Raw genomic sequence first — 72,089 nt, 5'->3', positions numbered from 1 at the left:
AGGTGTAACCGGTCATAACCTGGTTTGGGAAACATGGTATAACCGATGACAACTTATATTGTGAGGTTGGTACAACCGATACCAAGAAGCAAAACCGAGTTTCCAATATTCACATATCTCTGTAATTTTTGTGTGAAGCTTGGAATTAGGTTTGCTAAGAAATTTATAGATGTCGACATATTTGAACATGTACATAACCATTATCATTTATTGTTGAAAGATATTATTTGATACTCAAGGTGATCCCTGGTCCGAAAAAGTGAAAAGCATTTAATTATGATTTTTATCATATATGTTTTAATTACCAACATTTAAAACATATCCTCGGGAAAATATTATTAATTAATGTGCTAGACTAATAATATAAGTTTTTCTATGAGAGTTTTCAGAATTATTGGTTAATATTAATTGGGAATAGGAAAACCGAATTTAGGTACTTTAATGCATATCTTGAGAATATTTTTGGTTTTGGAATTTCCTTGTTGTCCAAACAACCTTGGTCTATAAACACTTGAGTTTTCATTTCTTCAAACTATCCTTAGAGCCAGGCAAACTTCATTTCTTGTTGTTTCTGGTGGAACCGTCTATTCGGAGAGAAAAGTATCCTAATTAGGTTAAATATCTACGACCGCTCGTTTAAAGACTTATGTGGGATCAAGAAGGTACACGAGTATCGTTGGTGGGAAACTAGATAATTGTAGTGTTATTAGTTTTCTATTATACATTTCATTGACTAACGGTTGTTTAAACTTTGAGTTCACCTAATTTGTTTATTCTTGAGAATTTCTCTTCTGATATACGATTTACTCAGACTGAATCAAAGTATCGACGGGATTTTTAGAAACCTTCTTCGGATCTAAAGACATCTTGTGATAATCCATTATTAACAGCCTCCGTTCTGTGTGATTGATCACAATAGGATTCATTGTTGTGCAGGTATTTGAAGGCAATAGAAGATTTGAATACGAAGAAGATTTTTTTTAGTTTTCGTATCTTTTGGATTTAGTGCACAAACCTTGATCGGCTGGGATCCAACTAGAATCAATTTATCTTTGATGGACTTGATTGATTAGTTGCGTGAGATCGCAAACTCTCTATAGTTTATCTTTGAGATCTATATCGACTGGGTGTGAATCTAAACTTGATTATTTCGGTAGTCATTGGATAAATTGATCTAACCAGACAAAGGAATTTATATTAGATTAAACATAAAAGCCATTTTCAATCGACTCATCAAATATCTTTAGCAAGATTGATTAGAGTGGTTACCAAATAGATTATGCGTTTGTTGTTTGGAATACGATCCAAAGAACTTGATATTCACGTGCATGACTCTAGAAGTCGAAGGCGCAGGGATACTGAGGGAACTAAGTAGATAGGGGTAGTCTGCTTGGTCTCAACTATAAGAAGCTGATATTAGATTTTGTATAACGGCTTAATTATGAGAGTATTCAAAACTGGACTAAGTCCCGGGGTTTTTCTGCATTTGCGGTTTCCTCGTTAACAAAATCTTGTTGTGTCTTTTACTTTATTTTATGCACTATAATTGTTATTATAATTAAGTAAAATACACAAGTACGTTAACTCCGTAATACCTGATATTAATCCTATAGAGGTTCAGTTATTTCTGAACCTATTATCAAGTACACACTTTGTTTTGTATCATCTCGATCTTGTATCCACAGTCAATCACACAAGTGATCTTGTTGTCGTATTGTCTCGATCTCGTATCCATAGACGATCACAAGAAATGTGAACCGATTTGTTGTATTGTCTCGACTTAGTCCATAGACTATCACATTCAGTAGAGGAGTTATAGGTGGATAAATTAAAAGATTATGGTGTATTTGGGTACACTCATCTTTTTAACAGGTTAATCAGTTGTTGACTTGGAAGGAAAATTTCCTTTCTTTATTAAAGTCCAAACTAACTTCTCTTCATTCAGGTCTTTGGCGAGCGAAATATTCCTGATTTGGGTTATTTCCCATTGAGAGAACATATCAGTCGTCATTTCATATTTCGGTTACCTTAATCTCAGGCTTTTCAGCATCATCTTTATTAGAGATAGGTCTAAAGCTTTAATTGGAAAGAATCAAACGATCCTTCCAAGTATAGATATTAGTTTTATTCTCCACCTACTATCAATATCCATTTTTCATAATCTATCTCATGGAAAAAATCGATCCCCATATAGTAGTGCAGTTACTTATTTGAATGCAGCTCCAGAAGTTCTTCTCTTTGACATTCTTATCTTTCAAGATAACCTCCCAAAGACTGTCATGTTCGTTCAAGAATCTCCAAACTATCTCTCATATTTGGGCCTTGTTAATATCCTCAACTCTCCTTAGACCAAGACCACCATTAGTGTTAGTATAATTAAGTTTCTTCCAAGCAATATAGTGTCTTCGCGTCTTATCTTTTTTATGGCCCCACCATAATTCCCTTGGGAAAAAAAGGTACCAAGTACACCACCAAGTTTTAACTTGGAAACCTGTATGGACCTGAAAAGACGAGGGTACCCAAATATACCTCAATCTAAAACTTTTCCACCTACAAGTCCTTTCTCCGAAAGTGATTGTCTATGGACTGAGTCGAGACAATACAACTAATAGGTTCACACTTCATGTGATCGTCTATGGATACGAGATCGATATAATACAACAACGAAGTATGATTACTTGATAATAGGTTCGGGCTTAACCAAACACAACAGGATTGCTATCAAGTAATTAGGAATTAACGTTTGTGTATTTTACTTCTAATTATAATAAAAACAATTATAATTCCGGAAATAGAAAAGTAACAGGCACATCAATATTTTGTTAACGAGGAAACCGCAAATGCAGAAAAACCCCGGGACCTTGTCCAGAATTGAATACTCTCAGGAGTAAGCCTCTATACAAAATATAAACCAACTTCGTATAGTTGATACCAAGCAACTAAACCTATAGTTCACCTAGTTCCGTCTGTATCCCTGCGCCTCCAACTTGCAATAAGTCACGCACTTGGAACAATTCCTTTGGTTCGTATTCCAAACAGTAAAGGAACAACAAATCTGTTCGGTAAAAACTCTTTTCAAACAATGTCATATGAGTTTGACAAAAGGCTCTTCCGTTTATCCCAATAAACTCCTTTGTGAGGTTCTTAGATCAATCTATTCAACAACTACCAAAGTGATTGTTTAGACTATGCAATCAATACTATTAATCACAAAGAAATGTATTGATGCCTATCTAGTCAACTAATCAATCAAGGTTATCAAACCGATTATAGTTGGATCCCCAGCCGATCAAGTTTTGTGCACACCAAATATTATGAAATCAAATAAGAAATCTTCTTTGTCTCCAAATCTTCTTAGATATTCAATAAACACCTGGACACAATCAACTTGAATCTCTTGTGATCAATCACACACAGAACGCAGTCTGTTAACAATGGATTATCACAAGATGTATTTAGATCTACAAACAATTGTAAGGATCCCCGTCGACACTTTGATATAATTTGAGTGAATCTTATATCAGAAGAGAAGATTCTCAAGCATAAACAAACTAGGTGCAATCAAAGTTCAACAACCGTTCGTCAATCAAATCAATCGAAAACTAATAATAAACTGCATATCTAGTTTCCCACCAATGGTACTCGTAGAGCTTCCCAATCCCAAAGAAGTCTTTAAAACGAGCGGTCGTAAGAGATTTTGTCGAATTAGGGTACTTTCCTCTCCGAATAGACGGCTCCACCAGTAACAACACAACTAGGTAGTTTTGTTGGCTCTGAGGATTAGTTTGCTCGAAATACAAACTTCAATATTTATAGACCAAGGAAATTTGGACACCAAGGAATTTCCAAAACCGAATATTCTCAAAGATATGCAATAAACACAAAAACGGTTTAAATAATAATTCCTGGAAATACTCTGTCCAAAAGTTTACCGAAATCTCAGTAGAAAATCTCTAATTAGTAAATGCACATTACCAATTTTTATTTTCTAAAGATATGCATTTAATTGCTGGAATTAAAAGCATATAAAACTAAAAACCTTAATTAAAAGATTCTCAATTTATTTCGATCCGGGATTCTCCTTTAGTTATTAAGGAATATCTTTGAACAATAAAAGATAAGAATTATTGCACATGTTCAAAGTATGTCGACATCTTTGTAAATGCTTTTTCATATTTACGATCTTGGAACCGATTTGCCACACTTCCAAACGAGTTTATAATTGGTTCATCTGACTTCCAAGAACTATGTGATTGATTATCCTATCAAATCACCATTAATGGGTTTCACGGTTCTACCAAAACACAAAGCTTCGGTTCTACCTCCATGTGGGTACTAGGATCGGTCACACTATCTTTCCAAAAATTGGTTGACTAGGTACTAGGATCGGTTACCACATAATTATGGTATTTTACTTGTGATCGGTTACACAAGTCATAGGATCAGTTACCAATTACTAAAACTTGTTGTACCTCTTACAAGGATCGATTCCACATACTTGTGATCGGTTGCACCTCTTACTAGGGTTGGTTCCCCAATATCGAGAGTTGGTCATACCAATTACAAAATATCGATTATACCATCTCAGGTGATTACTTAAGACCGGTTTCACTAATAAAAGTCATACTAATACAAAAGTCAAGTATTGTGAATAGTTTTACCAAGATACATAAACAAGTTATGAGCGGTTATATACTAAACACACATATTGGTAATCCAAAGATTTGCAATGAATAACAATACCAATAAGCCTATCGATTTCCCTTTCGATTCACAAAACAAGTTTATGAATTGTACTTCCTTTAAACGAATGTAAAACATTGTTTCCTAGGACAAAATCTTCACCCATACCCATACATAATCACAATAGCATTCATACAATTATGTCTATGTTTTATATACGAAGTTCAAAATATAGGCGTTATACTTTTTATTGTAATTCCTTAATACTATGTCTAACTAGAGTATAATCATTGACAGCTTCGCAGTTATGTTTTCAATAAGCAAGACTTGAAAGATACGTTAGGAATGAAACAGTTCAAGTCAAGTATTACTAACCTCAAGAGGAAGGATGATGTTGTCGATGTAGCTCTTTACTTCTTCACATTCTTCAAGTCTTCGAGTTATACTTGTAAGTCTCATATCCTAGTAACTTTCTAGCTAACCTATACGAAGTTGACTCTAGTAAATAATCAAGCGACTCTTTAAATGAGTTTTGGTTCACCAAAATATGACAACCAAACTTGACATACCACGCTTGGTGAGTTCAACCGAGCTATGCTCTAACGGGACCCTAGTTAGAAATTCGGTGTATGAGGAAAGTTCGGAACGGCATACATACGTGTATTATTCATTTAGACGTAAAGTAAATTCGGTTAACCGTTGTAATTCATGGATAAGTCGGAACGACATAATACACATATAATTCGTTTTAGATATTTGAATTCGGAACTAAAAATTTGGCACATGTATATGATTAAATTAATACATATTCATAATTTTAAAAGCCTAATTTTTGTGTATGTATAAATTATACTAAGAAATATGATATTTTAAGAAGAGTGCCATAAGAACTCTAACATTTAGATAAGTTATATATGTAATATATTCTATAATAATCAAAATTCATCTGGCATTATGATGGTTGGATGGTTTGTATAGGGGTCGGATGTCACTGGTTCAATGTTCAATTCTCGATCATCTAACATTTTTACTCTCAATATTTAGAAAATGTTGAGTCAGTAACCTTAGTCTGGCCAATTCAACCAAATCTGTTAGACTAGTTAGTCACGAATCCGTGTTATTCGATTATGATGCGGGAAGTTCATATTATACACGTACATGGCTCTGGATTTGAAACATGCATGTTCGCGAATAATACATGAGTCATACGGAAAATCCCTAACTAGGGTATCGAAAAACCTTGTACACTGTATATGTTTGATTACAAGATTGTTTTAACAAGGTAAACCTAGTATGTACTTACTCGAACTGTTCACGAACCGAATTCCAACAAGAACAAGTTTCTTAGTCTACATGTCAAGATATGAATTCAACAAGAATAAGTCTTGTAGGTTTTTCACATTTGAGTTAATACTAACTAGGTTCAACGACATACAACCTGTGATACTTAAATTAAAGGTAAAATAATATAATGCGGAAAAGAAATGACAAGGAAACTACGATCATATAGAAAAACCACGGGACCTAGTCCTGATTGAACACATACTGATTTAAGTTGTTACACAGATTTCCAGCTACTAGATATCAGATTAGATGCTTCAATTGTATGCGCGCACTTGTAAAATTGCTAGCAGAACACCGATTCTCTTTAGGAATTACTCTTGTAAATCTTCTAGTAGAACGAAAATTCTCTTTAGAAAATACTATTGAAAATCTTCTAGCAGAACGTTAATTCTCTTTAGAAGATGTTTTTTAACAAGTAGGATTTACACGTTCCATGACCTAATTGATTCTTCCTCACAAGATCACCCGGAAACAATATAGATTTTTCTTGATCCATCAAATCTAGGGTTTATGAGATCACTTAGATATATATTCTGTAAATATCAACGAGGATGGCTTTCATATTATTTACGATCCCCAAGTAAAGAATCTCACTCTTGTTCGTGAAGAACAAAGATGTGGAAAATAACCTTATGAAACACAACCAACTCCCAAGGAATGGTTTGTATAGTTACATGAAACCTCTATTGATATTTATAGTGAATGATCAATCCTAGGTTGCTCAGAAATAAAGAAACCTTTTCTAAGAAAGGAAATACCAAGTACTAGACTAAAATGTACTTTTAATCACATATTTAGGGTTTCAGTTCTCGAAATGTTGCTAAAGTTCGTATACACTTTCATATTCATGAAATCATCCTTTGGAAACATATTCCAGCTTTTGTAAATCACTCATAACTTCTTCGTTTTTACTCGAAATGGAGTGATTCTTTGCTCGTTGATTTCGTCTTTTCATTCACTATAACATGGATATCTTTACAAGGTCAATTGTTATTATTATTAAAGTCTTAGGCTCAAAAACTCCTCGAGTACATATATAAAATTATATTTACCGTCATACGAGTTTCTCCAAAGAGTGATCACTTTGTTTCGGAAAATAAAGAGGAAGAATAAACAAGAGAAACAAGTATTTATTACTAACCTTTAATGAAATTATCCACGGATGTCTTCACAAGTCTTCAGTCTTCGGTATTCAAGGATATATTTGATTTGATACTCTACTTCTTAAAATCTAATTTAGTCTGAAATTGATTTCAGTAGACTAAATCAATAATGTGTTTTGGCATCTAAATTTGACAACTGACTTGACATACCAACGTCGGTGGGTTCTGTTAGAGCATAGCTCGGTTGAACTCACCAAGTATTGGTATGTCAAGTTTGGTTGTCATATTTTAATATCAAAACTCATCTAGAGTCGCTTGATTACATACTAGATTCAACTTCGTTTAGGTTAGACTAGAAAGTATAGGAATATTAAGACATACAAGTATTACTCTGAAGACCTGAAGAATGTGAAGAAGTACCGAACTACAACGACGACATCATCCTTTCACTTGAGGTTAGTAATATTGGCTTAAATTATTTCATTCCTAACGTATCTTTCAAGTCGTGCTATATTGAAAATATAACTGCAAAGCTGTATATATTGTACATATTGTATAATACTTTTAGTGATGTGACATGATCATGATACTATGTACTCGAACTGTTCACAGACCGAATTCCAACAAGAACAAGTTTCTTAGTCTACATGTCAAGATATGAATTCAACAAGAATAAGTCTTGTAGGTTTTTCATATTTGAGTTAATACTAACTAGGTTCAACGACATACGACCTGTGATACTTCAATTATAAAGGTAAAATAATATAATGCGGAAAAGAAATGACACAAACACCAGAATTTTTTGCTAACAAGGAAACTACGATCATATAAAAAAACCACGGGACCTAGTCCTGATTGAACACATATTGATTGAAGTTGTTACACAGATTTACAGCTACTAGATCTCAGACTAGATGCTTCAATTGTATTCGCGCACTTGTAAAATTGCTAGCAGAACACCGATTCTCTTTAGGAATTACTCTTGTAAATCTCCTAGTAGAACGAAAATTCTATTTAGAAAATACTATTGAAAATCTTCTAGCAGAACGTTTTAGAAGATGTTTCTTAACAAGTACGGTTTACACGTTCCGTGACCTAATTGATTCTTCCTCACAAGATCACCAGGAAACAATATAGATTTTTCTTGATCCATCAAATCTAGGGTTTATGAAAATCACTTAGATACATATTCTGTAAATATCAACGAGGATATCTTGCATATTCTTTACGATCCCCAAGTAAAGAATCTCACTCTTGTTCGTGAAGAAAAAAGATGCGGAAAATAACCTTATGAAACACAACCAATTCCAAAGGAATGATTTGTGTAGTTATATGAAACCTCTATTTATATTTATATTGAATGATCAATCCTAGGTTGCTTAGAAATAAAGAAACCTTTTCTAAGAAAGGAAACACCAAGTACTTGACTAAAATGTACTTTTAATCACATATTTAGGGTTTCAGTGCGCGAAATGTTGCTAAAGTTCGTATACAATTTCATATTCATGAAATCATTCTTTAGCCACACATTCCAGCTTTTGTAAATCACTCATAACTTCTTCGTTATAACTCAAAATTGAGTGATTCTTTGCTCGTTGATTTTGTCTTTTCATTCACTATAACATGGATACCTTTACAAGGTCAATTGTTATTATTACTAAAGTCTTAGGCTCAGAAACTCCTCGAGTGCATATATAAAATTATATTTACCATCATACGAGTTTCTTCAAAGATTGAACACTTTGTTTCAGCAAATAAAGAGGAAGAATAAACAAGAGAATCAAGTATTTGTTACTAATATTTAATGAATTTCTCCATGGATGTCTTCATGAGTCTTCAATCTTCAGTCTTCAAGGATAGATCTGATTTGATGCTCTACTTCTTAAATCTAATTTAGTATGAAACTGATTTCAGTAGAAAATAATGTATTTTGGCATCTAAATTTGACAACTGACTTGACATACCAACGCCAGAGGGTTCTGTTGGAGCATAGCTCGGTTGAACTCACCAAGTATTGGTATGTCAAGTTTGGTTGTCATATTTTAATATCAAAACTCATCTAGAGTCGCTTGATTAAATACTAAAGTCGACTTCGTTTAGGTTAGACTAGAAAGTATAGGAATATTGAGACATACAAGTATTACTCCGAAGACCCGAAGAAATTGCAGAAGTAGCGAACTACAATGACGACATCATCCTTTCACTTGAGGTTAGTAATATTGGCTTGAACTATTTCATTCCTAAGGTATCTTTCAAGTCGTGCTATATTTGAAACATAACTGTGAAGCTGTATATATTGTACATATTATATAATATTCTAGTGATGTGACATGATCATAATTGTATGATCATAGTATTAGGGAATTAGACTACGAAGTATAACGCTTATCTTTTGAACTTCGTAGATATGACTTCGACATAATATTGTATATACTATTATGATTATGTGAATGGGTTATGGTGAAAATTTCATCATAGGAAACAATGTTTTACATTTGTTTAAAGGAAGTACATTCATGAACTTTTTTCGTGAATCGAAAGGGAAATCATTAGGCTTATTGGTATGGCTATTCATTGGAAATCTTTGGATGACCAATATGTGTGAGATGGTAGAACCTATCTTAATTTAGGTTATGTATCTTGGTATAACTAATCACCGCCTGACTTATGATTTGGTATGACTGGTTTTTATTAATTGGTGTAACCAATCCGAAGTAATCACCATGTGATGGTATGATCGATCCTTGTAATTGGTGTGACCGATCATGAGTATGTGTAACTTATCCTTGTATTTGGTGTAACTGGTGTAACCAGTCCTTGTAACTGGTGTAACTGGTATAAGCGGTCCTGGTAAATGGTGTGACTGGTCACAAGTAATACCATGTGTATATGGACCCGATCCTTGTAACTGGTGTAACTGATCCTAGTGACTGGTGTGACCAACCATAATTATTTCCATAATTAGGTATAACTGATCCTAGTGATTAGTAGAAGCGATTGAACCCATGTATGTGATTTGATATTTGATAAATCACATAGTAGTCTTGGAATACAGGTGAACAGATTCTAAACTTTTTTGGAAGTATGGTATAACCGATTACAAGAATGCAAATCCATGTAAATATGAAATAAGGATTTGCAGTGAAAAGATGTCAACATACTTTGAACATGTACAGTAACAATTATCATTATTGTTCAAAGATATTCCTTAGTACTCGAGGAGATCCCGTGCCGAGATAAATTAAGAATCTTTTAATTAAGGTTTTTGGTTTTATATGCTTTAATTACCAGCAATTAAATGCATATATCTAAAGAATAAAAATTAGTAATGTGCATTTACTAATTGAAGATTTTCTATTGACGGATTTTAGAAATATTAGACAAGCATTTATTGTAATTATGAAAACTGAATTTTGCCATTCATTGCATATCTTGAGAATATTTTCGGTTTTGGAAATTCCTTGGTGTCCAAACATCCTTGGTCTGTAAATACCTAAGTTTGTATTTCTAGCAAACTATCCTAAGAGCCAGACAAACTTCATTTCTTGTTGTTTCTGGTGGAGCCGTCTATTCGGAGAGGAAAGTATCCTAATTAGGAGAAATCTCATACGACTGCTCGTTTAAATACTTTTGTGGTATCAAGAAGCTCTACGAGTACCGTTGGTGGGAAACTAGATAATTGCAGTGTTATTAGTTTTCCACTGATTTGATTGACTAACGGTTGTTGAAACTTTGATTGCACCTGGTTTGTTTATTCTTGAGAATCTTCTCTTTTGATATAAGATTTACTCAAACTAGATCGAATTATCGACGAGATCTTTAGAACTGTTATTAGATATAAAGACATCATGTGATAATCCATTGTTAACAGACTGTGTTTTGTGCGTGATTGATCACAAGAGATTCAAGTGGTGTTTTGCAGGTTATTGAAGATTAAAGAAGATTTGAAGACGAATAAGATTTCTTAATGGTTTTCGTATCTTGTGAATTGTGTGCACAAACCTTGATCGGATGGGATCCAACAATAATAGGATTTATTCGATTGATTAGTTGCGTCAGATCAGCATTCTCAATTTATCTCTTTGAAATTTATTTTGATTGAGTGCGAACCTATACTTGACTAGTTCGGTAGTTAAAGTTAGATTAATCTAACCATACAAATGAGTTTATTAGATTAAACGGAAGAGCCTTTGTCAACAACTCATCTAAAATATTATAGCAAAGATTGATTAATCTAACCATACAAATGAGTTTCTTCCTTTGTTGTTTGGAATACGACCCAAAGGACTTGCTATTCACGTGCGTGATTCTAGAAGTCGAAGGCACAAGGATACTGAAGGAACTAGCTAGGGGTAGTCTGCTTGGTCTCAACTATACGAAGTTGGTTTAGATTTTGCATAACGTCTTAACTCTGAGAGTATTCAAAACTGGACTAGGTTCCGGGGTTTTTCTGCATTTGTGGTTTCCTCGTTAACAAAATATTGTTGTGCCATTTACTTTACTTTTCCATGTTACAATTGTTTTATTATAATTAAAGTAAATTGCACTTTACGTTAACTCCATTATACTTGATGGTGATACTATAGAGTTTGGTTATTACCGAACCTATTATCAAGTAGCACACTTTGTTTGTCGCATTGTCTCGATCTTGTATCCATAAATGATCACACAAAGTGTGAATACCGAAGTTGTTGTATTGTCTTTACTTTGTCCATAGACGATTACACTTGTTAAGAAGACTTATAGGTTGAAGCAAAAAGATTGTGGTATATTTGGGTAGCCTCGTCTTTTCAGGTACAACCGAGTAATAATATAACAATCTCCCCCAATTTTAGTGACAAAACCATTTTACATATGGACTTTTAAAAACATTTTGCTCTTGTTCCATTACACTTCTTGATTTCTTGAATCTTCAACGCCGTTGATCGATGTTATATGTGTTCACTTTGTATTTGTTGAAGATCTGTAGCATAATAAAAACTTATGAGATTACTCAAGTTGTTATGCCCATATCTAGTGCCTTTTCTTATTTCTAAATAAATTCATTGTACCAAAATTTCAAAGGAATACTATGTCTCTTTATGCTAGATTTGAACTTTACCTTCGTCCATGTAATTCACTCCCCATTAAAAATTGCTCAGTAAATTTATGTGCCTTAGTTGAAATATACTAAATAATCGTCCCCCATTTTATCATTAATTGACAAAGGTTTTGAATAGGGATCATAATGAACTACGCCTTAAGAGATTATCCAGACTAAAAATCTATACCATCTTTTTCGACGATACCATTAAGTTTTGAAATTTAGTACTTTATCTAGGAGAGATTGTTTAAAAGTATTGTCCTCACATATATATTTTATAGACATACTCCCCATAAAGATATATCGTTTAAGTACAAGTTCAAACTGAACTCTCCCCCATTAATGTCATTCTAAGAGAGAACGACAAGAGCAACCTTACTTTATACAAGTTTTTGCATTTTAGAAATCTCACAAGATGATGTCAACTAAAAATCAATCATCAGAAGCGACATTATGTTTCTATTCAAGTATCAAAATAAATGTTAATTTTGAATTATCTCAGGGTAATCAAATGATACACAACATAATCATCAAGATCAAGTATTGCGATCATCTTTACTAAGATACAAACTTGTATTAACAAGATTTAATTCACTCTTATAAGGAAGAATTAATCTTTTTTGCAAGGAATTACACCAAGAATGATAACCATAAGTGTACAAAAAGAAATCCTTGCAATACAAAAAATAATGTGTACAAACCCAAATGTTATTTAGAACCGTGCAAAAAGTTAGCCCACAAAAATATCAATTTAGGCTCGTGAACCATCAAGCAATATTAGGAGTTCAATTTCAGTTATAAGGTCTAGATCACGATTTGGTTAGGATGGAAATTAATTCTTAAGTATCTAGATTAAAACTTGGTGCAACAAAAGAAAAATATCGGGGCAATCTATCAATTGAGACTCACACTCACCTTCTTCTTCTTTCTTTTTTTTTTCTTTTTATTTCTCTATTCTTTTGTTATTATGAAATCATTTGGTGGAGGGATGAAAATGGAGAAATTTTACAGTGGTTAATGGAATAGATGAGCAAGTAGTTTCCTTTAAAATTGAATGCTTATTAAAGATTTCCGGTAGTTACTTGGTTCTTTACTCACTTATTATTTTTCAAAGATCTATTTATCAACTAAATTATCAGAGCCATAAGATGTAATCATATGCGAAAAATTCATATACAATCAAACAAAAAGTCATGCTATATAAATTAATATAATATAAATGTATAATGTATAATGTAAAATGATATTAACTGACAAATATTCATGCGCAAAAAGTAAAATTTATATCATGAGACTTTGTTTGTTAACACATGAGACAAGTTCCCATAATTAGTTAATACTAGTGTACTATATAATAATACATTAATATAATATAAATATATTATTGAGTTTTAAATCATGAATACTTTTATGATCAAGTTTTAAATCATACTCAAGCAGATCATAAATTCCATCTGGGTAAAGAGATTAAGCGGCATCAAAATGTTCACAACCAGAAATCAAAGTTGGCTAAGAAACTAGATTTTTTTAAGACGTTACATGAAACATTGTGACTGATTTATCAATAGAACTCACAATTTAACTGCATGTAATTATCATTGGTCCATTCTGGTAAACACATAAAATGCATCGTCACAAAGCAATAATGTTTTCAACATTCTGTAAACAACTCATTCGGGAATCCCACCAGTTTCAATCCTACCAATTTGTTTGATTCCTGGCGAGTTTTATTTAATCTTTGTAAATCATCTTTTTTTTCTTTGATTTTTTCTATAGATCTGTGTTTTTGATTAGGTGTTCATTTGAAAGAATGAACTCTGTTTTTTGTTATGTATTTATTTTTAAGAATGAACTCTCTTCTAGTTTTGATTTAGTTTGTTTTGATAAGGTGTTCATTTGAAAGAATGAACTCTGTTTTTTGTTCATAATAATGAACTTTGATGAGGTGTTCATTTGAAAGAATGAGTTCAGTTTTTTGTTCATAATATGAACTTTGATAAGGAGTTCATCTGAAAGAATGAACATTGTTCTAGTTTTGTTTTGATTAGGTATTCATTTGAAAGAATGAACTCCGTTTTTTGGTTTTGATTTTAGTTTTAGAATGAACTTCTGTACGAAAATAAGTAGGAAGTTCAGAGTTCATCAGAGAGCATGAACTCAAATAATCATGGGAATAGAAGAGTTACAAAAATTAATATTGAAACAGTACGGAAGGGTATTTTGGTTTTTTTGATATTTTTAAATAACTATGAACCAAAGAGAAAACACTTTTCGCCACTGGACCAAATTGTTGTGGTCCCGGCTATAAATGGACCAAAAGATAAAATTTTCCTTTACAGATTTTAGGGAAAAAATACGTAATCTACGCATTTTTTGTATAAATTAAATTCAAGTTTATATGCAGTACATGTATGTAAATCCAAAACCTCATCTTCAAATCCATTTTGTTGCTTAATTTATGCAAATATATACATATCCAATGTTATAGTTTCTAAGTGAACTTATGATTACAATTTGATCGTTTGAGTTTGGTTCCGGTCTATAAAAATTCATGAGGATAGCAAATGTGCGCATTATTGTGGTTGCACATTAACATCCGCTGAAATTCCTAATTACTAACCTTTTTTATTCATTTTCTATTTGAATGTTCATCGTTTATGCTACTCATATAATCCGTGTAAATATGCTTAAGTTTGTTATTTGAATGTAGGTTACCTTGAACAAATAATTCTTCTTTTTCTGGTATACCTAGGGAAAAATACATACATATGCATAAGAATCACAAAAATCACAAAAATGTATCTAGGTAAATATAAATACTATCTAAATGTGGATTTTACTTTACGTGCATGAATATATGAATTATGTTATAACATAATTCATGTAAAATTCAACTATGACACCAAAAATCGACAAATGAAAGCATATGATCGACAGATATTTGTATTAAATTGTGCAAAAAAAAACATGAAGATTCCACTTTAAAGCAAAATAATCTTGTAAAATGGTTACAAAAATCTCGTCGTTTTAATATTTTTTTGTAGTCTCTATTATATTCTTTTACAGAGATTTTACTGTATATTTGTTTACGTTTTCAAAATAAATATATATATATATATATATATATATATATATATATATTCCCAAATTGCAAGACAAGGAGATTATAGGTGTTCCTTAATACCACTATGCAAAATTACAGCACGTTTAAAACCTACGATGGAGCAAAAAACCAGAACACATACAAGCATTAGAAAACAGCCGTTTCTAGACTGTCTACGCACCTTTCCATGAGGGGAAAATCAAGGAATCTGACCTGTCAGAGAGTCTGAAGGCAATACAACATATTTTGGAAAACTGTTAGTGAAGGCGATTGAGATAGTACGTGTTCGGAAATAACAAGGTGATGGTTGAATCAAAACCTGAACACTTGACAGTAATTTTTTTCCTTCAAAGAATTAAGAAGAATAAGGAAATCAATGAAGAACAACTTCAGCAAAGGATCGAGCAGTTCCGTAAGGATTTTATACCTGGGAAAACGACGATCCGTAAGAAAGAAATCCTCGAGGATTTAGATGAACAAGCAAAAACACGAAGCCCGCAATACTTCTTAAGGCTATTGGTGTTACATTTCTGTCTAGCTGTCTTCCTTTCCTGGTTTTCTAAATAAGAAAATAATTTTTTTTCTTTCATACAGGAATGTGCAAATGAGATATATAAGGACAAAGCCTTCTGAAATCCATAATCTTCATTAACCATATAATCTATACCTGGCCTTCTTTTTTATTTTTTGTTTTTCTACACAGAATTTGTATAGGTAAGCGGCCAACAACCCGCTATAAAATTTTCAACCCCAAGTGAAACATTTGTAGCTCACGGTAACATGTTTAAAAAATGTTTCAAAATACTTTTTTGACACTTAAAAGTTTAAAGTTCTATAAAAATGTTAAAAAAAATTACTCCCTCCATCTTTTTTTGTTAGTCCGCTTTGACAAAATCAAAATATTAAGGAAGCGGGAGAAAATTCAAAAGAAATGAAAAAAATTATATCAATGGGTAGAAACTTTATAAAGAATTTAACATTTTTGGTTATAAATATATTTTCTTTAAAAATAAATGAAGATAAATAGGAAAGATGTTAAACGAATTTGTCTCTTTATTTACCGGGGATACAATTTAAGATTTTAGATTGGGTTATACTAAAGATGATTTTATAATTTATAAAACATTAAGGGTATACTTGATAGTTTAATGAAAAATATCTATATAGACAAAAACTGACAACTATTTTAGGGCATATGAAAATAAAATAGCGGATTAATAAAAATGGCGGAGGGAGTACAAAATGAGACACTAGTACAAAAGCAAGCTTTAGACACGCCACTTATAATTTTCCTAGCCACGCTTTTGGTTTTTGGCGTGTCTATAGGTTAGAAATATACCCTTTAGCCACGCCATCTTTTATTGGCGTGTTAATGTAGGTGCTTTTAGTCACGCCAGGGCTATTGGTGTTTCCAAATATCACCATCACCACTTAGTCACGTTAACTTTTAGGTTTTTGATGGGCGTGTTTACAGACCATTTTATGGCCACGTTAACCAATTGTGGCGTGTCCAACAAAATAGTCACGCCACTTAAGGCGTGGTTAAAAAGTTGGTTTTGTTAGACACGCTAGTATGCATATCCATAATGTACGATTTATAGACACGCCGATTTATATGCATGGCTAAAAAGTTCGTTTTATTGGACAAGCTAGTATGTGTGTCCATAGTATACATTTTATAGACACGCCGTTACTGTCAAAATCATAAACTATCAAAACAGTTTGTGAACTCCAAGTCATTACTTAGCCAGAAACCTTTTGAATTTGAAAATTTCGTGAACTGTCAAAACAATAAGTCTACTTGAAAATAAAAAGAGTTCATGAACCTTTTAAAATCAACTAGTTCACGAAATGACAAATCATTTGTGACCTTTTCGAAAGAAGGAGTATACAGGAACATCTTAAAATCGACCGGTTCGCAAACTGAAAAATTAGTTCTAGAACTAGGATAACTCAAAATTTCTTGTTTGAAAATACAAAAGTCGTTGACCTTTATTCGTTTCTTCTAACCTGTATATTAAAGAACTTAAACACAACTCAAATTAAGTAAACATGAATCACATTCAAGGTAAATGGATAGTAGCCGCATCGGTTTGTCTATTTTAAGTACTCCACCTTTGATCTATTATCTCGTAATAGATAATGATCAATGATGTACTCATGATCTGTATAATTATCATATCTTGAGAGTTCTACCTGGACTTCGTAATTTAAATTTAAATATAAATATTATAATTAGATAAATTATGTAACTGAATATCCTTCTAGATTTTTATGTAACTGTTTTCATGAATTATGTTCTCGACTCTTGCTTAGGAGTCAGATAGGCAGGGGAAATTTATACAAGAGCATAAGAAGTGTTGATACCCACATCTAATCATTGCATTTTTCAACTCACTATTAACGACGTGGTAACACCTTGAGCCGAATAAAAAAATGTTGACTCTTTTCAAATTAGCAGCATAGAAGACAATTATGACAACCCTTGAGAGATTTACAGTCATAACCGTTAGAGAACTTCTCGGTCGAAATCACAAGTTTTGTTATCTCAAGCTTGTTCTCAATATTAGATGAACAAAACTATATCTTTATTTATAATCTACTAAGTCAAGTATGGACAAGGTATAAAAGTTTGTAATTGAGTATCAGACATTATTGAATAACCCTCGAAGTCTGAAGATCGACGAAGACATTATCAATGTGGTATGTGAAGACTGGGTCATACTATTTACTCACAATCTTACCATTCTATCTATTCGAGACTATGTTGTATGGCTTCTAGTAGATTTATTGCAAAATAGGAATTTTCAAGTCAAGCTTGTCTTGTTAAACATCTCGAAATATGATTCATGCGATGGATGTTCATTGGTCCTTAACAATATTAGTTCGAAACTGGCTCGGAAACCTCATACGATTTCGAATATCAGACTCTGCACCACCTAAGTATATTGCAGGAATGGTCATAGAAATTAAACAGAAAGTACATCAAATTCCCCAATACACTATCCAGCACAACTATAGGAAGTGTAACCAAACGGTAGACAGAATAGCGTATCATGCAACGGATGACATCCAAACGGGAAACCTATCAACATCAGTTTGGGACCACATGATTCCATACTTTCTCAAGAAAAAATTATTAAATGATTTTATGGGTATTGCATACCCTCCCTCGTGTACTCGCTTTCTAGTAGTTAAGAAAATACATGTTTCAACCAAAAAAAAAATGTTGAATATTTTTCTCAACCTGGAAAACCTCAGGTTTGGAGAGTTCATTCTATTTTATTTATTTTTATTTTATTATTTTGAAGAAATTTTATTTTAATATCCACCCAAACACGAGGTTCAAAGACACTTTTTTTTCTTCTTTTTACCCAAAGATATATTCGGTTGAATTTTTCATGATTTATAAAGAGGGATGCCAATAATAGCGAGGGTGATAATATATTACATATAAGAAAAACAAAGATTAACAGAACTTAACGTTGGATCTCTCAAATGATATCATCCTCGCTAATAGTGGTATCCCTTTTTACAGAACGCGCGATTGGAGGATAGATAAACTAATTGGGGGACAGAGGAAAATGACAAAAATGGGATTTAAATATAAAATCAGGGTCACCCTTTATCTATGTATTTTAACTAATTCCTAATCTACCCCTCACAAATCAAGTTTAGTGTTTAATTATAATTAGAAAATTTATAAGATTATTTGATAAATGATTAGTGTGTATTATTATTTGGGTGAGGTGAGAATAGAAGGAGTGAAAAATTTTGAGAGAAAAGTTTTTTTGGTGAAAATGGTGGATGATAGTGAAGAGAAAATTGTTGTTGAATCTTTGGCTCAACTACAACAAGGAGTATATCTTGAATCTTCAGCTAATTATAACAATTCACAATTCCAATTATTTGTGGAATCAACACCCTTAGATCATTATTTTTATGAGCATGAAGTGTTTCGTGAAGAACCAAACCAAGAAAGTAAACAAGTTCAACATGCAATCACTCCCAATACTCAGGTACAGGTGCTAGTGTATTGAAATTATTATTTTTTTCTTTGAATTCACCATTTTTGCTGCTGAAAAAACTTGGTTCCAGCATAGACGTAGTATGAATACAACGCCGACAGCACCCGTACCGGCATGGTATTCATATTACATCCATGTCGGCCTATAATATCCTCCATTTTGAAATGCATACCGGCATTGTATTCAACCAAAAACACCGTGATGTAACAAAGTTACTTTTTACCTACCACAGAATATTCTACGTAATACGCTACCGGCATGGTTCAATTATAAAGTTACAATGCCGGCACCTAAAAAAAACATACAGGAATTAGTGACTTCGAAAGTCAAATATCGACGTGGTTGATTAATTATCGACCACGCCGGCATTGTGCACCGGCGTTGAATCTTGTGTAATGAGTATGCCGGCACACTAGCTTCCGGCGTTGATTTCCAATGAAATTATTATACCGGAAGTTTTTCAAATTTGGTCTTCAGTTTCGGTTCAGTTCGAGTTTGTTGGAAATGTGGTCGAGCATGCCGGAACTGTGGTCCAGCATTTAGTTTTTTTTTGTTTTGAACTAATTTAATTTTCTTTTCATTCGTTCCTTAGATTGTAACATATATTGATCCAATAAATGCAAGACCGCTTGATCGGAATACATCGAAAATATAAAATTCATCTGGTATGTCAGCAAAGAATACTTTTCACCTAGTATTTTGAACTTTACTTAGGGATTGCTTATAGTGAACCTTATAATCTCTCGTGGTTGTCCTTATGTAGGGAATAACATCTAATCAGGAAGCAATTAATTGGGCTAAAAAGACGGCTAACAGAAACATGTGTGTGCTAGTGAGGAATACCCAAGGTTCAGATTTTCGGTTCGAGATGGTATGAGAGAGAATTGAGTCATACAAGGAGAAGAATAACCACAAGAGAAAGGGTTATGCATATCCAAAGAAGACTAATAGGATATACAAGACTCATACGAGGAAGGAAAATTTCCCCTTTAAGCTTGTACTCAATTTAAAAGACAGGGGATGAGAATGTGCGGTGTGGTTTATCCGTCATAACCACGAGGACCCGAAAAGTTTTGTTGGTCATTCATTAGTTGCGAAGCTAAAACCTCATGAAATGGAGGATGTGAAGAGATTGACCAAAGCATGTATTAAACCAAGACAAATTCTCAGAGGCTTCAAGGAAAAGGATTCGACGAACGTTTCTTCTCTAAGTATAATTTATAGCGCACAAGCAACTATTAGAAGGGTGGAATGGAAAGGTAGGACGGTAATGCAAGAATTTGAGAATATAGCCTAGGATCACAACTACATGTGTATCACTAAAAGAGGGCTGGACAAAAATACTTACTAGCAATCCAACAGTCTTCTCAAGTCTTGCAATTGTAGGTGGTTCCTCTGTAGGAGTTGGAACGGGAAGGTTTTTCTGGGGTGGAACTTTGACGTTATCCGGGAACACAAAAAAAGGATGTGAGCATTGCAGGTAATACCACATGTAGTCGGGATGGGATTCATCATCGTTTTCCGCAATCTCCCAATTACTAATATCTAGCAAACGATGTGGTTCCCTATCCCGCCAATATGTTGGTTCTGGATTTGGCGTATACTCTACCCTCAACCTTAAGGAAGTTGAAATGCTCCGAGGATAGTCAACAGTGTACCTTTCAAACGCAAGTGTCTCCAAACTAGTTTGTTGTTTATATACAAGTTGTCGTATCACACGTCGGGGATCATCCATAACGTATCCCTTTGGGTGGAACAACGGTCCATTGTAAAATACGACAGTAGCATACCTCAAAAGTGGTGGTTTTCTCTAGCCTCCTTGTACGGGTCGAACACAACCTCTTTGGTATTCATTGCATCCAGAGCCAATCTCATATCTGTCAGTCGACGATTGTTACCGGGCTTTGGAATATTGTTGAACTCGTATCCCCGAGCTCTAAGCTCATCGGGTTCGGAACTTTTTTTTATCGTCAAGGATTTGTAGTTCGTGAACAATGTTTGGAAGTGTTCATAAGCCCACACCTATGCCAATGTGGAATGATACATATAAGAACCAGTAATTTTGTTTCTAATAATAAGGGTACATGTGAACAATATATAAGAACATAAGTTGGTTAGTAACATCCTTAGAGGCCCTTCTCATCTCCGCCATCAAATGTTCCATTACCACAGTGCCCCAAGAATAGATACAGACCTCTTCCAACGGATCCAAGTATTGTAGGTGGTTCGCACTCACCCTGTTCCCACTAGCGTCAGGGAATACTTTACTTCCCAAGATGAATAACAGGTACACATCAGCTGTATAACGAATTTGTGCGGGGTCCCAGACATCCTTCTTTCGTCTCTCCTCCGTCTTTTCCAACATCTCCTTAAGCATCTTCAGTTTGATGGTCTTTGTCCTACTATTCTTAGATACTGTACATAGAAGATTTATAAAGAAGTTTCGTTGTCCCAGCCAAACAGCTTGTTAGTCAGAGCATGTAACTTCGACCATTCTAGGTTCGGACACATATCTCCTTCTGCAACTGATTTTCCGGTAACCCATAAGCCTAGAATGTTCTGAGCATCATCAGGGATCAAGGTCATCTCCCCAAATGGGAAGTGCATGGTATCATTTTCACCATGAAATCTCTCGATGAAGCAATTGACTGTCACAGAATCATACTTCACAGAATTTTCAACCAAAGGATATAGCCCAGAGTCATTTACTAATTTTTGGACCTCTTTACATTTCGTAGCCAAATTCCAATGAGTCGCGGCTTGGTGTCGGAAAACATGCACAACTTTCTTATGATCTTACAATTAGGAGACAATACAATTAGGAGATTTTACATAAATACAAAACAATACATATGCACAAGATAAAAATTCTTACATAGGTTTGATAGATAGTACTAGCCCACGTGTCCTTGTAGCCAAATAATAGTATCAGATCGGAAGCTTAACCCCAAAATTTACCACCACCAAGGTCAGTTAACTCATCATAATGAGGAAGGTGCGAACCTTTACTTTGACTACTTTATTCTTCTCTTGATCTCCTTCTACCGGTTTTTCCCCTTCAGTGGGAATGTTATAAATACCCTCCATTTTTGTTGAGCTTGCACAAATACCCCCGAGGGGTAAAAAATAATTTTTTTGGAGTCAATTTGAGAAAGTTGCTTCCACTTTTGGAAGCAACTTGTATAAAGTTGCGTCCACTTCTGGAAGCAACTTGTGCTAGTTGCGTCCGCTTCTGAAAGCAACTTGTGGTAGTTGCTTCCATTTTTTAGAAGGTAGGGGTATTTTTAAAAATTGAATAAGGGTATATTTGAAGGGGCAGATTTTGAGGGGTATTTAGATAATGTTCCCACAACCTTGTGTCGGTTGTTGACTTGGCCCACCGTCTTCCTCTAAAACTTCATTTTGAATTATTAATTGACTTGGATCAACCTCCTCATCTTCCTCTTCATCATGCTCATCATCAACTGTTCCAGTAGGTTCACGGATTACAATTTTTATATGGTCCTCACCACTCTCTCAATATTTCCCTCTTGCAGGGCCTGCCCCCAAACGCTTATTGCGACTAAGTTCAAAGACATGGGAGTACCAAGAGCGTTCTTCTTTCTTTTCTTAATGCCATCATCTTTAGTTTTCCCTTTCTTAGATTCCTTAGTTTTAGCCCTATATCAAAAGACACACGAAATAAATAAAAGACAACTAACAATCATATTAGATGCCGACATAGAAATGCAGAATAACGGCATTGAAACACAAGGGCCGACATTTTTAAACGAAAAACCGTTCATGCCTATACCACAAAAAGGCATTGTAATTTAAAAATAAACTGTGTCGGGACACCAAGCCAGAATAGGTGAAAAAAATGTCGACAATGCCGGTAGCCTTAGATAATTCCTAGGTTTTTCATGTATACCAAAAGACCATTGCCGACATACACGTAAAAAATATGGTTACGACATGGTATTCATCCTAATATCAATGTCGGGATTAAACATTCAGTTTTAGGTGATTTTAGTTTTCTAGCAGGCATAGTATTCATACTAAATCCAATGCCGAGACACCATGCCAGCATTGTATTCATATTAAATTCAATGCTGAAACTGGTTACCGGCATTGTACTCATACTAATTTCAATGTCGGAATTGACTGTAATTCAACTGTTTGAGTTAGGGTTTGCGATTATAACCTAAACACACTTCTTTAAATCGATTAAAAGACTTATAAAACGTTTCAGAATCACTTAACTTCTCACATAAGTCATTTCTTCGAGAGTTTTATTGTCTGAATCTTCTTCTTCTTCTTCTTCTTCTTCAAGAGCAATCTGATTGATCATTTCTTCTTGTTTTTGTTGAGCTACTGATTTTGATTTCGATTTCGGATTGGGATTGGGTTTCTTTCATGGAAGCATGGTTATAGAATATGGTAATCGACGAAGATATTTTTGAATCGACGATGAAGAACTATGGTGTTGAGGATGAAGAACGATGAAGATTTTTTTTTCGAAACCCTAACCTAAGAGTGTGCTGGAACAGATGATGAAATGGGGGATATAATTTGGTTTTTTGATTTTAAGTTTTAAGATTTTTATTTTGTGGGAAGGGTAGTATAGTCTTTTCATAATGTTTTAATTAACCCAATGGGTATTTTAGTATTACCTCCCCCAAAGAACATCCCTTATCAGACAATATTGGATGAGGATATAGTAATTTATATCCCCAATTAGATTGACTATCCCCAAACTAAATTAAAGGATGATGGGATACTCTTCTCTAGTATTGAATTATCACACCACTCGGATTGGATAACACCCAAACTGATCCTTTTTTTCTTTTTCTTTCTTTTTTGGTATTCCAGGACTCGGAAGCAAGCCAATAGAATTTTTACAACCACGTCATTAAAAAAAAAACTCAATACCACAACCGCAAGCCCCTATAAATACTGCTGTAATTTCATCGTCAATCACATAACAAACTCTTGGATTTGATGATAATTCCTTTGCAGAGAAATGTTCTCCAGGGCCTCAATATATAATAAAACCTCAATAATATATTTTGTCATTACAGCCAAAGTAAAGGGAGATAATCTCCTAAAGGTAAATAAGGTAACAGGATAATATAGAGTCTATTACACCCCCTTAGTCTGAGCGGGAGAGGAACAGACGATGAGACTAGAACGAAAACGAACAAATAACTGTCGAGGTAGCCCCTTGGTGAAGATGTCAGCATACTGGTTCTCAGAGGGGACGTGTAAGACTTGAATGGCACCAATACGAACTCGTTCACGAACAAAATGTATATCAATCTCCACATGTTTGGTGCGCTGATGTTGAACAGGATCTCCAGACATATATATCGCACTTCTATTGTCACAGTAAATAATGGTAGCACGTCATAGAGGTAGATGGAGCTCTAGAAGAAGGTTGCGAAGCCATGTTGTCTCAGCAACCACATTTGCTACTCCCTGGTATTCAGCTTCAGTACTGGATCGAGAGACTGTTGCTTGTCGCTTGGAGGACCAGAAGATGAGATTGTTACCAAGAAAGATATAAAAACCAGATGTCGATCGTCGAGAGTCAGGACAACCCGCCCAGTCAGCATCAGAGTATGATGTTAAGCCAGAAATAGTGGAAACCGAGAGAAATAGTCCGTGGTTGATGGTGCCCTGAAGATAGCGAAGGATTCGCTTGAGGGCATGCATGTGAGGCTCACGAGGGTCATGCATGAATAGACATACCTGCTGAACTTCGTATGCAATATCTGTCCAAGTAAAGGTGAGGTACTGAAGAGCACCTTCTAGGCTTCTGTATAGAGTGGGATCCGAAAAATCTAGGCCATAGGTAGCACTGAGCTTGGAATTGGTGTCTACCGGAGTAGCCACTGGATTACATTTTGTCATGGAGGCACGCGCAATGATGTCATGTGCATATAATGACTGAGACAAAAATAATCCTGTGGATGAACGAGTAACAGTGATGCCCAGAAAATGATGTAGTGGACCAAGGTCAGACATAGCGAACTCTCTCTTCATCAAATCAATGAACCGGCATATGAGAGCATCAGTAGAGGCAGTCAAAATAATGTCATCAACATATAAAAGTAAGTATGCCATTTCGGATCCTGATTGATAAACAAAAAGTGAGGGATCACATACACTACTGCGGAAACCACAACCTGTTATAAACTTGGCAAATATCTGGAGCCTGCTTGAGGCCATAGAGTGATCTACGTAATCTACATACGTAATCCGGGTGATCAGGGTCAACAAATCCTGGAGGCTGATGCATATATACTGTCTCGGTTAAATCACCATGAACAAAAGCATTCTTGACGTCTAGTTGATGTATGGTCCAAGATCATGATGTAGCAATAGTGAGAACAGTACGAATAGTAGCAGGTTTAACAACCGGACTAAACGTTTCAAAACAGTCAACTCCAACTTGTTGAGATTTGCCATTGGCAACAAGACGAGCCTTGTACCGCTGTAAGGATCCATCAGCATTATATTTATGACGAAACAACCACATGGAATGAATAACATGAGCATCACGTGGTCGTGGTACAAGTTCCCAAGTATTATTTTTCAACATAGCATTGTACTCGTCTTTCATGGCAGCATTCTAGTTTATGTCCCTAAGAGCATGCAAGTGGGAACGAGGAAGATGAGAGATATGACGAAGGGTTTGGACATGAAGGTTAAGACGATTGATAGGACGGTAAATACCACAAGAGGCACGAGTGGTAGGTCTAGAAGGAGTTGTAGGTACGGTAGGAGCCGAAGGTGTTGTGGCTGAGGGTGACACTGTAGTAGGAGTGATATTTGGAGGTGAGGTAGTGTGACGATTTTCTGTAGAAGGGAGAGCGGAAGCAGGAGGTGGCGACAAGGTTCTGGAAGTAGGAGGTGGCGATAAAGCTTTATGCTGGGATGACACAATAGTGGGAGTGATAGTTGGAGGTGAGGAAGTTTTACGATTTTCTGTAGAAGGGAGTTTGGAAGCAGGAGGTGGCGACAGGGTTCTGTAGTGGGGAAGGTGAAGAGACGGACTGTAGTGGGGAAGGTGAAGAGGGTTTTGTGGTGGGGAAGGTGAAGAGGCGGAAGCTGGAGGGACTGTTGTGGGGCAGGTGTGGAGAGAATTAAGGCGTCTGTGAGGTGGTGTGTAAGGTTGTGGAGTAGGATTGGTAGGAGGCAGATTGTGGGGAATATAGGGGGAATAAAGAGGGGAAGAAGAGGATTCATTTTCGGATGGTGTTGGAGGATCAATAACGGGAAAAACGTTCTCGTCAAAAGTTACATGACGGGAAATGATGATTTTGTCTGTGGTAAGATCAAGGCAGCGGTATCCACGGTGGTTGGGAGGAAAGCCAAAAAAGACACATTTAGTGGAGCGAGGGGAAAGTTTGTGAGGATTTGTAGAGGAGAGATTAGGATAGCAAAGACAACCAAACGTACGAAGATGGTCATATGTTGGTTGGCGTTGATAGAGAATAGACATAGGAGAGGAAAAATTTAGGATTTTTGTGGGAAGAATATTATGAAAATAAACAGCCATAAGGAGATAATAGACTCAAAATTTTGGTGGAACGGAAGCGTGGGACATAAGAGTGCGGGTGATATCATTGACATGGAGAATCATGCGTTCGGCCTTTCCATTTTGAGAGGAGGTTTGGGGGAAAGAGAAACGAAAAACTAGACCATTGTTACGAGCAAAAGTGTGAAAAGAAGAGTTGTCAAATTCACGTCCCATGTCGCATTGAAAACTCTTTATTTGACGCTCAAATTGGGTTTGAACAAGAGAACGAAATTCCAAAAACTTGTCATAGACTTGGGATTTAAATTTTAAAGGATAACCCCAAAGATAGTTGGTGAAATCATCCAGTAATATAAGATAATAACGAAAACCGGTATCAACATGTAATGGAGAGGTCCAAAAATCACTGTGAATGATATCAAATGGAGCAAAAGTATTGGAATTTGATTCATAAAAAGGTAATCGAACATGTTTACTAACTTGACATGAATGACAAAGTTTAGAATGTTGATTCTTATTACAATGAATAGAATTATTGGTATGAAGAACATCTAAAATAGCCTTGCCGGGGGACCAAGGCGGTTATGCCAAATATCTGGTGAAAAAGCAGCAAGAGAAATGAGGGAGGACTAGGACGGTGTTTGTGGTGGCACGACAGAGTTGGTGATAGGGTAAAGCTCCCCGGAACTATTACATCGAAGAATAATCTTCCTCAAACTCAGATCCTTCACAGAAAAATCAGAGGGGTCAAACTCAACATACACATGATTGTCAGTAGTGAATTTACGAACGGAAACCAAGTTTTTGATAATATCAGGAACAACAAGGGTATTATTGAGTTGAAGAGTACGAGAAGGAAGGGTTATGAACTTAGTGCCACTAGCAGTAACTGGAATACTATTGCCATTGCCAACTAAAATAGACCGTATATTGCTGGAATTGAGAACTTTATGTAAAGTACCTGTATCGGCAGTAAGGTGAGATGTAGCACCAGTATCCATATAAAAAGCATCATCATGTGGCTGTAAATGCATAGAGTTATACGCCTCAGCAATATTTGTGGGCTGCAGTAGTTCAGTCGATGGAGTAATGTAAGCTTGGCCATGATTACGTCCAGAAGATCGCCCACGGGAGCTGGCATGACGCTGGTTCACAGCAGGAGGCCGGTCCCAGGAAGGAGCAGTTGGGTAGGGGCATGGGGGAATGGCCCAGTAAGGTGGACAGTACTGTTGATAAGCTGGCTGTAGCCTGTAGGTATGGGCGTGGGCCTGGTGGAGTTGTCAGCAACGGTGGGCTTGAGGAAGTTGCGGAAGTTGGGCCTGATCCATTGTTATGGGATTGCTGCGAACGTCTGTCAGTTTGCTGCGGACGGTTGTTTCTTCTTCCATTGTCTGAGGAAGGCGTTGTGAGTTGCGGTCTGAAGGAGCAGCAGCAGCAAGTACGGTGGGTGCAGAGGCGAGTGAGTGTTGTGCACGCCTAATTTCCTCGGTACGCAATTGAGATCGAGCGGCATCGAACGTGGGCATGGACTGTTGAATGAAGGATGCCACGGTGTTGTACTCCTCCGGGAGATCATTAACCAATTGGATAACCAGTCGTTTATCGTTCATTGGAAAATCAAGGTCACTCAATCGATCGGAAAGTGATTTAAGTTAATCATCAACACTAGCACAATCTGAAAACTTGAGGTTTACAAACTTACTTTCAAGATTTGCAGCACGGCTTCCTTTGTTGTTTTGAAAAAGTGTTTTGAGATGGTCCCAAATCTCCTTTGCGGTTTTGCCTTCTTGAGAATGGTAAGCATAAGATCCTTGGTCATAGTAGCAAACATCCATTGACGACAAAGAGCATCTAACTGTTTCAGTATCGGCATCAATATCCGTAGGTCGTTGTGAACCATCAATCAGAAATAGCAATCGTTGAGCTTGAAGATGAAGATCGAAGAGAAATACCCATGAGGAGTATTCATCTTGTTTGATATCTAAGATGACTGGAACCAGAGATTTGATGTTGTTGATGGCAAAAGCCGGGTGAACGGATTTCTTTTCACCTGTCATGGATTTGAAAGATTTTTAGAAGAAGTAGGATCGAGGAGGGGCTGATACCATCTTGGATTTGATGATAATTTCCTTGCAGAGAAATGTTCTCCAGGACCTCAATATATAATAAAACCTCAATAATATTTTTTGTCATTACAACCAAAGTAAAGGGAGATAATCTCCTAAAGGTAAATAAGGTAACAGGATAATATAGAGTCTATTACAAACCCCAGGAGAGAACAAATTTTAAGACCCTACAGCAGCAGCACTACTATTAGAACGGAGGATGAAAAAATCATCATCATCAAATTGTTCTTCATTAGTATGTCTTAGTTTGGTTTTTATTGGTGCAATGTTCATGTCAGCTGAATTGCCTTCAGCTAAGGGTAAATGTGTTACGCAGCCACCAAATTTCAGTCACTTGGATCCGGTTCTTGAAGAAACTCCTAGTACTTCTAACAATGATCTATCGGATCAGCAGCCACTTGCTCTTGCAAAGGCTGCTGCAGATTCCAAAGAAACTCACATAAGCTAAATTGGCAGTGACACTCCTGGTATGTACTTATCTTGAGCTTTAAAAAACGTTTTGACTTCTTAATGGTAACCTGTTTATGCATCTAAATCTTATCATATAGGTATGAAAAAAGAAGACGTGAAGATAGAAGCAGCGGCAGTTGAAGGTGATGCGAATTTCAATCCATGGTCCAGAATATTCGGAGATGAACCGAAACGATCTGAAGAAGACATGCGGATGAGTAGCACACTATTTGACCGCCGTGGTTTTGGTATGCAAAAAACCAAGAGTCGTGAAAACTAAGAGTTGTAGTAGGATCAATTGAAGCAGTTAACCGCATTCACATAATGCTCCTGCAATTGTCAAGTGCAAAGGAAAAGCTCATTATGTAGAGCTATAATTTTAGATTTTTTTCTTTTTTCTAAGTGTCTTCTCAGTTTCATTATGTTGCAAATTCATGAACTCAAGTGACTGTAGAAAAGAATAACCCCAGAATGGAGCCAACAACACCAAGAAACCAAATTACACATGATACTTTACCAAATGCAATTAACTTCATAATAATAATAATTGACTAAAGAACTGCTCTTAATCTACACAATGATCATATATAAAAATCAGAGATATAGACATGCGTTTTTAACTAACCAATTAATAATCTTACTTAATTACCTACATACTTTAGAGCCTAAACATTAAGAGGGACTAATAAAAGCAAGGACACACCAGAGTGAGCTGGATAGTTTGATCATGATTCAATTCAATTAGTAGTGATGGAATTGGAATTAGAGATGGTTTTTTTGGTGGCAAAGTTATGCTTGTTATTGTGCAATCCATATGGATTTTTATGGATATTTGTAGTCAAAATATGAGTGTTATTATCTTATGGTGGGTTTGAATACAGAATTTTTAAAGTGAGATTTATGGGTTCAGGAGATTTGGTGGAATTAGGTTGCCCTCAGTACGGTTGTCGCCCAAATCCCTGGAATCACGTTTCCTATGGGAGTCACTTTTCCAGCAAATCCTTTGTATGGAGTCCGACCTCTCCACCCTAAAACTTGTTGGGAAACTATAATCCTAAAATTCCATTTATATAGTACAATTTTAAGATTCTAGGGTAATGCCAAACATTATACGGACTCTAAAATATGAAAATTCGATGAATCCTATGTATTTCAACTGAGTTTCCAAACACACTAGGGATTTGCATGAATGCCGTAATTTGTAATCCCATGGGATTATAATTCCTCGAATGAATAAGTTCCGGAGAGTTTCCAAATCTATTGTTAGTCCATTGAGAATTTCGGAGAGTCTCCCTGTTATTCGAAGGAGAGTTAAAAGTCACTGATTTGTAATTTTCAGAGATTTGTGGAGACTTTTTTATGAAAATAGGCATGGTGGAAATCTCTACTCAAGAGATGATATTTCGGGAGACTTGGAAATTTATGGCATATTTGTTGTTGAGAATAGGACCAATTTTTTTTCCTCTTCTTTTGTTTGAGCTGATGACCAAGGGACGAGTCATTTGCGCAGTAATACCGCCGACCTCGTCTGAATATATCATACATATCCTCTCTCATTTTCTTTTCCCTCGTGCATATGACCGAACTTTATCTTTTCCACTTCAGAAGACATCTCCTCTGATGAAACAATGGAAAAAATGCTAACTAGTAATGAGATAGCATAGAAAATAAATAAAAAATGTGGGATGACTGAAAACATAGGCATAGGACAACTGTGAGATTTATTCTGACATCGAACAAATATTTTACCAGGTATTCATAGTACTTTTACTAGCATTATAACGTGCATAGTAAAAAAATCTTTAGATGTTTTAAATTTTTAGTTAGATATTATACATTTTTTGTCTCTATAAATCACAGAAACTATTTACAAATTTCCTTTTTTTGTCTCTATAAGTCATAAAGACTCTCTGAGAATTACTAGAAGTCTCTAGATTTTCAGTGAGTCTCCGAGAGTCATCCAAATAAAAAATCTATGAAAGTCTATAGAAATATCATTTGTCTACCCCATGTAAGTTCAGATGATTTGCGTAGTTTTGTTGTTCGAATTATGAAAAATTAGGTGCTATTTTTTCACCAAGTACACGAAAACTACCTCAAGAACAAAAAAAAAGAAGGTGAACACCCTATGTAAACTATATAAAGGTTTGATTTAAAGTAAAGCGAACGAGATACGAAACTTAGTTCGGTTAGTATTTTTTATCCCCAAGTGTAATGCTAGTTGTTGTTTTTTACGAATTAGGAGCAGATATATTTTTTTCTTTTTTTTACCTAATTAACCGAACATGAGGCTCTTATTTATAGGTTTTCTTTCTAAGAGTAGGGTCCATGAAGTGAGAGCTCTCACTCAAAACGAAGGAGTCTCATCAAAAATTGATCAAATTAGGTGCTAATATGAGTAGTGGAGAGGTTCACTTTCACCCAAACTCCTTCACACACTGATTCGAGTAAAGAATATCGAAAGTCGAGACTACCATCAGATTCACAGATTTCTATCTGTTTGATTTACTGATCGGGTTTAGAAAGAGATAAAGCTCTTTGATATCTTTCTTGATTGAGACTCATTAAATAGGTGCTCTCGGAATTATATTATTAAAGTTTAGTCCATACAGATTGCCGAACGAAATAGCTGGATGTGGTTGTTGTACTCCCGCGTTTTAATGATGGACGTCGAACATATTTTAAACTATCCTACCGAGAATGATGCAGTTATGGAATCTCCAATAGACGGGTAAATTATTGAGTCAGTAATGAATGATGATAATGATACTTAACCGGATGATAGTATCGTCGTACGTATTGTGTCATCTCAAGATGCCTTTCAAGCGATGGTCACTTTAAAAAATTACTTGATACAACAAGAGCCAAATAATCCAAAAATTGTGCAAGCATTGCATAAAATTAAGGAGCATTTTGGTTTGAGTGGGATAAAAGACAATCAACCATAGATGAATCTTTTTGAGTTTATTTCTACATATATTTATATGTAAAATGATGTGTATTTTGGTTTATTCTTATATATATTTTTTACATGAAATTCAGTGATTGTTCGTTTATATTTCTACAGGGCCTTTGAGGATTCAAATTTTTTTATTCATTAATGCATTAAGCGAGGTTATTCATTTATCACCTTGGCCCAAGTCGGGTTCGGAGAAAGTTATTCATTTGGCGAGGTTATTAATTTATCGAACATTCGTTTATCGAGGTTCGATTGTATTATAATCCAAAATTATATATCTATAAGATTCTTTTAAGAGACATTGTAAATCTACTAGATTCAGGTAAATTAGTATTTATTTATATCCATATAAATCCTGATCCAATACATCCCTGTGACACATTTGTATAGAAAAATTTCGAGAAATAAAATAAGAATTAGAAGGACTTTTAATGGAGAAATTGTTATGAAAACTGAATTTAATGTGAGTTGAATATCTGAAGGAGAGTGTTATAACCGTTTTGTAGTTGTTAGGAAATAGTCGTACTCGTTAGAACTTGAAAATATCGTAGATGATTAAGACGGTCGATTCAAGTATTTCCGAGAAACTCTTTTTTTAATTGTGGGAAACTAAGTTTGCCCATCCACGTGGACCATCAATTTAGTTTGTTATGAAGTACAACCTTTACTTAGTTATTTTTTTCATGCCTAAAGCCCAAAATATACCCCGGTGACTTTGGGATAAACTGATAATTTAAGATCAGATTTAAATAATTTTATTGTTCGAATTATGAAAAATTAGGTCCTATTTTTCACTAAGTACACGGAGAATACCTCAAGAACAAAATAAAGAAGGTTACCATCATATGTAAATTATATAAAGGTTTGACTTAAAATAAAGTGAATGAGATTTAAAAGTGGACATCTTCACTACTCATAGTAACACGTAATTTGATCAAATTTTGATGAGTTTTGAGTGGGAGGTCTCACTTCATGGACCTTACTTTTAGAAAACCTTTAAATAAGAGCCTCATGTTCGGTTCATGGACCTTATAATTATGAGTAGTGAATGACCCAACCCGGTGGCATAGACCAAGCCATTTGGATTACATCTTTCTTGCCCCATCAACTGAACATCAGCTGCTCAAACATTTATTTCAGTTCTTCTATTTGTTTAATATGGGTCCCAGAATAATTATACTACCCATTTTAGTTTAAAAATAGATCAAATCAACAAAAAAAAAAATGAAGGTAACATTTTTTTTCAAAAACGAGGGAGTATTATTTAAAAGATATACACTTGGAAACACATGATAATCGGTTGGAGAGATTTTCTCACTCCAAACGAGTAAACATCAGTCACCGAATCTCATATCTTTCCATTCAACGGTCAGAAAATTACTCTTTCACCTAATCTCTCACTCAAGTCGGTGTTGAATGAGTGATTTTTCCCGCATTCCATAGCTCTTCCTCTAACTCAAAGGTACATTCGGTTCTTTTAGTAATCGGGTACTTCTCTTGTCCTACCATCCAGATTAGTATATCCCGATTATATCACGACTCGGAAACCGTATACAAGCTAAACTTCGATATTTGGCAGTAAGCAAGCATCGTAACCACTCTCAATACCACAACCGCAAGCCCCTATAAATACTGCACTAATTTTCTAGTCATCGTCAATCACATAAGACAACAAACCTCAAGATCCAAACAAACAGCAACAACGAATCAGAGCCGAGGATGAAGAAATCATCATCATCAAGTTTTCCTTCTTCTTCATTGGTATGTCTTAGTTTGGTAGTTATTGGTGTCATATTCATGGCAGCTGGATTACCTTCTGTTGGAACATCTCGTCCTATACAAGATACCGAGCAAGGTGACCGTGAAGACTGTGGTCATGCAGTTTGTGTGCACGTGCAATTGTGAAGATAAAGTCAAAGATATTTAGAAGACAAAGTCATTCTAATTTAGCTAGCAAATATGTCTAGTACCTAGTCAAGATAAGTTAAGTTTGTTACTATCTTCTAGGATTTAAGGTTTACTAATTATCCTATCATTCCTATAAATAGGAATACCAATGTAAATGTAAATCATCTTAGTAGTACTGATGATTAATACAATTCACCCCTAGAGGGTTTTATCAGTGGACGTAGGTCAAGTGACCGAACCACTTTAATCTCTTGTCTCTTATTTGTCTCTGATCCTAACTCTTATCATAAATCTAATATGGTAAAGAGCAGGAAAAGATCCAAATATATTTTTTCTGATCAATCTCTTCCGCATAACTTTTTTTTTAGATTGTTTGTTCCCATACTGATTATGTTAAGATCAACAATGAGCTATTTGTTACCATTTATACTCGGAGTTTCAATAAGAAAGATTATTATATCCAATTCTTTCTCTTTGACAAACTTTTTAATCTGGGTTATAGATTGCATAATTAGTTTTTATTCTCATTGATAGCTTATCAATACGTACTATCAATGAACAAAGAAATTAGTATTCATGGTTCTATCTGGACATCATGAGTTTCTTCTCTTAATTTGCAACTATGGGTATCGATCATACACCAAACATAGTTCCATTTGATATCAAAAATCATAATGATGATTTTTGTTTTTCTTTAATCAAAACCTAAGACAAAGGTTCATTCCTCTAATTGAGGTTTTCGTTTGTCTGACATGATCTTTCTTGTTATCAAGAATATCTTGCCTTTTCAGGCAATCAATTTTTTTTTTCTTTCCATCAAAATTATACAGCAAAGTTTTGGTGACTTTGATTTTCACCGTCAAACCTAAAATATTCTGATTTTCGTATATGGGAAGTTAGCTATTAGTTCTCAATATTCTGATTATCCCATTAAATCAGTTTTCTAGTCTATTGATTTTCATAGACTATCAGTAAGTGATCATGGCCTTTTTTTTGTTAGGGTCTATCAATACAGTTAACTTTCTTTTGTTCTTTCCATTTTTCATGGCAAAGATTATTGCTTTAAAATCAACAATCTAATTACTCTATGTTTTTATTTTGTTGATTTTGATAGCCTAAGAAAATTTTCTGCTATCATATTATTCCTTAACTTTAGCATGATTTTCTTTGTTAATGTTAAAGATATTATTTCCGAAACTATTTTCATTCCATATATTAAGCACTCGTTAAATGAAATGAATATATGATATCGTCATTTATCCAACGCGATTCTTCCATTTCATAGAGAACTGAATTTTCCTTCAAAGCATATGGATGGAGGGTACAACACATCTGCCTTTGTTAGTGTATGTGCGTTCATTGGCACTTTCATTTAATCAAACAACTTGATTTAACTCAGTATTATTCAATTGTTTCACATTTAGAACAACTAGTTGATCTAGCTAATTTTGTTTTTTGATATTGCCACCATCTATTGGCTCTCTAATTCTTTGATATTGCCATCATCTATTGGCTCTCTAAATTCTGATCAAATCATTACTTCCAAAGATATTTTCTATATTTTGAAATCTCATGTCGATTCATGTCACGTTTTGCTCTGCTACTTAATCTCTTCTTGAATCTTTAACTGATCCTTTCATGGTCAGTTTTATTCTTCGTGTGGTTTGTTAAACACAATTAATCCTGTTTGTGACAGTGATTTTTTTTTTATGTTGTTGCCACAATTTAAGATTACTCTCCTGCATCTTTACTGGCAATTAAAGATGTTTTACTTTTGATCAATCTTTTATTCTTGTTGTCAAGAATATTCGTATCAATCCCAAAATTCTTTCATCTTACCATTTCGGTTACCCATTTATTTTGTATGGTCTCATATCTCGGGAAAATCATTCCATTTTGGGATATCTCTAATTTATTCAGCATCTTTATCAATTTTCATCAAAGATGCTCGTGCAAAAGGTCTCTTTATTCTCAAACAATCAACAGTGAAGACGTTGTGCAATATTCATATTTTGCACATAAGATTCGTGGATGATCAAATATCTCCATGTGCTCATATCTCTGCATTCAAGTCTTGTTTATCAGTTTAACGAGTTTGTCTCATTCTTAGTTTGTTTTCTCTTGTGCAAACTTTCATAAACGACGACCACCATCAGTTAAGTTGTTGGTTTTTGTCTATCATGTCTTGTCTTGGTTAGTAAACAACAAACCAAGTCTACATCACTCTTTTAAACCTTCTTCAAAGCCTAATATCCACTCAAGTCCATTTGCAACTACAAGACCCATATACCTCAACAGTTTATGTGAAGATCATTTTGTTGTTCGTTGTTGTATTTCACTATAGTTCGTGATCGAATATTAAGTAACCTTGGTGTTGAAGTCCATGTTACAAGATTCTACTTGGAGTTAATGCGACAAGATTCTACATTTTTACTCAAGAGTTTTCAAGTTAGACACTTCAAAAAAAAAATATGTGTCCAACTGGGGGGGGGGGGGGGGGGGGGGGGGGGGTGTTGGAACATCTCGTCCTATACAAGATACCGAGCAAGGTGACCGTGAAGACTGTGGTCGTGCAGTTTGTGTGCACGTGCAATTGTGAAGATTAAGTCAAAGATATTTAGAAGACAAAGTCATTCTAATCTAGCTAGCAAATATGTCTGGTACCTAGTCAAGATAAGTTAAGTTTGTTACTATCTTCTAGGATTTAGGGTTTACTAATTATCCTATCATTCCTATAAATAGGAATACCAATGTAAATGTAAATCATCTCAGTAGTACTGATGATCAATACAATTCGCCCCTAAAGGGTTTTATCAGTGGACGTAGGTCAAGTGACCGAACTACTTTAATCTCTTGTCTCTGATCCTAACTCTTATCATAAATCTTATTTCTAGTCATCGTCAATCACATAAGACAACAAACCTCAAGATCCAAACAAACAGCAACAACGAATCAGAGCCGAGGATGAAGAAATCATCATCATCAAGTTTTCCTTCTTCTTCATTGGTATGTCTTAGTTTGATAGTTATTGGTGTCATATTCATGGCAGCTGGATTACCTTCAGTTAAGGGGGAGTAAAAATAATGAGATTTGGGTGCAACTGCCTCCCCATCCCCATGCCATATATATAAGCTGGATGTACTACCTCTGCTGACCAATGCGTCAATAAAACAATGATCCTTGGAAAGTAGTGTAATTCCGAAGCGCTAGGCGACCGAATACCTCGCCTAGGCCCTAATTAGCATAGTTGGAACCTTGGAAAGTAGTGTAATTCCGATGTAAAAAACTAAGAGAGTCATCAAAAACTAAGTAGTAGAGCAAAGGGTGTTGGAAAATCATGAACTCAAATGAAATAAAAAGTTAAAAGCCCCAGATTGAGCCAAAAAAAAAGAAAAAATCAAGAAACCAAATTACACATGATACTTAACCCAATGCAATTAACATCATAATAATAATTGATTAAACTGAGTTGTTCTTAATCTAGACAATGATCATCATAATAATGGAGAATCAGAGATATAGACATGCATTTTTGACTAATCAAGTACTAATCTTACTTAATTACCTACATGCTTAAAAGCTTAAACATTAAGAGGGACTAAAAAGGAAGGACATACAAATCAGTGAGCTAGATAGATGATCATGATTTGATTTGATTTGATTCAATTAGTAGTGATGGAATTGGAATTAGAACTAGAGATGATCTTTTTGGTGGCAAAGTTATGCTTGTTATTGTGCATCCAAACCCTGAGAACCCTTTTCTTGATTCCAATTTCTTGACAGATCTGTAGAACATTAGCTTCCTCTTCCTTCTGAAAGCTCCAACCAACTTTCTCAGCAAAGCTCAACATCTTGTCTTTCTGTTCTTGAGTAAACTTAGATCTAAACCTCTTTTTCACTGCAACTACTTGTCCTTGAGCTGCTAGTGATGGTGGTGGTGGTTGTGATACTGTTTTGATCTCATCAGAATCTGATGAAGCAGCAGGAAGAGAAGAACCTCCACTGTTAGAGTGAAATAGAGAAGAGTGAGAGAACATCATCATCTTACTGCTGTGATTTGAAGAAGGAGTACAAGGCTGCTGCTTCATCATAGGTACTGCTGGTGTTGGATACAAGGACTGATCTAATGATCCCAACACCTGGTGTGGTGTTAACAAGCTAGTTTTTCTCATCTTGTTTACAAGATGAGTATGTTGTTGATATTGACTTGATGATTCAATATGATGATCAACATCCTCTTCTTCATCATCTTCTTCAAGGATGCATTTCCTGTGAAAGTTCCTATGGCAATTACAAGCTGAACATTTCAGAGCTTCAATTGTTCCTTCTTTACCACCTGACATGAACTCACAACACCCATCTATAACAGATCCACCCATACTTGCTGCATGATTCTTTAAACACTCTCTGTACTTGACCACCACTAGTTTCTTTCCATAACCACCACCAGAAGAAGAAGAAGAAGGGATGATGTGATTTTGAGGATGGTGGTGGTGGTGGTGATGATTTCCATGTACAACCACAGTATATTTGCTAGTTATTGGGATTGGGTTTGAGACTGGGATCTGATTATGATGATGATCATCTCCTTCTTGATCACTAGAAATATTCATTTTCTTCGTTTTGTTTTTTGTTTGGAGACCAAAAGAGAAGAAGAAGTTTAGAGAGGAATGGAGGGGTCTCTATAAAATTATTTTATTTTATTTTTTTGCTTCTGGTCTCTGTCTATGGAGACATGTCCTCTACTTACAATACAATTCCCTTCATTTATTAAGAAAAGATAGATGATTAATTAGGTAGAGGAGATCAGGTTTAAAGATAAGACATGATTGATAGTTAAGATAATCAGGTTTACCTATAGCTAGAGGGTGGGAGTGGAGGGGCCTGTTGATGGGGGGCCTAGTGATCTCATAATATTGATATTTTGGTTTGTAGAGATTCAAAAAGAAGATGAAAACAAGGCATGGAAATTTGTGAGATACGGACACTTAGCTGTTTTAGGGAAGTACTTTTGAACTTGAGGGTGTTGCAAGCTTTTGCAGCAAAAGAAAGAAACCAACAAAAATGAGGCTAACTTACAACATCATGTATAATGGGACTAGACTACTTTATTATTTTACTTTTCTTGTAATTTTGTAATAACAGAGACAAGAGGAGGACTGGGAGGAGGAAGGTAAGTTGGTATCTAATTATCTACCAACTCTTCTTATGTAATTAATATAAGAATGCAATCAACAACAAATTTGAAAGTCCTTTCAAGTTCATTAGATGATCACACTGTCATGTCAATCTCAGAAGATACTTGATCTAAAAAATCATCTATAACATTGTAATGGATACAGGTATTGGGACTCATCCATGTTTTGTAATTTAGCTGCTCAATCTTATTGACACTAGTCACTAGAGTATGTCTAATGGTTTACACTTGCATCCTCGGGTTTTTACAAGCAATTTTTTTCTTTTATTCCCTCCCATGCTCTCTGCAGAAGCATTGCCATGTGTGAGCTCAATTTTTTTTTATAAAGATTATAGCAGGAACTCTGCAACATTAGAAAGGGAAAGTGCTCTACACATGGTATTTAATGCACAAGTGAAGACAAATGAGTCCCATCTCATGAAACAAGATGACACTTATTAAGCCTTTGGAGAATCCCACTTGCTGGCATGAGTCCCTGGTTGACTTATTTTCATAAACAGTGACAAATCATTACTAAAAGTAAGCCAGTAAAGGCAGCTCTAATTCTCTCAAGTTAACAAGATTTAAGCCCAGAAAGAGAACATGCTATTTGAAATTCAACTGTACATCAAAACCCAAACCCCAGGAACATTTTTGGATTTGGATGTAAAGTTTTATAAAGGAGCAAACAAGGCAGCATATATGCATTGGCAAAGAAAACCAATACAGATGCAACCTTCTTCATTGCTCCTCCACCTAGTTTTATGTTTAAAAGTCCAAGTAAGTATGGAAAGGTTGAAGGTTCTCAACTATGTAAGAGGGTTTCCCTCCAGAACAACTGTTTTTAGCTTGTTAGTGGGTTAATCTTTTTGGATCATAACAAAATACAACTGCACAAAAAAATGTTTACAAAAAAAACTAAAAAATAACATACACCTCCATCTATCAAAGCTAAGCAATGCTTGACCCCCCACAAACTAAGCAAACCTATACCAAGTTCTGTTCAAGCTTGGTTTTATGACTACCAAAATCAGTTCCATTTGAGATGCATACGATACGACAGACTTCATCACTTCTTGAGTAGCATTTTCCTGAATTCATCATTAGATTTAGGGACTTCGTCATTTTCTTCTTCTTTCTTAGTTACAGGCTTGGTCCATCCAAGGGGTCTGGCAAGATTTCTTGGCACTGCAAATGTGTTCTTTCCCTTCAGTTCACGACGATCTCCTTGCTTGCTATCAACAGCAGCGGCTGATGCCGCAAGAGGCGCATCAGATTCTTTAGAATGTTCGGTGGAGATTTTCGGGTCCTCCAATGTACCAGTACTTTCAGTAGCCGCTGTTCTTGTTTTATTATCACCTGTAAAAGAGGGGGCATATATTAAACAGAGTGAAATATCTCTATCTGCTGGAAAAACTTATGCTACACCAGTATTCTAATATTGCAGTGAAAGAAAATATAAAGTTTGTATTCCACAGCTCCACCACATTATGTGAGAACTTTAAGATGTTAATCCAAGAATAGGAAACAGCTTGAGTATATTTGGGGAAAAAAAAGTCTGGACTAGTAAAAGCTTTACTTCATTTATTGGAAATGAAGTACAGAAAATGAAGGATCCGATCTTAAGTCCCTACACGGTGCAAGAAAATTTACCAGGCTCCCTCGTGTTTTTTTCTGAGGATTCCTTATTCTTGTTGCGTTGAGGATTAGAGCGTACAATGCTGACTTTCTTTCCAAGCAGGAGTTTCTTGTTCTTTGCTACAGCCTTTGAAAGATACTCGGCGTTGGTGAAATCCACATAAGCTAATCCCTTCATAATCAAAATATGGATACATGCATCACTCAATCATAGTTGCATCGAAAAAGCTTATAACAAAAGAGGGTGAGAGCTAGAAAGAGAGTTACCCTTGATTTTCCAGTGTACTTGTCCTTCAGCACACGAATAGCACTTACACCACCAACATCGTCGAAGAAACTATGCAAGTGTTCATCCTTAACCTGTGCACGATCGTCAAGTACCATCAACAATCTGATCTTACTGTGTATAAATCATAAAGCGCGGGAACAAGAGATATTGGGTAGCTTGCCTGGAGGTGGAGGTTAGACAAAAATGCTGTACACTGGTCTTTGTACAACTCTTTGTTAGAAGACGATTTAGTTTGTTGATCTAAAGTATTTTGGGAATCGGTTGAAACCACAGCCTTTTCTGTTTCTGTTCCAGTTGCCTGCACTGGGTTTTCAGCCGCGCCCTTCTGCCGCTTAGGTGTAGGCTGCCCATCCGTTTGTCTGATACCTGTTTTTCTCTTCTGAGAAGGTTTTTTAGCAGGATTATCATCTCCCCTAGGTACCGACTCAGCAACCAGCCTCGCCTCCTGCTGCTGTTTGTATAACTGAAGCTCCTCTAGACGTGGTGTAACCTAAGAGGAAACAAATAGCTAATTTGGCAATTCATCCTTCTTAGAAATATAAAATGACGCAATATCTTCACACAAAAACCATTAAAAGTAAAGCAGCTCACTTAGTTGAATTTCGAAGAGAGTTATGTTGGAAAGAATCGAACATGGATATGGACATGGTATGTTCAAAAAATTGTAGGTTTTGGACCATGTCAGGGGACAGACAGAATAAAAATATAAATCATTCGTTAGTTTCAAAAAACATGGGCATGGAATCTCTTTCAAAACCCAAACTACAAGGGATTAAAGCAGAGAGATCAGACATTTGGATATATCCAGATCAGACATTCGGTTATATCTGTCACGTGGTATGTGCAAAGTTGTTCTGTAAATGCCAGGGTATCTTAGGTTCGCGGACATGAACACCTTTTCCGAGAAAAATGCACATGCCAACCACCTAAAAATGCCCATTTACTAGAACGATGCTATTTCATCATTGAATAAGGAAAAGCAAAGAAATCAAGTTGTCATCCAGAAGCAATCATACCTTCTTCACGGCATGATCATAATCATCTAGAGTCCCAAATTCCCTCTCAAAGCGCAGCCAAGAATGGCATATATCCTGAATGATTCTGTGTTTTAGAGAAGGAATATATCATGTAATCCAAAATATAGTACTGGAATTTAGCAATGAAACCACTGCCGAATGACACTGAATCACAGCTAATGACATTATAGTCTGGATGAATATATCACCACCACCAATTTGACTCCTGCAGAAATACTAGAACACTGATGCATGCAGTAATGTCTACATCTCACCACAATCCTATTTGAATGGGAAAAAGAAAAACATATTACATGGACAACTACGTAGAATGTTGGATCACGAGAAGGCTAATCTAGTGCTAAAAGAAATGACGAACCTATTGCTACTTTGTTTGGGTACAAATATTATGTTAGTTTGCATATCCAGCACACTAGAGACAAACCTAATAAGTACAGACTGTACGCAATTCCTGTATGGGGTTTGCTTTGGAGCTCTTACTTCGCAGATAATGCTTGTAACACTACTATAATAGATGCATACATTCTAATTTGCCCTAGACATAAATTTTAAATAACCAGGCATAACCTCAAAATATAAATATTAAGTCACTGTTTAACCAAGCGTAACCTCTAAAATATAAGATAGGTACGTACTTCTGAACCGGTTCCCATGAACCTTTTGCTATAGCATCTTTTATAAATGGATCTAGCTGCATCTATGTGACCTGTTTCAATTTCCATCTTAACATAACCTTCCCAGGATTCCAACATCGAACCACTGTGCAAAAACAAAATATATACGTATTTAGAGATAGAAACACTGGGAAATTCTGAAAGGTGTGATAACCACTCTTCTTTCCTGACTTCATAAGCATAAAATTAGCATATCAAGATAAGCATCAAAACGTATATAATTTTGCCACCACATAAAACTAACGCAGGAAAAAACCTGATCTTAAGCAAGCTCTCCCAGACTCCACGAGCTGCAACCAGATCTTTTCCTAGTTCCCATTCCAAACGAGCCCAGTAAGCATACATATGCAACAGACCATTTGTGTTCTTGAGATTTGGGGACAGGTAATCCGCAGCCCTCTATAGAAAAATACAAGTGTTAAATGAGCAACTTAAAGCAGGTCTCATAGCAAAGACGACGTGCCAATTTCGTAGCAAGATGGCATAGCGAAACACCATTTAGTAACACTACATTGATAATATTTAACAACACAAACACATCGTTTGAAAAACCAAACTTAGTGTAAGGCTCCTGCAAGCTGCAGTATACCAAATTCTAGACTATCTATATGTTTATCTTTACATACTAGTGTGTGACTAGTCAAGACTAATCTTTATAGGTGCTCAATGGCCAAAGCCACCTAGCAGCAGCCAAACATGCATTAACAAAACAAAGTAACACAATAATAGTATGTCGAGTATTTCTACGCACGTGTTCCACAGAAAATATGGCGTTAAATCTACATTTCCATTTGTGAGGCATGAAGAACATTCAAAACCTAAAACTGCGGGAAGCTAGTATCACATGGTAGAAGTACCCTACCATGTGCACTATGCATGAGAAAGTCAGATATCTTTGAAGAAAACAAAAGCGTGACGTAAAATTATAGGGAAGTGAGCAAAGTGATAAACCTGAAATGTGTCTCTAATCACAGAAAAACCCAAGCTATCCTCTGCTGAACCACTCAAAGAAAACCTTCTTCTCAAGCCATCTATTCTTGTAAGGAACAGCTCCAAATACTGAAAAGAAAAGTTACCACTCGTTAGTACATTTAGATCAAAAGAATGATTTTCAAAATTCTATTTTCTGAAGAGAGTTTCTTAAAAGGCCTTTTATTACATTCCCAGAAACATAAAGATACGAATTTCAAGAAATTATTTGGCTCTCTTTTATCCAGAATATCACATAAAAGTAATCAAACCGAGTAATACATCGAGGGAGATTATAACCAGATGAAGCATTTCGCTTCACAATTTCTCCAAATCAGACACACCAATGATAGGTAGATAGAATAAGGGCAACTATTTTACCTTCACCTTTACGGCGACGAAATCATGACCAACAAGGTGTAGCCACTTGCATATTTCAGGAAGTGTGAGATAAAGTTTGGATCCTAATACGAGGATGTGAAAGCAAATATACTGGTTTGAGATATCAATAGGCGAGTTTCTGGCGTACTTTTCGATTAATGTACCAGAAGAGTAACTAGTAGAAACAAATACAACTGCTCTTGCCATGGAAACTTATTTCACAGTACACAAACAAGGTTTAGCTCTTGAGAACCACAAGGTAAGACTAGCCTATTTCAGAATGTATAAGATAAAATTTGGATCCTAATACGAGGATGCGAAAACAGATATATTGGTTTGAGATATCAATAGGCGAGTTTCTGGCGTATTTTCCAATTGATGTACCGGGAGAGTAATTAGTAGAAACAAATACAACTGCTCTTGCCACGAAAACTTATTTCACAATCTGAATCCGTTTGAACGAGTTGACTAGCCTCGTAATTCCCTTTAATATCAAAAACGCACCTTTCTTTAGTAAAGAATTTTCAAATGTGGTCTCTTGAGTCATATCTAGCTAGATCCAATAGCATAAAACTATGGCTCATAAACTCCAACTTTGTTTTTAGTTCTACTAAAACAAGGTTCGAAGTTCATCTAGACACGTTTTCAGCATCATTTTGTACATAAAATATGTTTCTTTGTACAAAAGTGAGCCACTGAGACCAAAGTCCAAAAAATAGACAAAAAGGAAAAAACTAAATAAACATCATCAGAGTTTCAAATTCGACGAAACTAAGTTACCTCCTCAAAGCTTGAAAAGGAACAAAGCAGCGACTGCTCATAGACCTGACAAGAGAATGAATCAATTAAGTAAAAACATACAGCAGCTGAAAATAGAAAATAAAATGCATGTGGCGCGAATAACGAAAGTGCAACCCAGCTTCTTAAGAAAAAATCCAAGATAGAATATCTAACTGCCAGTACATTAGGTGATTACACTTGGCAACTTTGAGAACTTCGTATGCCTTGCTAAACTGAATGCTTCAAAGACAGTAAGTGCTGAACCATAGTAAAAGTAAAAGCTACTATGAAAGAAGTTACATACAGTAGCTAACTCCAACTCCAAAGCATGACTGCGTTCCAAAGACAGTAAGTACTGAACCCATAGTTTTCCAATCCACGGACAGTTCCTCGTGGCTCTGGAATAAGCACCTATAACTATTTTGGGAACCTGACATGCATTAGCAAATTACAAAAAAAAAAAATTAGAGAGAGAGCGTATAAGATTATCATACTGGAAACATAGCTTATACAAGATCAAAGTGTAAAACCTTCAAGGTTTGCTCCAAATAGCAAGTATAATCCAGCCAGAGATCATTTGATAAAGGAAAGTCTGTGACAGCACGTTCATAGAGTATTTGCACACGAGATGGATCCCCGGAAGACTGTTCAAATTTCAAGTACGTCTGCGATGCCACGCCACAAATTAAAAAGCTTATTAACAAACTACCTAGGGCACTTCTTGTCTTTTATCTTTTTCCCCTGATTGCTAGTAAGTAAGTTCCTTGTTACGAAAGCATTTAAAGAAATTGCACGAATATTCGTGGACATCTACCATACCATGTAGTTTTTCAGCCTCTCTGTCTCTGACATGTCCTGCTTGGAAATTTGCTCCTCGTGATAGACACGTGCTTTATAAATCTCCATGGCTTTTTTGTATGCGGAAGCAACAACAGAAGGAATAGCCTCCAATTCGGCAGAATTACTTGTTTTCTGCTGTTGCTGTAAAGACTCCCAATTCGTGTATGCTACAAGTGTAGACTCTGAGTCGGCATGTGGGATAGACAATTGACGCTGGTATAAAGAACGAATACGTCGTTCCTGCTCCTCTTGACGCTGCAGGGTAAATAAGATACAATAAGACACTACTTTCAGAATATAATAAGAAACAAAAGTAATGGAAAGCAACAAAGTAGTAGCATGCTATAACAGCTTTAGAAACAAAACATTAAAGCCTCAGTACGTGAATCCTTAATAACAAAAAAACATGCTGCTTGACCAACATTGTTTCCCACCCTTTTTCGCAGTGCAAAAAAAAAAGACACGGTGACTGGAATTTAAAGTTCAAAGCCAGTCTGAGATCCAAATGCGGGGAATTAAATAAAGCCGTAACTGTAAGCTTAAGGCAGTTTCGTCAAAAGCCATTATTTTTCCAAAATCCAATAAAACAGTACATCTTGACATTCTGTAAATTGCCGAACAGCATGCGAGGCAAGACCTAAAAAACAAGTGCATAGAATCAAATCTCCATGGTAAAGGGGAGAAAACAACCATCCAACCCCCGTATATACAACATATATGTTAAGCATTCTGTTTAAAGAAACCTAACCTCGGCGTTTTCTTCGTGATGGGTACTGATCAAATTATTCTCCAACTCTTTATATGCTTCCCAGATTTTCTTGCCTTCCGTGACATGTAACCCAGCAGCAGTAAGGGCACGCTCATATAGGTTTCTCATCTTTGAGAGACCTTCTGGTGAGAAGTCTTGGACTGCTGGATCATGCTCTTCCACATATTTTAGATAGTCGCACCAAAGAGACACAGACTGCCAAAGAAAATAACAAAGTACTTTCAGAATAAACTCAAACATACGACCTTAATTCAAAGTACATTCACACCAAAGTTTCAAATTTATTAAGGGCTTGACGTCATTAACAACCTTAACAACACTTACTTGAAACAAACAGAAAATGTGTCTCCAAATTCAAGGACTCTTAACAACAGCAAAGTTCGCACTCTACCGGTCCTTACTCTTTTCACCTCTCTTTACTTTTTCATCTTGAATTCAGTTTTCAGTTGTGGGAAATAATTAAATTCAAAACTGTTGCTATTGTAAAGGAAACTTGTTGCAAAACAATCTGTTCCATCACTGATAACAGGTTTATATATACTAGCATGATATTTCATGACCTCGATTAAGTAATCTGCATTTAAATTATTTGCTACGAACTCTAACCTCTACCAATCAAAAGACAACAGAAACCTACCAAGTACTCATTCACCCCTCGCTCATAAAGCTTCACTGTCGCATCATAGGCCTCGCTTCTACAAAATATAACAACAGAAAGAAAAAAAAATCAATCATCACAAAATATAAAAAATTAACATCAGCAAAACTAGAAAGAAACATCACTCTATCAGAACTACTGTCACTCTTTTAAACCTCCTCCATTTGACTTGCGTTAAAACCACTTCTACATTTCATTTAGTTCAAATTGCTCCAACTAAGTAATTACAAATCAAACAAACACAAATAAAGCTATACTTTCTGCAAACTTAAATAATCACTGTATTTAAAATACTTTATTGAAAATGAGCAACAAACATCGAACATCATACTAAAATTGATTTAACACCAAACATTAATAATCAAAACAAAAACATACCCAGTTGTTAATGAGGCTTCATCCTTTGCCCATTCACTCCACATAGAAGGAGTTAAAGGAAAAAGCGCATTCATATCTTCCCTCGCTTTCCGCATCTTCTCAATATCACCAAATTTTCTCAGAGATTTAATGTACTGAAACATACAATCCAAAAAAAAAAACGTGAAAAAACAATCCAACCAAAGAATACATCAATAACTTACTTAGACGCACTTAAATTAGACTCACTTGAGCATGAGCGTCGTAATTGGAAGGGTTTTCCGCCAATTCTTTCTCTAGGGTTTGAAGTTGTTGCTCATCAGCAGCAGCATCTTCATCAGAATCGGAATCTGACGAGCTAGAAGATTGGATGTCTTGCTTAGCTTCTTCTTCTTCATAATCCATGTTAACATCTAGGGTTTCGAAATCTTTAGCTGGTTCCGCCATTACTGAAATTTTTAGGATTTTGAAAATTAAAAATTAAAAAAAAAAAAGTGAAATGTGTATTTTTAACGCGACGCTTGTATATATACTGCGTTGTTGGGCTACTAAAAAAAGAGTCCAAAACTGGTCAAACCGAAGAGTCCAATCCGGTCAAACCGATTGACTCTTAAAAATGGGACGCCGAAACCATGAGTTCAGCGACCACCGGACACTTTTACTCAACTTAACGGTCGGTCCATCGGTGGTCACAGGAAAAATAGCATGTTGAAATGGGGTAGTCAGAGCTTCTCCAGTGATCTTGTAGTCACCTTCACATGTGGCAATATGGGAAGACATCCATCATCCCATGTGACAACCAATTTTCCTAAGTATAATATGGAAAACAAAAATTTCATCTCCAAACCCCTTACTTTTTTACCAATATTTTGCCTAGTTATCTTTTATTTTCAAATCGAATAAGAGATATATTTTAGTTTTCTTTTATTAGTGGAAAAATAATATTTTACCCAATTCTGCCAGGGGTAACCCAATTCCTCTGAGTATCATGTTTCATAATTGACGATTCAATTCGATAAACAGTTAGATTATATATCATCTTGTTGTTGTCTAAAATGAGATACTTGAAATATAACCAACCTATATTTTAGAGTTTGATTACATATCCACATAATAAGAAGTAACGAAGATTAGTCCCAAACTGTTCGAGGAAATGCTAACAGTTGTTGGGCTGATTATATAGTTTTGTTCAATTAAACTCATGAAAGGGGAGGAGATGGTGGTGTTTGGATGTGAACTATGCAACTGGTGGTGATCGGTAATGGGTTTAGGTAAACAAAACAATTTTAGAAAATTGAAGGTGTTGTAGCTCGCGTATTTTGGAGAGGAGGGAGAGCTTATCTCTGTAATGGTTGGTACTTGAGCAAATAAAAGAGTATATGGGCTGAAGCGGAACCCTGGGGCAAATTACTTTTTTGATTGAATGATTCTGATATAATTAAAAAAAATACAGATCAACACCTGTAGTAATGTAATACTGATCAAATATGATTTTTATGAGTACGCTTATTGATCAAATATGATTGATCCAAATCCAAAGTACTCGTTCGTATTTCTATGACTTTGATTTTGATTTTGTAACACTTTTTCTTGGTCTACGTCTGTCTGTCGTGAAAAGAATAAGAAAAAATTATTTTTTTAGTTTTGATCTGTACTTAAAATAGTTGTTAAGTAAATTAAATTATTATCTACAAAAAAAAAGCATGGATAGATATCCTTTATGCGAACCTCTAGAACAAGAGTTGAGCAAGAGGACATATCATCTACATATTGGTTATAGAGGTTAGGATAGGAGAATGATTTTAAATATTTTGGATATGTATCCTACGTGTACGAATACTTTTTTCCTCACACACGTTCCATTGGAGAAGCTCTTAGCATAGGTGGTAACAGGCAAAACGGCCGGTTATCCGTTGGTGGTCAGAGGAAAATTAACATGTTGATTTGCGATATAGCATAGGTGGTCACAGCCAAATTAAAGATTTATCAGAAATATTGTGTTGTTGAGGGGAAACTTCGCTTCTTAAGCATCTTTGGATGCCAATTGCACATTGTTATTCAATTGTCATATAGGAAGACATAAACATAAACAAATTCCAAAAGAGCATATATCACTGTTGTTAGAGCACTGCTCGGTCGAACTCGCATGCGTTGCTATATCAAGCATGTTTGTCAATGTTACTGATCAAAACTACAAGTTTTGATTTCTAGTCTATTATAGCTAAGTCTCGGACTAGGATAGTAAGTGTAGTCGAGCTCAAGGACTTCATGGCGATTCATCATACAAGTGGAAGAACTACTCAAGGAACCGGTGGAACTTCTCGACAAAAAGGTATGCGAAGACTTGAACTTATTTGTCACTCAAAAACCTATCTATTCTATCTCCTACTTCTTGAGACAAAAGTCGTATGCTATATATATAGACTTTGATTATACACATTCGATATTTCGAGCCGAGTATACCTCGCCTATCTATATCTCGAAATATGTGTTGGTAAGCGTTTCGCTTCGACCATGTTTTTCTTTACCTAGTGACGCAAGTCATGATATGTTTCAATCACTTTGAAAATTGCTTTGACGAGAAATAGTGTAACAACTATATAACGTCCTCTAAGAATGTTTCAATGATTGGAATGAAAGTTTAGATTACATAACCATAATGGACATAAGTATGTTGTGGAAACACATATGTGCATAAGTCCTATACTGGAGAATAGCTAGTAGCCAATCCGCGAACTCAGTCCGCGAACTACCGAAGTTCTCAAACCCGAGAATTTCTGCTGAGTTAAAAAACTATAGCGTGAGCCAAGTCTGCAAACCCAATCCGCGAACCGCCGAAGCTCTCGAACCCGAGAATTTTTGCTGGAGTTTGAAAACTCTTTCGAGTACTTCAAGTCCACGAACCTAGTCTGCGAACTTGTGAAGGTTATATATCTGAAGATGATTTCTGAACTTAAACTTATAAAGACTAAGGAATGTTTTTGCAAACCGTGGCTATAAAGTTCATGAACCGATTCATGTGAATCAAATCATCTTTGCTTCAATTATGTCTTGTGTAGTACGTAAGATTTCCTTGCAATTGGACAACTCTCTAACTAGTTCATATGAGTCATTTGAACTAGTTATGGTGAAGAAGAAAATGGTTGGTATAAAATGCTCAAATGGCTAACCTTTTGGTTGACTATTATTGAACCAATAATGTACACATTTGGGTGTGGTTAACAAACCTAGGTACGTGCATTTCATTTGTGTATAACAAGCTAAGATTTCGATCTAACGGTTGAGATATATTAGCTTGAATCTAAATCAGGTTTTCATCTAACGGTGGATAGCGTTTGTTTGTGAGCAAGGCGAAACCCTGATTCGAAAGATTATATAAAGGAGACATCTAGCCTTATGAAAAACTAATCCCCACACCTTACGTGTGATACTAGTTTGTGTGCTAGATTCGGTACTCCTTTAACCTTTGGTTTTCTTCTTCTAAAACCAGGTTAACGACTTAAAGACTTCATTGGGATTGTGAAGCTAGACCGATACTACTTTTATCGTAGTTGTGTGTTCTGATCTTGCATCTTTTATCGTATGAGTACAATCAGATTGATTGGCTTGAGATTAACCTCTCCGATAGGCAAGATATAAAAAGTAATCACAAATATCTTCGTCTCATCATTTGTGATTCCACGACATCTTGTTTCGTTACCATACGATTAAGATTGTTGTGAGGTGATTGATTAATCTAGGTTGTTCTTCGGGAATATAAGACCGGATTATCAATTGGTTTCTGGTCACCTTGATTTTATATCAAAAGACGAAACAAAAACTTTAGGGTTTTTCTGTGGGAGACAAATTGATCCTTTGATAGACTTGTCTGTGTGAGACAGATTTGTTTATTGTTAAAGCCTGCAATTTTGGGTCGTAGAAACTCTTAGTTGTGTGTGAGATCAGCTAAGGGAATCAACTGCGTAGTATCCTGCTGGGATCAGAGGCGTACGGGAGCAACTATACCTTGGATCAGTGAGAGACTGATTGGGGTTCAACTACAGCCCATCCGAAGTTAGCTTAGAGTAGGCTAGTGTCTGTAGCGGCTTAATACAGTGTGTATTCCTAGGTCCCGAGGTTTTTCTGCATTTGCGGTTTCCTCGTTAACAAAACTTATGGTGTCTGTGTTATTTCCTTTCCGCATTATATTTCTTTATATAATAGAAATAATACAGGTTGTGTGTTAGATCAATCAATTGGATAGTACGACCTAACGATTGTTGATTGATATTGATTTATCCTTGGATATTGGTCTTTGGTACCATCCAAGTTTATCTCTCTTTAATTGAGACTCGCAGTTTGCTTGAGTAAGATTAAGTCGAGAGATTGAGATATAAACTCTTTGATATACTTTTCATTGATTGAGTTTGACTGTCTAGTTAATTCTCATAAAAAGTATATTGGAGTTTGTCCATACAGATTTCTAAGCGAAATATTGGGTGGTGTTGTTAGACCCCCGCTATTTCAATTGGTATCAGAGCAGGAAAACACGTTTAAGACCCCATAAGTCTGTGTTTGTAGCGATCTGTCTCTATGGGCAAGAGTATTATCTCTGATGACGCAACATCAGTTCAGAGTCACTCCCGTGAGCGTCAAAATCCTTTTGACTCTAAGAAAAGCGTTGTATCTTGTCCCTCAACTGAATCTGCATTCGACTGGGAAAAATCTCTTGATGAACAGTTGGATGATCTTTCTGATGACAGTGATTCAGAAGAGGGCAAGGCATTGATGAGGAAGTTGCTCAATATATCAAGATGTTTGACCGTGCTTTTAAGGAAAAGAAGTCAACAACTTGCTTGAGAAAGTACATGGGTCCTCTTTGTCAAGAAAATAGAAAACTGAGAAAACTCTTTAAAGGATATGATGGCGGGTACAAACTCCTAAAATCTATCGTTAAAAATCGTGATGAAGATCTATGCACAAAAAGGTCGGAATGTGATAATCTTCTCTGAAATCTCTGTGTGTTGAAAGAAAGACTTGTAGAGGCCAATGCAAGATATGACTCTCAACAAAAATGTCTTAATGACAAAGAAATGTTTTCTTGCCAAAGAAAAATCCTTGAAATCTGACCTTGCAGCTGTTCTTAATAAAGTGAATTCACTGGAAGAGAATCTGAAAAAGTTCAATTCTAGCTCTACAAAACTATCTTCTATGATTGGAGCATGTAAATAATATCGTGATACACGTGGTCTGGGCTATAAAGGAATAGATGCTCCAAAAACTTGTAAGATTAATTTTGTGAAAGCTATTGGAAATTCTCCATGTGAAAAACCTTTGGCAGCTTGCAATGTTCCTAAAAACAAGGATTTATCTCCTTCTGAATTTTCTCATAAGAAAACAATAAGAAATAAGTCCTTTAACTGCTACTACTGCGGGAACAAGAGACATTCTGAGCAAAGATGCCATTTCCGTTTACGGAATGAAAAACTTCATAACATTCTTGCATGGATGTCTAAAGAAGTTGTTAAACCGGTATCACACATTGTTCGAACAAAAGGCAACTTCTATCCTCAAGGGATATACAATGATTAGTCATTTCTTAACTGTGTATACAAAACGAAGAGTGCCTACAACGACAGAAGGAGGAATGAAAAATGTACGACTGATCTTGTAAATTTCTCAGGTAAGAGAAAAGGCATAGAAGGGAGAAAGAAGAACTGTGTTCCTCTGGTCTCGTCAAAGATGGTTGTAAATCCAAGACTTCCAATTCTGACTTCTTACATGTCAACAATCGAGTGTCTGATCTGAAAATTAACATAAACAGACTCAGGCGGAATATCAAGAAAACATGGAAGGCTGTTAACCCAGGTACTCCTAAATCTTCTCTAGATAATGCTTCTTCAACTAAATCAGGTAGCTTGATAAATACCATTGAAAAGAAAGGAGAAGTGAATAATGATGAGCAAGGTGCTCATCTTATTACACCCTGACTTGTTTATGGTGCATCTCTTTTTAATAAAAAGGGATGCTCATGATTCTCAAGTGTTTCCTCTTAAGAAAGTGGTCAGGATCGTACCGTGTTCTTTTTAGGTTCTTTACTTCGTTTGCTCCTCAACATCTATTCCTTGTTTTTGATCCTTTGGGCTTCTTTGGCCTAGCATGGGCCTTGTTCTCTAGTACGCGCACCAGCCCACACGAACGTCATGTTCCCCAGGGTTTAATGGAATACCTTATATATATAATGTGTTCTAAAAGAATAAAAAGATTTACTCAAGTCTTTTTGGTGCACAATGGAATGAAGCAACAAAGTCGATGATGTTGAGTTATGTCCTATTTTTATCTCGTGCTTTCACGCTCTTGATCATGAAAACGAAGACAAACTACCAGTTCAGATTTCTTCACAATTGGTAGGAAATCTTCTTGGAGATTTTAAGGTTGTACAAGAACAACTCGGTATTGCAACCAGGAACCTTATTTTTCTGAAAGGTGAACTTAAGAAAGATACCGAGGAGCTCATTCTTGTTCAAACTCTAGTTGCTGACAGGATTTAGAATTTGTCAGGTCTTGGTCTTAATTTCCTAGGATGTCTTCTTTTTGGTTTAGTTGGAAGAATAACTAGTGCTTTGAATAGCGATGATTGTGACTACACATAGCTATTATTTTCATCTTCTTGTATTATTTTTTAGGTTTATTGGCTTTAAATTCTAAAAATATTTGGAGGATGATGGTTTGCAGTATTTAATATTTATGGTTCGTTATATTGCAATTTGTTATGGGATATTTGTGTTTACGACCGTGAACTTTGTTTTCCCATATTTTGTCAAAAGTAAAGTCATTCATGATCGATATTCATGTATTGATTTAAGGATGAATAAACTTTTGACAAATACAAAACTTAAGCCTATATTGTCAATTCTTTGATGGAAGATCTGTTAAAATCTTTTGTGTTCAAGGATGATGTCTATTAAATATCGTTATGCAAATAGTGATGGAAGATAAAATGAATCCTTGTGTATTCCACAATATTGATCTTCATTGATCCATATCTTATGTAATACTGTGAGGCTCCGTAGTGTGTCTTATGTTGAGCACGATACGACTAAGCTGATTAATCTTTTGATTAGCTTGGTTGTTTGTTCCGTAAGATATGTTATGTTGAGCATTTGTGAACTAAATTAATCATTTTGTTTGGTTATTTAGTTATTGCTCTGTGAGTTCTCTTATGTCGAGCAAAACAATTGACAATTAAATTGATTACTTTCGCGATTATTTTGATTGTTTGTATTCCAATTAGATTAATTATGAGTTCTCTTGTAATTAGTCTAGTTGAGTATTCATATATTCCATAAGGATCTTCTTGTGTTGAGTATATGAACGGCTATCCTAATCGTTTTCTAATGGTTATGTTAGTCATATGTTCCGTAAGTTTTATTATGTTGAGCATAATCAATTAAGTTGATCACCTTGTGTGTTTAATTTGATTGCGTATTTCGATTTAAATTAATCATGGGTTTACTTGTGATTAATTTGATTGAGTTTTTTGGATATAGAAAATCATTATCATGGTTTTTGGTGTCCAATAAAAATCCTTCTTTCCTGTCGAAATTAAGGTCGCTCTAGTTATTCCCTTGGGAATGACATCAAATAGGGGAAAGTTCTTTTGAACTTGTGCTTAATGGTCATATCTTGAGGGGTGTGAGGCTGTGGAATTTTAGAGGGGTTATCTTGTATCTTTAAACTCCTTGATGAATGCTATTAGCTTCGGCTATATGATTGCATCTAATTTAAGATGATGTGCGTCCTTTCTTTTAGTCATGAAATGTCTCTTGTGGAAATTTCATTATGACCCCGTTCTTGTACCTTTGCCAATTTTATTGACAAAAAGAGAGATAATTAATATGTAGTTCACACTACAAATACATATGGTTTTCGGATCATTGTGTAAGGGGGAGCGGTTTCCATGATCGAGATGTGGTATTGACTAAGGGGGAGTGATACATATCACCATAGTATTATTGTTGAAGTTGTGATACAATTGGACTTTGACACTGTATAATAATATTATGACAATGTATAACAATGATCGAGACAAATGCTTTCTCATTGTTATAGCTACGGATCTTCAACAACGGTGATGCTAAACTTACGACCTTTGGGATCATTGGAGTACTTGGAAGGACGAAGATTTCAAGGAATGTTAAAGAATAGACTTATGGAATAGGAGCTACTAAAGTTTCATTATCTTTTTGTATTCCATATGTATTGATAGTTTTGTCACTAAAATTGACAGAGGGGAGATTGTTAGAGCACTGCTCGGTCAAACTCGCATGCGTTGCTATATCAAGCATGTTTTTCAATGTTAGTGATCAAAACTATAAGTCTTGATTTCTAGTCTATTATAGCTAAGTCTCGGACTAGGATAGTAAGTGTAGTCGAGCTCAAGGACTTCATGGCGATTCATCATACAAGTTGAAGAACTACTCAAGGAACCGGTGGAACTTCTCGACAAAAAGGTATGCGAAGACTAGAACTTATCTGTCACTCAAAAGCCTATCTATTCTATCTCCTACTTCTTGAGACAAAAGTCGTATGCTATATATATAGACTTAGATTATACACATTTGATATTTCGAGCCGAGTATACCTCGCCTATCTATATCTCGAAATATGTGTTGGTAAGCGTTTCGCTTCGACCATGTTTTTCTTTACCTAGTGACGCAAGTCATGATATGTTTCAATCACTTTGAAAATTGCTTTGACGATAAATAGTGTAACAACTGTATAACGTCCTCTAAGAATGTTTCAATGATTGGAATGAGAGTTTAGATTACATAACCATAATGGACATAAGTATGTTGTGGAAACACATATGTGCATAAGTCCTATACTGGAGAATGGTTAGTAGCCAAGTCTGCGAACTCATTCCGCGAACTGCCGAAGTTCTCAAACCCGAGAATTTCTGCTGATTTAACAAACTATAGCGTGAGCCAAGTCCGCGAACCCAGCGCGAACCGGCGAAGCTCTCGAACCCGAGAATTCCTGCTGGAGTTTGAAAACTCTTTCCAGTACTTCAAGTCCACGAACCTAGTCTGCGAACTTATGAAGGTTATAAATCTGAAGATGATTTCTGAACTTAAACTTATAAAGAATAAGGAATGCTTTTGCAAACCGTGGTTATAAAGTTCATGAACCGATTCATGTGAATCAAATCATCTTTGCTTCAATTATGTCTTGTGTAGTACGTAAGATTTCCTTGCAATTGAAAAACTCTCTAACTAGTTCATATGAGTCATTTGAACTAGTTATGGTGAAGAAGAAAATGGTTGGTATGAAATGCTCAAATGGCTAACCTTTTGGTTGACTATTATTGAACCAATAATGTACACGTTTGGGTGTGGTTAACAAACCTAGGTACGTGCATTTCATTTGTGTATAACAAGCTAAGATTTCGATCTAACGGTTGAGATATATTAGCTTGAATCAAAATCAGGTTTTCATCTAACGATGGATAGCGTTTGCTTTGTGAGCAAGGCGAAACCCTGATTTGAAAGACTATACAAAGGAGACATCTAGCTTTATGCAAAACTAATCCCCACACCTTACGTGTGATACTAGTTTGCGTGCTAGATTCGGTACTCCTTTAACCTTTGGTTTTCTTCTTCTAAAACCAGGTTAACGACTTAAAGACTTCATTGGGATTGTGAAGCCAGACCGATACTACTTTTATCGTAGTTGTGTGTTCTGATCTTGCATCTTCTATCGTACGAGTACAATCGGATTGATTGGCTTGAGATTAACCTCTCCGATAGGCAAGATATAAAAAGTAATCACAAATATCTTCGTCTCATCGTTTGTGATTCCACGACATCTTGTTTCCCTACCATACGATTAATATTATTGTGAGGTGATTGATTAATCTAGGCTGTTCTTCGGGAATATAAGACCGGATTATTAATTGGTTTATGTTCACCTTGATTTTATATCAAAAGACGAAACAGAAACTTTAGGGTTTTTCTGGGAGACAGGTTGATCCTTTTATATACTTGTCTGTGTGAGACGGATTTGTTTATTGTTAAAGCCTGCGATTTTGGGTCGTAGAAACTCTTAGTTGTGGGTGAGATAAGCTAAGGGAATCAAGTATGCAGTATCCTGCTGGGATCAGAGGCTTAGGGGTGAAACTGTACCTTGGATCAGTGGGAGACTGATTGGGGTTCAACTACAGTCAAGTCTGAAGTTAACTTGGAGTATGCTAGTGTCTGTAGCGGCTTAATACAGTGTGTATTCAATCTGGACTAGGTCCCGCGGTTTTTCTGCATTTGCGGTTTCCTCGTTAACAAAATTTATGGTGTCTGTGTTATTTCCTTTTCACATTATATTTGTTTATATAATAGAAATAATACAGGTTATGCGTTAGATCAATCAATTGGATAGTCCGACCTAACGGTTGTTGATTGATATTGATTGATCCTTGGATATTGATCTTTGGTATCATCCAAGTTTATCTCTCTTTAATCGAGAATCGCAGTTTGCTTGAGTAAGATTAAATCGAGAGATTGAGATATAAACTCTTTGATATACTTTTCATTGATTGAGTCTGACTGTCTAGTTGATTCTCATAAAAATTATATTGGAGTTTGTCCATACAGATTGCTAAGCGAAATATTGGGTGGTGTTGTTAGACCCCGCTTTTTCAACTGTGGTACACCGACAAAGTTGTTGGGTGATTATATGAACGACCTGAGTTCGAACTTGTCATATCGGGGTGGGAGGTTTCTTTTCTCTTCCTATCTATCTGGGCTTGTATGTAGTAGATCTCTTTGAGGTTCCAAAAAAGACAAACAAATTCCAAAAGAGAATTGCACCTTGGAGAAAGAAACTTATATCAAATGCGGATAGAATACTACTGACTGGACATGTTTTTTCTTCTCTCGTTATCTATTATACGCCATTTTCAGTGGGAAGGACAACTTTAACTAAACTGATGAGAGATTTTTTATTGAGATTTACTAGAGAAATAAGGAAAATAAACTAGGTTTCTTGGAAAGGCTTTGAAGACCTGGAGAGTATGGGAAAGTGGAATTAAGAAGTCCAAAACAATAACCAAGCGTTGCTAGAAAAATGGACGTGGAAGTTCCAACATAAATATACTCTATGCTGAAGAGTCGTTCAAAGAAAAATAGAAGGTGAAATGGATGATGTTTAGAAAACTCTCCAAAACCACAAGGATTGTGGAAAGAAATTAAAAAACATAAACATATGGTGGAGAAGACTTCTACACGAAACATGGTCATTTTATATACTCCTGGTAAGACAAATAGGTACATAATCTAACATATTAGAGAATTTATTCCCCAGCATACAACTTGGTATTCAATAAAAAGGCAAAAGTTAAACACCAAATGGTTAAAAAAATCCAAATTTAGTGAAAATAATTTAAATTGCAAACTTGATGAGATTGAAAGGAGTGTGTCCATATGTATATCTCATCAGAAAGATACAATTGTCAACACCTTAAGTGATAACTTTACTTTCAATTATATTTAAGGTAATTTGGAAATATAGACCCGTTTTTTCTACGTTTTCGAATATAGGCCCGTTTTTTTTGAACTTTTCGAATAAAAACCTGTTTTGATTTGGCCCCACTTTTTTTTTTGAGAAAAAAAACGTGCAAGGTAGAAGTTATCTCACTTATTGAAAAGTCTTATTTACCTCTGAACCACATCTCCTTTGTACAAAATCGATTTCCTACCAACTAAAATCATGAACCCTATAACTTGGGAACCCTAAACCCTAAAACTTGGGAACCCGGAATCCTGAACTTGGGAATGATGAACCCTGAATTAAAAAACTTGGACCCTGAACCCTAAACCCTTAACTTGTAAATGATGAACCCTTTTAGGAAATGATGTAATGAACCTGAAAATGGTGAAAAGTGAGTCAACGTGACAATGAGTAAAGGAAAATAAGTAAAAGTATAATGTGACTTAACCAAGATGGATGGAAAAGTGGAAACAGACTTATATTTGAAAAGTTGAAGAAAAAAATAAACGGACCTATATTTGTAAACCGAGTTTCAAATAGGCCTATATTTCTCAATTTCTCTTATATTTATGATTCATCAGCTGCATTTAAAAAATTTTCACTGGATTTTTTTCCTTACAGATATGTTCGAATAAATCATGCACCTACAAAACTATAAACTTGTAATACCCTGATTCGGCAAGTAAGGTTCGTTAAATTGGAATATAGGTGATGGTTTGTCCTTTCCCAACACCGAATTTTTTTCCCCAGCACAATTGGCTCCAAAATTGGCATAAAGCTCAGCAGTTAAGTGTGCTCGGCCGAGAGTAATCCAGGGATGGTGACCTCCCGGGAAACTGTTGTTGGATGACCACAGCGGTACCCACTGAAAACCCTACGCTGAAATCTGGGTTGTTAATTTGTATAGATTCTGGAGCCAAGGATGGCTCCAATTTAAGGTGGTGGTATCGTAATATCCCATTTTGCCATATAGGGTACGCCGAATGGAATATAAGTAATGGTTTATCCTTTTCTAACATCGAAGCCTCTAACACCGAAGCCTTTTCAGCACAATTGCTTCCAGAGTTGGCAAAAAGTTCTTCAGTTAAGCGTGCTATATGGCGGGAATAATCCAGGGATGGGTGACCTCTGGGGAAACTACTGTAGGATGACCACATCGTTGCCCATTTAAAACAACACATTACCGGATGAGTGTGATGTTTAAGTGGGTACAATACCGATGGAGGGTTGGATCATTGTAAAATATTTTATATGGTATGTAATGCTCTTGCTCTACAAGGAGAAGCAAATAAAAAGTTTGTCTGATACCACACTGTTGGATGAGCACCGTGGATAAGCGGGAAGAATACATGTGTAAATCCAAGCTTTTTTAATTTATATAATAAATTGGTTACAGCTAATATTGTTAAGGATCGTTGAAAATCTTTGTTTAGCATCATATTTCAGAATTTTTAATAAGACAAGCTTGATTCGAAACTTTTTCTTTGTAGATCCACTAGAAATCATACGACATTGTCTCAAAAAGATAAAATGGTAAGATGGTGAGTAAAATATAATGGTTCGGTCTTCACATACCTGATACAAAAGTTCTCCAAATGTTTTCGTCGATCTTCAGTCTTCGTGTGTGATGTATGATACTCAATTATCAAATTCTAACCTAGTTTGAGACTTGATTTAGTAGACTAGAAATCAATATATAATTTTGATCATCTAACATTGACAACAAGCTTGAGATACCAAAGCTTATGGGTTTAACCGAGCATTGTTATAACAAGTATAATTACCAAGTCAGTGATATTAGAAACAAGTAAACCAAATTTATTTTATATGTTGTGTTTTCAATAAATGACATACCAACGTTTGGTGGGTTTAACCGAGCAATGCTATAAAAATTTCTCTATTTTTCAATTTAGTGACAAAACTCTTTACATATGGAGAATACAAGAATTAAGAGATAAAGATATTATATTACATAAAAATGTCTTAACTCTATCATCATACACTTGATTCCGAATTTCAACAACACAAAATTCCGCAATAAACAAAAATTGATGTTGTTGTTGAAGCATTTGAATAACAAAAACTTTATCCCCCCTGAAGGTGAGCTAGGAAAATGATCAATCTGACCATATTTGTTATTCTATTATGTAGTATGTAAGACTACCCAACATGCCTTATTGATCAATGTTTTACTCTTTTTGGTTTAGATATATACTTTTCAGCACATATATCCTTTCTCAAGTGATTGTAAATCACGCTATACTCCATATATCTCCCCACTACTGTCATCAAAATGATAAATGTACGGAAAATACAATAGGTATTTCGAAATGACTTTTCAAGTTCACAAGAACTTGTTACAACTTATAAGAGTCTAAGAAAATCGGAGGTCTAACATACCACTTTTGATAATCAAAACTAAATATGAAACTACCGAAGTGATTGATTTAGTTTTTTTTATCAAGGAACAATTACCTGACGTAATTTTCCGCCATTTTGATAAGTCGAGCTAAGATCATGGTTAACTTAGTTACTTACCATGATCCCTATTTCAATAAGCAAAAAATAAGATCGGAATTAACTTAGTATTTTTTATCAGAAAAACGATTAACTAGACTAATCATTCTCTAATTAACTTAGATAAGTATACTAGAACCGAAATCAATATAATTAGTTACTTATTACGAATGCAATTATATCAGATCTTATTCTTCCCACAATTTCCACAACCACACTCCCCAAAAAGATATATTATTAAGTGTAAGATTCGTGAGTTTCGACAATATTTTTGTACTTTTTGTTGCACGTCAATATAAATGGGTGATTAAAATTTATATGTACCACTAAAAGCCATGTTGAATAGTTGATGTCCTTGAATCGAGATATTATGGTGATTACGAACAACATAGAAGTTAAGTACACATACAGATGCACAACCCCACATAAAATTAACAAGATCTTAACATATTGGATGTATCTTTTATAAGTGGGAATATATGTATGGATAAAATTTGTTGGTTTCAGCAGTTCAAAAATTATATCTTGGTACAAGCTAAGGTGTAGAAAAAGCTTGGAGTGTGATAAAAAATTTGGAGGGATTTATAATGATAAAGAAAAAGAAAAAGAAAAAGAAAAACTTCATTGTTGAGTTAGTTTTATCTCCTAACCAACGATTTGTTTCAGCTTTGTTTCCCGTCGCTGGACAGATTTTATGAATTTGATGAAAGAATATGTAAGTCAATAAATATACATTATAACTCATAGCTATTGTTTTAATACTTTACTCCTGTTCTAGAATTAGTGATATTGGTGAAAGAATACGTAAGTTTAACAAATATACATTCCAACTCATAGCCATGTCATTGTTGTTTTTTGTAGAACACAAGCCTTGTTAAACTAAGCTTGGAGGTTCCAAGTTCATCCACAAATAATTCAAGCAAGGTGGACAGCTCCACCCTATTCAAAGAAGGATATCACCTCCAAGATCAGCCAAAAAGCTCAAAAATGAAAGCGAATGACGAAAAAAGTGATGCACGAGTGACAGACCTTCTATCCCCCACTTCATGACAGTCATCATCAAATGACTCTTTTACTAAGGATGTATGTGAAGACTTTCATAAATGCAAAGTGGAAAGTATAAACGGATTTTCTGGAAAAGCATTCTGATGCAATATTAATATGGAAGCATGTTCAGTTTGTTGTATTATGCGAAAATATATTGTCAAATATCAAAAAATGTGTGTTCCGCATTTTAACTTGATTAATAGCAAGTATGAAACAGAATTTCTAAAGGGTATTTCCTAAGATTATGTTTATGATATTACCTTCAATCATAATCCCAAGGTTAAATTCATCCGAAAATCCAATACACCAAATAATAACAAGTTACCAATTAGTGTTATGTCGATTCATGAAGACTATAAATAAACTATACTTCGTAACTCCATATACTCAAGTTGTATGAAACAACTTGTATATTTTTCCTTGATACTTTGATCATAGAATAATGACCAAGTCACTGATATAAGAGAAAATCAAACAAAAATTATTTTGTATGTTATGTTTTCAATAAATACTGACTTGAAAGAACAGAGATAGAAATGGTACAAGTCAATTATGTTGTTACTAACCTCGAACTGAAAGATGATGTGTTTGTTGATGCCGATATGTCTTCAGGTTATTCATGAGAAAAAAGAGTGAGTCTCAATATTTCTATGTTCCTAGTCTAACCTACCAAAGTTTACTCAGGTAATCAAATCAAACAACTTCAAATTTTGGAACTAAAATATGACGACCAAAGTTACCAACGTTTGGTGGGTCTAACCGTACAATGCTATAAAAATCTTACCCACTGATAATTTTAGTGACAAACTTTTTACATATGGAGAATACAAGAATTAAAAAACAAAGATATTATATTACATAACAATGTCTCAACTCTAGCATCATATGTTTGTGTTAGAGCATAACTCGGTTGAACCTACCAAGCGTTGGTATGTCAAGTTTGGTTGTCATATTTTAGTATCAAAACTCATCTAGAGTCGCCTGATTAAATACTAGAGTCAACTTCGTTTAGGTTAGATTATAAAGTCTAGGACTGTTGAGACGTACAAGTATTACTCCAAAGACCTGAAGAATGAGAAGAAGTAACGACTACAACGAAGACATCATCCTTCCACTCGAGGTTAGTAATATTGGCCCGATCTTGTTTCCATTCCTAACGTATCTTTCAAGTCGGATTATATTGAAAACATAACATGCGAAGCTGTCTATATATAATATTGTAGTGGTTGGACTTGGTCATATCATTATAATCAAAGTGTCAAGGAATTTATTGAATTACGAAGTATAAACGCTCATCTTTTGGAACTTCGTAAATACGACATCAACATAATCTTTGTATTTAGTTACTTGATTATGTGTAAGATATAGGTGTGATTTCATCCTAGAAAACTATGTATTATTACATTGGTTTAAGGAAGTAGATGTATGAACTTGTTTCATAATCGAAAGGGAAATCATGATTGGTCTAGTTCTTTATTGAATTTTTTTTGGATGACCAATGCAAGATAACAAGGTATAATTAACTTATGTTGAGAATTGAGGTATAATCGCTCATAGCCTCTAATATGTAGCGTGTTGTCATCGGTCACAAGCTACTTTGTAAAGCAAGATGTAACCGATCACAAGCTACATTGGGAAGTTAGTTGTAATTGGTCACAAGATACTTTTGAAAGCAAGGTGTAACCGATGACAATCTAATTTTGGAAGTTAGTTGTAATCGGTCACAAGCTACTTTGGGAACCAAGGTGTAACCGATCACAAGCTAATTCGGGAAGTAAGGTGTAACCGTTCACAAGCTATTTCTGGGAAGCATGGTGTAACCGGTCACAACCTAGTTTGGGAAGCATGGTATAACCGGTCACAACTTACATTGTGAGTCTTGGTAGAACCAATCCCAAGGAGCAAGACCAAGTTCCCAATATTCACATATCTCTTTATGTTTTGCGTGAAGCTTGAAATTAGGTTTTTCTTAGAAATTTCTAGATGTCGACATTATTTGAACATGTACATAACTCTTATCATTTATTGTTTAAAGATACTCCTTGATACTCAAGGTGATCCTGAATCGAAATATTGAAAAGCTTTAATTATGATTTTCATAATATAAATACCTGAGTTTTCATTTCTTACAAACTATCCTAAGAGTCAGGCAAACTTCATCCGTGTTATTTCTGGTGGAGCCGTCTATCTGGAGAGGAAAGTACCCTAATTAGGCGAAATCTCGTACGGCCGCTCGTTTAAAGACTTCTGTGGGAACAACAAACTCTACGAGTACCGTTGGGAGGAATCTAGATAATTACATTATTATTTTAGTTTTCGATTATTAATTTGATTGACTAACAGTTGTTGAAACTTTGATTGCACCTAGTTTTTTAATTCTTTAGAACCTTCTCGTTTGATATAAGGCTCACTCAAACTACATCAAAGTATCGACATGATCTTTAAAACCATTTTTCGGATCTAAAGATATCTTGTGATAATCCATAATTAATAGACTTTGTTACGTGTGTCATTGATCACAAGAGGATTCAAGTTGTGTTGTGCAAGTTATTAAGAAGACAATCAAAGATTTGAAGAAAAAGAAGATTTTCTTATTAGTTTTCGTATCTTGTGAATTTAATACACAAACCTTAATCGGCTTGGATCCAACTAGAATCGTGTTTATTTTTGACAGACTTGATTAGTTAGTTGCTTGATATCGACATCACTTTATAGTTTCTCTTTGAGTTCTATATTGTTTGATTGTAAATCTAAAAATTGGTTATTTAGGTAATCAAAGTTTAGATTGATCTAACTAGACAAAGGAGTTTATTAAATTAAATGGAAGAGCCTTTTCCAACGACTCATTAATATCTTATTACCACAGATTGGATAGAGTGGTTACCAAACATCTTTATCCTTTACTATTTGGAATACGATCAAAAGGATTGGTGATTCACGGACGTGACTTTAGAAGTCGGAGGCGCAGGGATACTGAGGAAACTAAGTAGCTAGGGGTAGTCTACTTGGTCTCAACTATATGAAGTTGGTATTATATTTTGTATGACAACTTAATTCTAAAACTTGGGAACCAAGTATTCAAAAATGGACTAGGTCCTGGGTTTTTTCTACATTTGCGGTTTCCTCGATAACAAAATATTGATGTGTCATTTATTTTATTTCCACATTACACACATACGTTAATCCGTATTACTTGACATTGATCCTAATACTCAATCTGTTATTATCGTAACTATTGTCAAGTAAATATCTTGTTTTCGTATTGTCTCGAGCTCGTCTGTAGACAATCACACAATGTATAGGAATTAAGTTGTATTGTCTCGAATATGTCCATAGACAATCACTTAAGATACTGGACTAATAAGTCGATATTTAAAAGATTGTGGTGTATTTGGGTACCCTCGTCTTTTCAGCTTGATTCCAAGTGTTAACAGCACAAAGTCAAGTAAAATACATAAATAAATGCCATTGTTGAATCATTTGACTAACGAAAACTTTACTCCCCCTAAAAGTGAGCTAAGAAAATAATCAATTTGAACATATTTGTTATTTTACTGTGTAGTATGTAATACTATCCAGTATAATATGTTTTCCCCCTTGATCAATGCGTTACTCTTTTCTGTTTAGATATATACTTTTCAGCACATATATCCTTCCTCATGTGATTATACTCCATATATTTCTCCCGACTAATGTCACAAAAATGAGAAAGGTACTGAAAATACAACAAGTACTTCGAAATGACTTTTCAATTTCATAAGAACCCGTTAAAACTTATAAGAGTCCAAGAGATCGGAGGTCTAACATACCACTTTTGATAAGCGAAACTTAACCTGAAACTACTGAAATGATTGATTTAGTTTCTTATCAAGGAATAATTACCCGAATTAATTTTCCCTCATTTTGACAAGTCAAAATAAGATCATAATTAACTTATGAAAATGCGGGGTTACCAAAATACACCAACAACTTTTTCTTAGGAAACATGTACAGACTGAACTCAATCAATTCTGAGAGTTACAACTTAATGAATCTCAATCAGAAATTCTAAGAAGAGCTTATATCTCGTTCTCTCACAATAAAAATGTAAACAGAGACAAGTCCGTGAACCTGATTATTCTGTGAGAGCACTTGGACGACACAAAAATCAATATCCAAGATCAATCAAGTCGTATCCAACAAACAAGGATGGATATATCTATTCTGATTGATTTACGTACAACCTGTAATATTTTAATTATAATGATAAAATATAATGTAAAAAAATAAATAACACAGACACCAGAAATTCATTAACGAGAAAACCGTAAATGCAGAAAAACCCAGTGATCTTGTCCATATTTGAACACCAAACCGTATTAAGCCGCTACAAACACTAGCCTATTATTAAAATTTGTACCAGAATGTATTTAAGACCGAATCTACCGTCACAGTAATTCAGTCACAGTCGCGCTCCTTACGCCTCTTGAATCCCAGCAGGAATCCGTGCAATTGATTTCCTTAGCTGACGTCCTTTACAACATAAGAGTTGCTTCAACTCAATTGAAGAATTTAAACCAATCTGCCTCCCACATATAAGACTATATGTGATTTTCTTTCTGATAAAAGATCAAGGTGAGATAGGAAATCGATTGCAATAGACAAAGTCTAGAAAACCTCAAAATCCGGTCTTATGACTCCCGAAGAGCATCCTAGATTATTATTCACCTCACAAGTAGATACTTGTGAAATCATAAAGTCTGAAACGAAAAAAAATTGTGATTTCTATCTATCTTGTCTGTTGAAGCAAGGCTCAACAATCAAAGCAAGATCAGGATACACAAACTATCAAGGTAAAGATAGTTGGACCTTACTTCACGAATCCCTAGGTGAAGTCTTTTTAGTCGCTAAACCTAAAAAGGTTTAAAGGAGAGGACGACTCTAGTTTACAACTAGGACACACAAGAATAGTGTTAGGGATTCAAAAATCTCAGTTGTTTGAGGTTCTCCTTATATAAACTTTCAAGATCAAGGTTGTTTTGGAATTAAACTAAGATAGCTTTGGAATCAAGCAATCAATAATCACCGTTAGATGAAAAATTTGACTTGAGATTAACATAATAGAATATACACTCTGGTTAGGATAAACCATAACTGAACCATGTACAATGACTTGTTCAGAAAAGGTTATCCGAAACTAGCCAGTCGAACGCGATAAGCTTAACCATTTTCATATAAAATTTTAAGACTTTAACCTTGAGTCACACATGTGATCAAACATGTCTAGCTAGTGTTTTTAGAGAGTTTTTCAAATGCCGATTATCTCCAGAACCCATCATGATTCATTTTCTTGGTTCTTCAACTCCTTGAATCCTTCGTTACTCCAAGTTGCAATGATTCCGAATGTGATCAACTCAGCATCGTTGTTGTTGAAGATCCGTAGAGATAACAACTTTAAAACAAATATTCTTAATCGTCGTTATACAGAAACAAATTATTATCTTATCCAAAGTTCAATTATATCACAACTTCCAAATAATACTACGGTGATATCCCCCCCCCCCCCCCAGGTAAATACTTACATCTTTTGCATAATAGGTAAAACCTATAGATGTTGATTCACCCCCCACCCCTACATAATGATCCGTAAGCCATATGTATGTAGTGCGAGACTACTAATTAATTCTTCCCCTTTTTGTCAATAAAAATAGGCAAAGGTACAAAAACTATGGGATCGTAAATAATTCAAACAAAACATACTTCAAGACTTAAAAGTAATACATATCAACTTTAATTTAAATGATATCACAGTATATAAAATACTTAGTGTCTCATCTGGGAGATTTAAGATACAAGCATCCCCATTATATTCCACGTCCACTCTCCCCACAAATATATATCGATTAAGCAAAAGTTCAATTAAGAACTCTCTCCCATTTGATGTCATTCCCAAGAGAACAACATGAGTGACCTTACTTTAATGAAAAAGAAGGATTTTGTAATAAGATGAACAACAATTCCTTAGCTGGAACCCAAGTTTTATTGCCCGAAAGATATGAACTAATTAATGGGCAATGCTTTGAACTTGATTTAATGGACCAAAACAACACCAATAGACTTTCGAAGGTATTGAAACATTACGGTATCTAGAGGCTTGGTGAGAATATCAGCTAACTGTTGTTCCGATGACACAAACTCTATGTTGACAATACCATTTTCATAGAGATCTAATAAAGTGGTATCTTATGTCAATGCGCTTTGTTCTTGTGTGCTCAACAGGATTCTCAGTATAATTTGAATCTCATTTGAGTTATCACAAAAGACTTTCGTTGTTCCAGTATCGATTCCATAATCGTTAAACATTTGTTTCATCCATAAAAGATGAGTACAACACAAACTTGCATGCAATGTATTCGGCTTTGCATGTTGATAGAGATTGTGAGTTTTTTTTTCGGTATGCAGATTTATTCCAACGTAGTAGAATCCTCCTAATGTACTTTTCCTATCTTCTACACAACCTTCCCAATCTGCATCAGAATACGCTGTAAGATCAATTTTAGTATCAAAAGTATTAGAGAGACCATAACCGATAGTATGTTGTATATATCGTATGATCCTTTTAGCAGCTGCAAGATGAGATTCTTTTGGTTTAGCTTGAATTATAGCACAACAACCAACACTAAAAGCGTTATCTGGTCTTGTTACAATTAGATATTGAAGACTTCCAAAGATGGATTTGCATAATTTATGATCAACATCAACACATTTCTCGTCTTTATGCAACTTCCCAGTAGTGGGAATGAGAGTTAGCTTGGGAGTACTCAAGACCGAATCTTTTAACAACATCCTTTGCATATTTTTCTTGAGAAATGTGAATCCCATTCTTATGTTGTTGAATCTATAGACCTAAAAATTATTTTTATTCGCCAACATTGCTCATCTAGAATTCCTTGCCAAGAGAGGTTTGAAATTCTTTGGCAACTTTCTCAGATATATATCCATAGATTATGTCATCCACACAAATTTGAGAAATAAGGACATCCTTTCCACTCCATTTGGTAAGCAAAGTCTTATCTGCTCCTCCTCTTGAGAACCCTTTTCTAAGAAGTGAAGTAATAAGTCTGTCATACCATGCTCGAGGTGCTTGTTTTAATCCATATAACGCATTCTTGAGCTTAAATACATGATCAGGATATTCTGGACTTTCAAACCTTTAGGTTGAGCAACATAGACTTCTTCCTTTAGGCGTCCATTTGAGAAATGCATATTTTACGTCCATTTGAAATAACTTAATCTTGAGAAAACAAGTGATAGACGCATTTATGTGTCTATTTTATTCTCAATATTCTGTATTGTTAGACTCGATTAAGTACTTATTGTGTTATTTTGTGTTCTTGTAGGAAATTTTAGAGAAATAAGCCTTTGCGGCGAAATGGGCTAAAAAAGTGGTGTTTTACACCCCCAAGATAAAGTATTAAAGGAACCCCAGAAATGCACTGGAAACGTCACAGAAATGTCCCGGAGGAACCAAGAAAAATTACTATTTCCACCCAAAAATTACTATTTCAGCCCCAATTGCTAAAGGGACACCAGAACTGGATTAGGGGGAGGCCAGTTTTCTTCCCAAATTCAAATTCCAAAATTGGCGGGAAAATTTGGTTATTTACTGGCATATTTGCCAATCGATTTTTGAAGGAGTTTCAGGCCGATTCAATGGCTGAAACTCATTGGGTATCTTCTGCTGGGCTAGACAGGAAGGATATGGGTGTTGGATGCGATTAAATTTGGCTGGAAAATCCATCAGATGAAATCAGAGCAGACGCGTGCATGGAAAATATTTCACGGGGTTTTGATGAGTTGGAAGTGTGCTGCTCGTTGATAGACGCATTTATGTGTCTATTTTCATCTCTTTTGTGTATTTTGTTAGTATCCATTTTTGCTTATTGTGGTGTTTTTATGTTTGTTTAGGTGTTTTTGGAGAAATACCCCTTGTGTAGAAAGAGTTGCTCAATAAGTAATGTTTTACACCCCGGAGAAATGCACCCCAGAAATGCACCGGAAACGTCCCAGAAATGTACCGGAGGATCCCAGAAAAATTATCATTTCCACCCCAAAATTACTATTTCCACCCAAATTACTATTCGCACCCCAGCACTCTGGATAAGGGGCACCTTCTTCTCAAATTCAAATAAACTTTTTGGCGGGAAAATTGGTTCATCAACTGGCAGAATTTCAATCGACAAAATGAAGGTGTTGTGGTGCGATTCAATGGCTCAAACTTGGTAGGAAGATGTGATATAGGTTAAGGAACACTTTTTGGGCTTTTGGTTCGATCAAATTTGGCCATAATTAGCTGGACAATTCAGAAGCAAAACAGGGAAACACGGGTTGGACACGGGATTGGAGAAGATTTGAGCGTGTTCTTCTCATGCATGAGGGCTCTAGCAACGTTGTGGGTCGTGTTTAAACACTTCTAGAGTGACCAGGATGGAAATCTATGCGTACCAGAGCAAGAATGGAAAGAAAATATTCCCAAGAATATTTTTCTTTACTGCCGAGTTAAAGAGAATTATATGGAGTAATTGAGGGAGATTCAACGAGCTGTAGGTGTATAAATATGTTCCCTGGGAGTACTAGAGAGGCTGTCGAGAGTTTGGGGAGGTTTGGAGGCGAGCAGAGAGGCGCAGGAGGAGTTGCAGAGAAGTTACCTGCTGCTGCTGCTGCCATTAACACGCCTGAAGAACACGAAGAACGGACTCGCAGCAGCAGTCGTTCCTCAACAGTGAAATCGACTGTCGTGTGGGTCGTAGTTATTCAACGACAACAGCACCTCATCTCTGTCGTTGATTCTGGACGCCTTCTGTGGGTCGCAGAGTTCTGTTTTACATCAATTTCTTGTATTTCTCTTCATTGTAAAACACTTTTGAGCATCAATGAAATATTTTGAGAGAATTTTTACTATGATGAGTTAAACCCCAACACTGGGGCGACGGAGGAGGCCGAGCTTCATAAATGGGTAATTTTATTAATTCTTTTTAAGACTTTTGCATTAATTTAAAATTGAAATATGATTTGAATTAATTGGTTGTTATTTAATTTGATGATGTATGCTTGGCTTAGGTGTTTTGATACATCATGCTTAGGACTTA

The 72,089-nt window shown here is 35.4% G+C and overlaps 4 protein-coding genes across 4 annotated transcripts; all 4 read right to left on the bottom strand.

Moving 5' to 3' along the window:
• Positions 1-24,729: 24,729 nt before the first annotated feature.
• Positions 24,730-25,948, bottom strand: LOC113359149 (uncharacterized mitochondrial protein AtMg00810-like). The gene is made up of 2 exons (XM_026602826.1): positions 25,723-25,948; positions 24,730-25,571 (listed from the first exon to the last, which is right to left on the bottom strand). The coding sequence occupies exons 1-2, from the start codon at positions 25,946-25,948 to the stop codon at positions 24,730-24,732; spliced, it is 1,068 nt and encodes a 355-aa protein (XP_026458611.1).
• A 2,570-nt stretch (positions 25,949-28,518) lies between these two features.
• Positions 28,519-28,923, bottom strand: LOC113359148. The gene has a single exon (XM_026602825.1). It carries the CDS (start codon positions 28,921-28,923, stop codon positions 28,519-28,521), a length of 405 nt encoding a protein of 134 aa, XP_026458610.1.
• Positions 28,924-37,667: 8,744 nt separating this feature from the next.
• Positions 37,668-39,027, bottom strand: LOC113361016 (zinc-finger homeodomain protein 3-like). The gene has a single exon (XM_026604408.1). The coding sequence runs from the start codon at positions 38,920-38,922 to the stop codon at positions 37,972-37,974; it is 951 nt and encodes a 316-aa protein (XP_026460193.1). The 5' UTR covers positions 38,923-39,027; the 3' UTR covers positions 37,668-37,971.
• Positions 39,028-40,270: 1,243 nt separating this feature from the next.
• LOC113355532 (squamous cell carcinoma antigen recognized by T-cells 3-like) lies at positions 40,271-48,371 on the bottom strand. Its single transcript, XM_026598409.1, has 16 exons — positions 48,127-48,371; positions 47,899-48,032; positions 47,500-47,557; positions 46,842-47,057; positions 46,073-46,348; positions 45,784-45,918; positions 45,558-45,683; positions 45,254-45,298; positions 44,075-44,182; positions 43,380-43,522; positions 43,085-43,208; positions 42,429-42,503; positions 41,573-41,902; positions 41,391-41,483; positions 41,139-41,295; positions 40,271-40,844 (listed from the first exon to the last, which is right to left on the bottom strand). The coding sequence occupies exons 1-16, from the start codon at positions 48,322-48,324 to the stop codon at positions 40,555-40,557; spliced, it is 2,508 nt and encodes an 835-aa protein (XP_026454194.1). The 5' UTR covers positions 48,325-48,371; the 3' UTR covers positions 40,271-40,554.
• Between the last annotated feature and the right edge of the window lie 23,718 nt (positions 48,372-72,089).

The sequence above is a fragment of the Papaver somniferum genome, chromosome 3 (genome assembly GCF_003573695.1).
Source record: "Papaver somniferum cultivar HN1 chromosome 3, ASM357369v1, whole genome shotgun sequence".
In the NCBI taxonomy this organism is placed as follows: Eukaryota; Viridiplantae; Streptophyta; class Magnoliopsida; order Ranunculales; family Papaveraceae; genus Papaver; species Papaver somniferum.
The sequence above is the reverse complement of the archived record's forward strand: the minus strand, read 5'-3'. Positions and strand labels throughout refer to the sequence as shown.

Excerpts from the sequence above, each read along its gene's own strand:
- LOC113361016 (XM_026604408.1), bottom strand. The coding sequence starts at position 38,922 with ATGAATATTTCTAGTGATCAAGAAGGAGATGATCATCATCATAATCAG.
- LOC113359149 (XM_026602826.1), bottom strand. The coding sequence starts at position 25,948 with ATGAAAGACGAGTACAATGCTATGTTGAAAAATAATACTTGGGAACTT. Across the intron at positions 25,572-25,722 it reads TGTTAAACCTGCTACTATTC|ATTACGTAGATCACTCTATG; the intron begins GTACTGTTCTCA and ends TTACGTATGTAG.
- LOC113355532 (XM_026598409.1), bottom strand. The coding sequence starts at position 48,324 with ATGGCGGAACCAGCTAAAGATTTCGAAACCCTAGATGTTAACATGGAT. Across the intron at positions 42,504-43,084 it reads TCATGGGAACCGGTTCAGAA|GATATATGCCATTCTTGGCT; the intron begins GTACGTACCTAT and ends AGAATCATTCAG. Across the intron at positions 40,845-41,138 it reads AAAAAACACGAGGGAGCCTG|GTGATAATAAAACAAGAACA; the intron begins GTAAATTTTCTT and ends CCTCTTTTACAG.
- LOC113359148 (XM_026602825.1), bottom strand. The coding sequence starts at position 28,923 with ATGACAGGTGAAAAGAAATCCGTTCACCCGGCTTTTGCCATCAACAAC.